This window comes from Cherax quadricarinatus, unplaced genomic scaffold, assembly GCF_038502225.1.
Source record: "Cherax quadricarinatus isolate ZL_2023a unplaced genomic scaffold, ASM3850222v1 Contig1166, whole genome shotgun sequence".
NCBI classification, from domain to species: domain Eukaryota; kingdom Metazoa; phylum Arthropoda; class Malacostraca; order Decapoda; family Parastacidae; genus Cherax; species Cherax quadricarinatus.
In genome coordinates, this window is record NW_027196192.1 from 33,924 (window position 1) to 103,410 (window position 69,487).

The following is a 69,487-nucleotide window of genomic DNA, read 5'->3' on the forward strand; positions in this document are numbered from 1 at the left end:
GATAGAGAAGGTGGGCAGATATGACAAATATATGAGAAAATTTGCCAGTGGGGACTGGAAATACTGACATAAGGCAATGAAGGGCAATTCAGCAGTTCACACAGTACCATACAGCTAATCCATAAAATTTCTCTTCATGGGGAGGGGAAGGGAGGGGGTCTCTTGCTGGAGTGAATGGGCTCTTGCTCTTAGGAACTGAACCATTTCTTCCCTTCTTGGATCGAATCTAGTAGACATATTTTACCTATATGAAATTCAGCTACTAGACAGAAGGAAAAGGAATTGCTTTCTCCCAAACCTTCTCTTGGTAGTGCAGTGCTGAATGGGTCACTCCACCTAAACATCTTTAGGCATGTAAAGTAAAAGGACACAAGTGCAACTAATGTGACATTTTATTGTGGCAACATTTCGCTCTCCAGGAGCTTTATCAAGCCATTACGTAATGGCTTGATAAAGCTCCTGGAGAGCGAAACGTTGCCACAATAAAATGTCACATTAGTTGCACTTGTGTCCTTTTACTTTACATATTGTCGGTAATTCTACCAACTTTATTACAATCTTTAGGCATGTCAGATGACCTTCCAGTGGTACATCAGGAGGCCATCTGGAGGCAGTCTGCAAATCCAGACATTGCAACTGAAAGTGCATGACTCCTGGCATTCTTGCTGCTTTGCCCACAGCCATTAGCTGAAAGACACAATTGTACAATTTGTGCTCTTGTTAGTACAGGCAGTTTTGCTAAGCTTTGCTCAGTCAGTTCTGGAGGTACCATGCTGGTGTACACCAGGTAGGGTAAAAAGTGGTGTCTGGCTCAGTGTGTGTGGTTTCTTTTCATTTATCCTCAGAGCTTCCCTCTAATTTTTACCTCCTGATAAGTGAGATAATGGCTCATTCTATTGGATCCCAAGTGACTCCATCCTTAGCATGGCCATAAACCCTCCTCTAAAATGAGAATATGTTTTGGACATACCCTTGTTGCCTGAACCTGGTGCTGTACCAGACTTTCTTTTCCTACTAGTGCCTCTGATCCTTGCTTTATCTTGACCAAGGATTTAGCTCTTTTGATGCTGTGACAATTCTTGAATCATTAGTACACCAAAGGACAAATTGAGTTAAGGCCATCTTCCAAAAGACCTCACAGATATTGTAACTCACATACAGTACCTTCTTACTCACATTCTAAGAAATACACCAACTAGAAACTTCTGCCCTTTCTGGAAGTGTTAGGAAAAAAGTTTCCATCCAGTCAACAAACAATGAATTATCTTACAAACCATCATATTAGCAAGGCACTCACAACTTCTGTTATGACCCTTGTCGGTTTAGCACTTTCTTTGATTATAATAATAATAACTTCCATTGGCCAAAATGTCTCCTTGTATGTTTTATGGAGTGGGATGTGTATTTCTCCTTAAATAACGCTGACCAGGCCACCAGTCTTTTGCATATCCTCATTATCAGCAATGTGCCAGTCACAATATAGAGACATTCCTTCTTCAGTTTGAGCTGTGGTACTGTTTTCATTCCACATGCTATAATACAAAAAAATTCCACAATGTAGCCTAGACATTCATGAGTGACTTGAGCTACAACATCTTGTCAACAAAAAGTAAAATTTGTCTGTTCAGTTTGCAGACAGACATATCCAAGCAGTGTAACTAAACTAGCCTTCCATTGCCAAGATATACCATTCTCAGCCCACATCATGGGACAGTGCTTTAATTAAGGGATCTCAAGTTGAGAGTTTGGCCACCCAGCAAAATATTACAGATCACAGGTAGAATTATAGAATGGTCACTGATATTAGTAGACATTCTTTATTTGTTCGCCGCCCCTGTTTACTCCGTCCCTTCTCTCTTCGCCTTCATTCGCTCTTTACTTCTCTTCAACTACCACCTTTCTATGTACATGTAGCATCTCACTTTTCCCTACCCCCCTGGGAAGTTCCAGCTGTTCGAGTCTGTTCTTTCTCCCTCCCTTGCTCGAAAGCCCAATTGTCTACGGTCGCTTCCCGCTCTCTTTTTCTTGACCACTTTCACTCTCATTCTCATGCCATTGCTGTGTACACAGATGGCTCTAAGTCTTCTGACGGCGTAGGATTCGCAGCAGTGTTTACGGACAGCGTCGTACAAGGGCATTTACTATCTTCGGCTAGTATTTTTACTGCTGAATTATATGCCATCCTTACAGCACTTATCCGTATTGCATCTATGCCTGTGTCATCATTTGTGGTTGTCTCAGACTCCCTTAGTGCTTTACAGGCTATACAAAAATTTGATACACCTCACCCCTTAGTCCTCCGTATCCAACTTTGGCTATGCCACATCTTTACCAAGCATAAAGATATTGTTTTTTGTTGGGTCCCTGGTCATGTTGACGTACAGGGCAATGAACAGGCAGACACTGCTGCGCGGTCAGCAGTACATGACCTACCAGTTTCTTATAGAGGTATTCCATTTACGGACTATTTTGCTGCAATATCTTCCCACCTTCACACCCGTTGGCAACAACGTTGGTCTACTATGCTTGGCAACAAACTTCAATCTATTAAACCGAGTATAGGTTACGGGCCGTCTTCTTATCACCAGTGTCGAGGTTGGGAGACTACTCTCTCCCGTCTTCGCATTGGCCATACTCGTCTTACTCATGGATATCTCATGGAGAGGCGTCTTGCTCCTCTCTGTGAGAATTGCCAAGCTCCATTATCAGTCAGCCACATTCTGTTGGACTGCCCACTTTATCAACGAGCACGCAGAATTTACCTCTGTCATCGTCTTCGCTCCGCTGCTCTCTCTTTACCTTCCCTTCTCGCTGATGGACCCACCTTTCATCCGGACTCTCTCATTGACTTTTTGACAACAACTGACTTACTTCACAAATTCTGATACCTTCAGCCCTTTCTACTTCAATCTCTTGCTACCCTCTACCCCCGTACTATCCCCTGCCCCGCTGTTTTCTGTAACTTGCTGATCATCCCTCCTCCCTTCTGCCATCCAATACCCTCGCTTCCTTCCCTACCCTGCAGCGCTGTATAGCCCTTGTGGCTTAGCGCTTCTTTTTGATTATAATAATAATAATAATAATAATAATCACAGGTAGAATGTCCACTCTGCCAAGAAGCAGTTTATAATAATCCATCCTGCAGTCAACCTCCTACTGGTCTTAACTGCAACAAAGCATGCCCTGTGCATTTCTGTCATTGCTCTGTTTTCCTTCAAGAGAGCAAGGTACATTGTCTAAAGGAAAAGAGGGGTTGTCATATAATGTGGCACTGATTTAACTTTCCCTTTAATTAAGGGAAAATATCCTAATACAGAGCAGCCCAACACTCAGTGCCCAGTAAAATCTTCTAACACAGTCACCTCCAGTGTTCAACCCTTATGATGTCCTTGCCTCTGATGTTCATAGCTCTTTACCTTCTACCATTTTCCACACCACTCGACTCACATACTGTACTTTTACCTCTTGTATTATCAGATAATTTACTGCACCATACTGTGTGACAATTTTTTCTCACGTGTGGTTGTCATGGTACGTATGCTGCAAGGAGCATGTGTCCATGTCTAGTAGTATCATCAATGCAACAGATTTTTGTTGAAGTGAACATCCCTCTCCTCCTTGTTAGTCTGTTAAACCATTGTTTCACTGTAAGAACATTAATATCTTGATAATAAAACTTTATGGAGGATAGGCTACAATAGCTGTCAGTGATTAAAAATTTGTGCATAAAATTTACATTTGATTGAGTGCACTAGAATTAACTGTCATCGTGAATTTATAATTACAATTATTTTGGCTATAAATATTTAGTTTACTGGTTTAATTACCAGTAAGCTTAAAACTGTTGAATGAAGAAACTTCAAAGACCTTATCTCCTTGCAAGATTGTATTTAAAAAGCTCAAATACCATGTGTAGCATCAGCTAATCTGCTACTTGTGATATTTGATAATCTGGCGTAATTCATAACTAAACCATAATTTGTAGCAGAAACCTAAAACATTTCAGTTTGTCCATCATTATTATCTAGTTTTGACTTGATGAGGGTCCAGGAACAACCAAAAGCTCTGAAGTGTTGCATCCAAATTATCAATTAGATGTGAATGGTTCCAGCTATGGTATTAGTGATCCAGCCATGGTGGCAGGAAGGAGGGGGCTAATACTTTTTATTTTTCAATTACTACTGGCTAATTTTCACTTTTATATTGACCAGTGATTTTTTCAGCATCTTATGATTTTTAAGCCCCTCTTCTCCAGATTGAAATTCTAGCTACTCCAATGCACGGTATTGTGACTTACATACTTCTTGTATAATTATTAATATTTGTGGGACTTCAACCTCTTCAAGGGGGGCTCCTTGGCGTGGTGAAGAGGCTCTTGGTCTGAGGAATTAGCCCTGTCGGTCTTCTTCCTCAGACCGAACCTAATTACCCCCCATTCTCCCCTCCCCTATCCCATCCTCCCCATCCTCCCCTTTTTCCATTCCTCCTCCTCCTCCTCACCCCTCCCTTTTGCCCTTCCTCTTTTTAGCCTTCGTGATTTCTCCCACAGGCGCGCTAGTTCCTAGGTAGGGGAAAGGACACCGGGGTCCATCCCATTCCGTTGAGGTTTCTTGGCGGTGGCGTAGTTTGCCGTGGAATCTGGATTGCCTAGGGATGTCCCGATCCCTCTCCGGTATCCCGGAGTAGCTTTGGGTGTCTTTTGGGCGACGGGTGTATCTCTGGAAGCCACCTTTCGGATTCCGGGGGTGGTGGCTGAAGGAGGTATGCTTTGTGGCGGATATCCGGCCGCCCTCTCTTTTGTCCACCGAGGTAGCTCGGCAGATGTGAGGTTGCTATCCCAGATTGCTGGTTTACTGGCATGAAGGGTAGGGTATGGCACGGGTTCCATGCTGCATCTGCGCTACTAGCGGTGTCGAGTCCTCTTGGGCGCGGAGGGAGATTTCTGGCCCTTTCATTCCTCCTAGGAACTATCCCTCCCCGGTCCCCCCTTTTTTTTTCTTTTTTTTATTTTTATTTTCTTTTCTTCTTTCTTTTTTTTCTTAAAAACAAAAAGAAAGAAGTAACCTAACCATGGCAGCCCTAGTCCATGAACCTAGTACCCCCGGGCCCCTTCTTGATACCGCACCCCGTTCTGACCCCGCCTCGTCTTTGGACCACTCTTCAGACATTCCTCATGCCTCTGTACCTATTGCCGGTGCTGTTTCCTCACCCGCTTCAGGTACTGAGGCCTCGACTGACTCCTTCGATTTATCAGACCTTCGCTCTCCTCTGACTATGCTTCCGGCCTCTCCCTCTACGGTGCGGCAATTTTCAAATCGCCGACCCGTTCCACGTCGGACCAACTCTGGTCCCACGCCTAAACGTCAACGACAATTACCTGCTGATGATACTTCTCCACCTTCTCGTTCTTCTCAGAAACGATCGACACGTCCTTCACTACCTTTCCACGCTCAGTTTCAGACTGAACAGTGGACTAAATTCTTCACTTTACGACCAACTTCCTCTACTGCCTATCTTTCTGACCATAGTATTGGCAAGGCACTCCTACGCCATGTTGGTAAAGATATTTCTTTTCATGCTCTTAAGAGCGGTACGCGCATCATTACCGTACAGAATGCTACCCAGGCTCGTGAGCTCTCTCGTCTTTCCCATATAGATACTGTTCCTGTCACCCTTGAAAAACATCATTCCCTCAATTCTTGTAGTGGTACCGTTATTCTGCCCCATACCATAGTTCAACAAAATTTCCAGACATGTGGCACCGACATTCTAGAACAGCTGGAACTCCAAGATCTCCCAATCCTCAAGGTAGACACTTACGTTCTTCCTGCCCGTGGGCGGAGACGATACCCTAGCAATGTGGCTCGTTTAACTTTTGACAGCCGAGAACTCCCATCCTCCGTTTATATAGCAGGACATCGGTTACAAGTTCGAAAGGTGATCCCTACACCACAACAGTGTAGAAATTGCTGGCGATTTGGCCATCCAGCGAAATATTGCAGATCTATCGCCGAATGCCCAGTCTGTGGTGCCGATGACCATTCTAATACGTCTTGCAATCGATCTCCCTCTTGCCTTAACTGTCATGAGGCTCACCCTTCGTACTCTCGCCGTTGTCAGGTCTATTTAAACGAGCGGGAAATCCGTTACCTCAAAGAGACAGAAGGTCTCCCTTATGCCATGGCAGTTTCTCATCTCCGCCTCCAAGGGAGACTCCCACGTGTTTCTTATTCCCGTGTTTCAAAACGTCCCCCCACTTCTGGTATCCCATCTTCTACACCCACCTCTGTGGTTACCTCTCCCATACTCACTCCTGTATCTAATCCTTTTGCTGTCCTCGGCTCAGACGTCCCTACTTCAACGCCTCAGTCTAATCTCGCTTCTTCGAGTTCTCTCTTACAAGCCTCAGTATCGACGAGACCTCGTACGACACCTCTTCCCAATCGTCCCTCTACTTCTCAAAAGTCAAAAAAAGGTCCGGTAACACCTCCTACCCATCTTCCACCTCCTCATTTTACCCTCCCTGTCTCTGTCCCTAGTTCTTCCCCTCTCACTGGCTCAGTTACAAGTGCAGAGGTTCACCCTCCTCCTCGTAATGTACCTTCCTCCCCTGTTCCCTCCCAAGTTTCTTCCTCTTCTGCCACCTCCCAGGTTCCTGTCTCTTCTGTCCCCTGCCACGCTTCTCCAGTTCCCTCCACCCTTTCGCCCCCCCCTACCTTGGTACAGTCCAATACAGTTCCAATCTTTACTCATCCTCCCCCTACCATTCCCAATATTGTCTCCCATACGACATCTCTGAATTCCGAAACACTTGAAGCAATCTCTGAATATATTGCAGAGACCAAACCATCAATGGACACTGATCCACCTTCCGCTCTTTCTCTCTCCTCTGCTCCATCTGCGCAACTCCTTTCTTCACAGCGCACCGTTCCTTCGCTGCTTGAACATTTTCCACTGCCTCCGCATGTGGACTTTTCTAACCCTTCTAGTCCGTAGGAACCCTTACCTGCGGATTTCAAGTATCTTTATCATTACCAATCATGGCCTTTTTACAGTGGAATATACGCGGCCTCAGGGGTAATCGGGGTGAGCTTCAGATGTTACTCTCCCAGTTTGCCCCTGTTGGTGTTTGCTTACAGGAACCAAAATTACACTCTGCTGTTATTTCTCACATCTCAGGCTATAATTTATTGTATTCTTCAGATCCTTTTCCTGATGGGACTTTTAATGAAAGTGCCCTTCTTCTCCGCACTGATATTCCGTACCATCAGCTATTTATTCATACTTCGCTGCATTACACAGCAGCCCGTATCCACTTACATAGGTGGTATACGCTCTGTTCTTTATATCTCTCTCCTTCTCGGGCATTATCTATTCCGGATTTTGCCTTCCTTGTTTCGTCATTACCGCCACCGATTCTGTTACTTGGTGATTTTAATGCCCACCATTTCCTCTGGGGAGGGTCTCACTGTGATTCCCGTGGAATTCAGTTAGAGGCTTTTCTTGCCACCCACCCCCTCCATGTTTTAAATACAGGTACTCACACCCATTTTGATCCTCGGACTCATACTCTCTCTTGCATCGATCTCTCAGTTTGCTCTTCCTCCGCCGCATTAGACTTTACTTGGTCTGTTCTCCCGGACTTACATGACAGTGATCATTTCCCAATCATTCTTACTTCCCCTTCATATTCGCCACCTCTTCGCACCCCACGCTGGCAATTTAATCGGGCAAATTGGAACCTTTACTCACACCTGACTGTTTTTAAAGAGGTTCCTTCTTCGTCCTCCATCGATGAGCTTTTACACCTCTTCTCGTCCTCCGTTTTCACCGCAGCTTCTCATTCTATACCCCAAACTTCGGGCAGGCATTCTCAGAAATGCGTGCCTTGGTGGTCTCCTGCTTGTGCTCGTGCAGTACGTTTGAAACGCGCTGCATGGGGCAGGTACCGGTACAATAGAACCACAGAGCGACTCCTTGATTTTAAACAGAAGCGTGCGATCGCTCGCCGTGTCATCCGTGACGCTAAACGCACTTGCTGGCGAGATTATGTCTCCACCATCACCTCTGCTTCCTCTATGAGTGCAGTCTGGAAAAAAGTACGAAAACTGAGTGGTAAATATTCTCCTGACCCGGCTCCTGTTCTGCGGGTTGCCGGTGTTGATATAGCAAACCCACTAGATGTTGCCAATGAAATTGGCAATCATCTGGTCCGTATTTCTCAGGGACTCCATCTATGCCCCTCATTTCTTTCCTCAAAGTCTGCCAGAGAGTTAGCACCCTTGGACTTTTCTTCTCTCAGAGAAGAACAGTATAATGTGCCTTTTACACTTCAAGAACTGGAGGCAACACTCTCAGCTTGTCGATCATCGGCAGCTGGGCCCGACGACATTCATATTCGTATGCTACAACATTTACATCAGTCAGCCCTTGCAGTCCTATTACGCCTTTACAATCTTATTTGGTCACAAGGAGTTCTTCCACAGCTGTGGAAATCCGCCATTGTTCTCCCTTTCCGCAAACCAGGCACTACGGGACATGAAACCTCCCACTATCGTCCCATTGCTCTTACCAGTGCAGTTTGCAAAGTAATGGAACGTCTAGTAAATAGACGTTTAGTGTGGTATTTAGAGACACACAACAGTCTCTCCACTCGTCAATATGGCTTTCGTAAGGGACGTTCTACCATAGACCCCTTACTGCGCTTGGATACGTATGTTCGTAATGCCTTTGCGAATAACCACTCAGTTATTGCCATATTTTTTGACCTTGAGAAGGCATATGACACAACTTGGAGGTATAATATTTTAGCCCAAGCCCACTCCTTAGGCCTTCGAGGCAATCTACCATCCTTCCTTAAGAACTTTTTAACTGACAGGCATTTCCGTGTTCGGGTTAATAATGTGCTCTCCCCGGACTTTGTCCAAGCTGAAGGTGTCCCCCAGGGATGTGTTCTGAGCACAACACTTTTTCTCCTTGCTATTAATGATTTGGCCTCTAGTCTTCCATCAAATATTTGGTCATCACTCTATGTTGATGACTTCGCTATTGCCTGTGCAGGCGCTGACTGTCACCTCCTTACAGTTTCTCTCCAGCATGCAGTCGACCGTGTTTCCAATTGGGCCACCACACATGGGTTTAAATTTTCCAGCACTAAAACCCACCAAATCACTTTCACTAGACGCTCTGTCATCTCTGATCATCCTTTGTACCTCTATGGCTCACGTATCCCTGAACGTGATACAGTCAAGTTTCTGGGCCTCCTCTTTGATCGTAGGTTATCCTGGAAACCTCACATTACCTCTCTGAAGGCAACTTGTCACAGCCGGCTGAACCTTCTTAAAACCCTTGCTCATCTTTCGTGGGGAGCTGATCGTCGAACCCTCCTTCACCTACATTCCACCCTTATTTTATCGAAACTTGATTATGGTGACCAGATCTATTCAGCGGCATCTCCTGCTACTCTCTCTAGCCTTAACCCCATTCATCACCAAGGATTACGTTTATTCCTTGGTGCTTTTCGCTCTTCCCCTGTCGAAAGCCTCTATGCAGAAGCAAACGTTCCATCCTTATCCGATCGCCGTGATGCCCATTGCCTGCGATACTATGTACGCTCTCATGATCTCCGCAATCCTTCCATTTATAGAATGGTCACTGATATTAGTAGACATTCTTTATTTGTTCGCCGCCCCTGCTTACTCCGTCCCTTCTCTCTTCGCCTTCATTCGCTCTTGTCTTCTCTTCAACTACCACCTTTCTATGTACATGTAGCATCTCACTTTTCCCTACCCCCCTGGGAAGTTCCAGCTGTTCGAGTCTGTTCTTTCTCCCTCCCTTGCTCGAAAGCCCAACTGTCTACGGTTGCTTCCCGCTCTCTTTTTCTTGACCACTTTCACTCTCATTCTCATGCCATTGCTGTGTACACAGATGGCTCTAAGTCTTCTGACGGCGTAGGATTCGCAGCAGTGTTTCCGGACAGCGTCGTACAAGGGCATTTACTATCTTCAGCTAGTATTTTTACTGCTGAATTATATGCCATCCTTACAGCACTTATCCGTATTGCATCTATGCCTGTGTCATCATTTGTGGTTGTCTCAGACTCCCTTAGTGCTTTACAGGCTATACAAAAATTTGATACACCTCACCCCTTAGTCCTCCGTATCCAACTTTGGCTACGCCGCATCTTTACTAAGCATAAAGATATTGTTTTTTGTTGGGTCCCTGGTCATGTTGACGTACAGGGCAATGAACAGGCAGACACTGCTGCGCGGTCAGCAGTACATGACCTACCAGTTTCTTATAGAGGTATTCCATGTACGGACTATTTTGCTGTAATATCTTCCCACCTTCACACCCGTTGGCAACAACGTTGGTCTACTATGCTCGGCAACAAACTTCAGTCTATTAAACCGAGTATAGGTTACTGGCCGTCTTCTTATCACCAGTGTCGAGGTTGGGAGACTACTCTCTCCCGTCTTCGCATTGGCCATACTCGTCTTACTCATGGATATCTCATGGAGAGGCGTCTTGCTCCTCTCTGTGAGAATTGCCAAGCTCCATTATCAGTCAGCCACATTCTGTTGGACTGCCCACTTTATCAACGAGCACGCAGAATTTACCTCTGTCGTCGTCTTCGCCCCGCTGCTCTCTCTTTACCTTCCCTTCTCGCTGATGGACCCACCTTTCATCCGGACTCTCTCATTGACTTTTTGACAACGACTGACTTACTTCACAAATTCTGATACTTTCAGCCCTTTCTACTTGTATCTCTTGCTACCCTCTACCCCCGTACTATCCCCTGCCCCGCTGTTTTCTGTAACCTGCTGATCATCCCCCCTCCCTTCTGCCATCCAATTCCCTTGCTTCCTTCCCTACCCTGCAGCGCTGTATAGCCCTTGTGGCTTAGTGCTTCTTTTTGATTATAATAATAATAATGTGGGACTTCAAAATCAGCATGAACTTGTGAGTAGATATACCACACTCATTTTTGTCTCCAAAATTTACAAACAAATCCATTACACTCTTCTTGGCCCTCTTCTCTTTCTCCTATACATAAATGACCTACCAAATGCTTCGCAATTACTCAAACCCACACTATTTGCAGATGACACTACATACGTCTTCTCCCACCCGAGCCCAGTCACGCTAGCCAATACTGTAAATACCGAATTACAGAAAATATCTACCTGGATGAGGACTAACAAACTTACACTAAACATTGACAAAACCTACTTCATTCAGTTTGGTAACAGAGCTACAGATGTCCCTCTTAACATAATGATAAACGGATCACCTATCACAAAGCTAACAGAGGGAAAATTCCTAGGAATCCACCTTGATAATAGACTCAAATTTCATACACATATACAACAAATTTCTAAGAAAATTTCCAAGACTGTAGGCATACTATCGAAGATACGGTACTATGTTCCACAGTCAGCCCTCCTGGCCCTATATCACTCTCTTATTTACCCCTATCTCACCTATGGAATTTGTGCATGGGGCTCAACAACAAGTAACCATCTCAGACCACTAATTACCCAACAAAAGGCTGCAGTTAGAATGATAACAAATTCTCACTATAGGCAGCACACTCCACCAATATTCAATACACTAAACCTACTCACCATACAAAACATCCATACTTATTACTGCACCTATTACATACATAGAACACTTAACTCTGATATTAACCCTCCCCTCAAACATCTCCTTGCCAACCTCAACAGAACACATGACCATAACACAAGGCACAGATCACTCTTTGATGTACCTCGTGTCCATCTCACACTATGCAAAAACTCAATGCACATAAAAGGCCCTAAAATCTGGAATTCATTACCTGTAAATATAAAAGAAACACTACCTGTTTATAAATTCAAGTCTCTTCTCAAAGATCACTTACTCACCCAAAACCAAATAAATACTGAATAACTGAACCTTATAAATTGTATATCTTAAATGTTTCTCACAATTATATCACATAAATGTTAAACCTAAAACCCAATCTAACTTTATTATTTTTTAAATACACTACCTAACAGAATACTCCATTCTACTGAATGTACAACAATGCATACAACCATATGACCTGTCTTTGTAATACTCACTTGTGCTTTATAGTAATCTGTTTACATTAAAGTTTTATCACTGATATCATCATTGCTTAGTTAATCTTAAGTTAATTTTAAGCCAGCCCGTAATGCTATGCATAGTATAAGTGGCTTTGGCATGCTGCTCTTATCTGTATTTTTTGTACCTCTGTATGTGTGCTCAAATTTCTAAATAAAAAAAAAAAAATATCTACTGTGGACAGTTGAGAGGAATTTTATTGAAGATATAGAAAATACTGTACTTGCATAAAGAAACTGCAAAAATTATTTTGACAGTTCTAATTAATGCCGAAAATCTGCCTGTGAGTTGCAAGTCAATGTGTTTTGCATATGTTTTATCCTTGTGAGAATATCTGGTGGTTACTTTATTAAAAGTGATCCAAGGAATTAAGCTAATCTTCCTTATGGATCAAATATGACCCCTATGGGTTTAATTCCTCATGAATACAATACTAATCTATTAGAATGTCTTGACTTATTGAAGGATGACATGGTACATTTATTTTGTACATTAAAACTCTGCCTCTATTCAGCAGTTGTGATCTAAATCTAGTTTTGTATATACACTATTTTTTAACCCTTTGACTGTCGCGGCCGTATATATGCGTCTTACGAGGTACCGTGTTTGACGTATATATACTCATAAATTCTAGCGGCTTCAAATCAAGCAGGAGAAAGCTGGTAGGCCTACATGTGAGAGAATGGGTCTGTGTGGTCAGTGTGCACCATGTAAAAAAAATCCTGGAGCACGCAGTGCATAATGAGAAAAAAAAAACTCCGACCGTTTTTTTTAATTAAAATGCCGACTTTGTGGTCTATGTTCGTATAGTATTTATGGTTGTATTCTCGTTTTCTTGGTCTCGTTTGATAGAATGGAGACACTACTGTGCGGTCAGCAGCACATGACCTACCAACTTCCTATCGAGGTGTTCCATTTCTGGACTATTTTGCTGCAATAGCTACCCACCTTCGCACCCGTTGGCAACAACGTTGGTCAACTCTGCTCGGTAACAAACTTCATTCTATTAAACCGAGCATAGGTTACTGGCCGTCTTCTTGTCATCAGTGCTGAGGTTGGGAGACCACTCTCTCCCGCCTTCGCATTGGCCACACTCATCTTACTCATGGGTATCTCATGGAGAGGTACCCTGTTCCTCTCTGTGAGCAGTGTCAAGTTCCAGTATCGATTAGCCACATTTTGTTAGACTGCCCTCTCTATCAACGAGCACGCAGAATTTACCTCCAACGTCGTCTTTGTTCTACTACTCTCTCTTTACCTTCCCTTCTTGCTGATGGACCCTCCTTTAATCCTGGCTCTCTCATTGATTTCTTGACAACGACCGATTTACTCCACAAACTCTGATGATACTTTTCGCACTCCCCTCAGCCCTTTCTAGTTCAGTCTCTTGCTGCCCTTTACCCTTTCACCATCCACTACCCCGCTGTTATCCGTAACCTATTACTCATCCATCTCCCTTTTGCCACCTGATGCCCTCGCTTCCTTCCTGCCCTGCAGCGCTGTATAGTCCTTGTGGCTTAGTGCTTCTTTTTGATTATAATAATAATTGATAGAATGGAAAACATATTATAGAAATAGAGGTGATTTTGATTGATTTTACTATAAAAAGAACCTAGAAATGGAGCTCAAAGTAGGGGAAATGTTTGATTTTTGCCAATGTTCAAAAGTAAACAAATGATGCCAATGTCCAACTAGCCATTCTAATATGCAGACATGAATGGGTTGATGTTATTTATACAATTATCACAGTATTGCAGTAGTCTGCATAATAGTAAGTCTTCTATTTTTTGTTTGAATAAAAATTCAAAATAGAAAGCAAGAGTAATATCAGAGGGGCCTGGAGACATGACTGATGAGCAAAGAAAATGTTATTTTAGAGCCAGGAATGTCTACATTGTTCATTCTGGACCTTATTTTGAAATTGTCATATTTTTTAGTTTTCGTGAAATTGTCCAAATTGCAAATTTCTGACCACATTATTAGGTAGTTGAAATCGGTAAATGGGCAGTTTCTTGTACTCAATCGATAGAAAAAATGGAGTTCTAAAGAAATAGCTATGAGTTTGGGCGACTGGAACAATGGAATTAGCTGAAAATAGGGCTCAAAGTGGGCGAAATCGCCGATTTGTAAACAGCGCCGAGGTTGCTAACTTCACGAGAGCATAATTCCGTCAGTTTTCCATCAAATTTCGTTTTTTTTGGTGTCATTACAATCGGGAAAAGATTCTCTATCATTTCATAAGAAATTTTTTTTTTTTTTTTTAAATTTTGCGACACCAGGAGACACCTCAGGATTGGGGGTTGCGACAGTCAAAGGGTTAAGCTTTGAAACTCTGCATTATAATGGAGGCTATAAAGTAGTTAGCTTTGTTTTGTGCCCTAGACTTCAGTACTACACTACCAGATAATTCATTATTATTGTCTCCTGTTAGTTTTAAAACAGTCTTGCTGTCAGTTCAAGCCATACCCATTCCCTGAGTTGCTTACAATCATGAATTGTGGCATAATATTGGGATTTAGGTCTGTTGTTTTATATATTAAATTTTTGGTGGAATATTCATTACCAACTTGAGCTTTTCAAACAGTTTTTTAGGTGTTTGTAACCTGTCTTAATATTGATTTTTCTCTACACATCATTAATAATAATGTGCGAGTCTTTTTTGGGGAAAATGGAATGAAATATTTGACAATACCCTCCAGTCATGGTCCTAGAAATTATAACGAATATATCTGAACAAATAAATGGAATTCAAGCTAGGATCGCTTGGATAAAATATGGTAAAGTGAAATAAGAAAAAAATCTTGGTTAGAAAACAAGAAGTGCAGTGTAAACATTTGTTATGTACTACTGCATTCCTTGATAAACTCTGCCAACATTTTTGGTGACCTGAGAAATGTTCTGCATAAATGTTTAAACTTTTGTTACATGTGGTGTACCAGGTTAAATGTTATCCTTGAATATACAGCATTACTGTATCATAATTTTCATGGAATAAAGCAGGCACATAATATTACAAATGTCTAACATTGCACTCTGTGTAGGAGTGTATATTCATACAACATATCACTTCATCATTAAAATTTAGTTTTGTGATATTCTGTAAGCATCATGTGGTATCACAGTTTTCACAAATACAAATTGACAGCATCTGAATAAAGTGTCCTTGAATAAATGCTTTTCCTTTACCAATTTGGCCAAGTAAAATTGTTAGTACAGTAGTTATAAGAAGACAATTTTTTTTATGTATTATTGGTTGTACTTACAGGGGTGTATATAAAAATTAATATTTAGGCTAGTGCTGTATGACCCTTTTGAGTTTAGTTCTTTTCATAGAAAATAATTATTTACCTTAATCAACATGCATTATATCAGCTATCAAAACTTTGGGGCCCAGTCCCTGGACCCATTATGTACCTCTGTAATCTTTTTGACTACTGCCCACAGGATAGGTATGGGGTGCATAATAAAGATATTAAATTAACATAAAGGGATTTGTATGAATTAAGCTAACTCATTTCAACTCACAGAAGGGATGGAGTTTGAAGCCATGGCAAGCCAGTCCTACTGTAAAACTATCAGGCCAGTGGGTTGTCCATTGTATGATGCTGATGCAGTGAACAGTGCACTGGCTTGCCTGGGTGTAAACACTATCTGGAGTCTTTTACAACTATTATTACAATTTCACACATTACTCATTTCAGCTGATTCACAAATTTATTTTCTCTTTTAGGGAGGTGCCCGATAGTTTAAAAAAAAAAAAAGCATACAGAAAAAAAAAAATCTGTTATTAGCGTATTTCACCTATATGGAGGCTATCAAGTAAAAAAGAGTACTGAAACTAGCTAAAGATAGGCCCCATTTATACAGCAGATTAGGTTCTGGGCTACTGCTGTAAAGCAAAAATCACTGTAAAGTGAATCATAGCTTTTTCTTCACTTTCAAATGAATATAAAAGCCTGATAATATGTTTACACTATCATATGTTAAGTGAGCAATAGAGCTAGGCATAAAAAATGCATAAACAGTACACACATTACTTACCTTAAAATAATTTTATCCTTAGCTTATAATGAATGGTGAATTTATTTATTATAGGAAGTCTGAATAAATGAAGAAAGGGTAAACGAAAAACTGATGTATAGCAAAACACTGTAAAGCGGGTCCTCCCTGTATATACTATATCTCTGGGCAACCTTGTTTACAAGCCATGTTCCTTCCCCAGCCCAGGTACACAAGTGGACCTCAAGCATGGTTTCAAGCTATTTCGGTCTGTTCTACCAGACTTGCATGACAGCGATCATTTTCCAATCATTCTTACTTCTCCTTCATATTCACCACCTTTCCGTAGCCCTCGCTGGCAATTTGATCGGGCAAATTGGGACCTTTACTCGCAGCTCACTGCTTTTAGTGAGGTTCCTTCTTCATCCTCCATTGATGAGCTCCTACACCTCTTCTCGACGTCAGTTTATACCGCAGCTTCTCATTCTATACCCCAAACCTCAGGCAAGCATTCTCAGAAGTGCGTGCCTTGGTGGTCTCCTGCTTGTGCTCGTGCAGTACGTTTGAAACGTGCTGCATGGGGCAGGTACCGATACAATAGAACCAATGAGAGACTTATTGATTTTAAGCAGAAGCGTGCGATCGCTCACCGTGTCATCCGTGATACTAAACGCACTTGCTGGCGAGACTATGTTTCCACCATCACCTCTGCTTCCTCTATGAGTGCAGTCTGGAAAAAAGTGAGTTAATTGAGTGGTAAATACTCTCCTGACCCAGCTCCTGTTCTACGGGTCGCCGGTATTGATGTAGCAAACCCTCTTGACGTTGCCATTGAAATTGGCACTCATCTGGTTTGTATTTCCCGGGGGCTCCATCTATGCCCCTTGTTTCTTTCCTCAAAGTCTGCCAGAGAGTTAGTACCCTTGGACTTTTCTTCTCTCAGAGAAGAACAGTATAATGTGCCTTTTACACTTCAGGAACTGGAGGCAACACTCTCAGCTTGCCGATCATTGGCAGCTGGACCTGACAACATTCATATTCGTATGTTACAACATTTACATCAGTCAGCCCTTGTAGTCCTCTTACACCTCTTCAATCTTATTTGGGCACAAGGCGTTCTTCCCCAGCTGTGGAAATCTGCCATTGTTCTCCCTTTCCGCAAGCCAGGTACTACAGGACATGATGCCTCCCACTATCGTCCCATCGCTCTTACTAGTGCAGTTTGCAAAGTGATGGAACGTCTGGTAAATCGCCGTTTAATGTGGTATTTAGAGACACACAACAGTCTCTCCGCTAGTCAATATGACTTTTGTAAGGGCCGTTTTACCATAGACCCCTTACTACGCTTGGATACGTATGTTCGTAATGCCTTTGCAAATAATCACTCAGTTATTGCCATATTTTTTTACCTTGAGAAGGCATATGACACAACTTGGAGGTATAATATCTTGGCCCAAGCGCACTCCTTAGGCCTCCGAGGCAATCTACCATCCTTCCTTAAGAACTTTTTAACTGACAGACACTTCCGTGTTCGAGTCAATAATGTGCTTTCCCCGGACTTTGTCCAAGCTGAAGGTGTCCCTCAGGGATGTGTTCTGAGCACAACACTTTTTCTCCTTGCTATAAATGATTTGGCCTCTGTTCTTCCACCCAATATTTGGTCATCACTCTATGTTGATGACTTCGCTATTGCTTGTGCAGGCGCTGACTGTCATCTCATTGCAGTTTCTCTCCAGCATGCGGTCAACCGTGTTTCCACTTGGGCCACCACGCATGGGTTTAAATTTTCCAGTACCAAAACTCACCAAATTACTTTCACTAGACGCTCTGTCATCTCCGATCATCCTTTGTATCTCTATGGCTCTCGTATCCCCGAACGTGATACAGTCAGGTTTCTAGGCCTTCTCTTTGACCGTAGGTTATCCTGGAAACCTCACATTACCTCTCTGAAAGCAACTTGTCACAGCCGGCTAAACCTTCTTAAAACCCTTGCTCATCGTTCCTGGGGTGCTGATCGTCGAACTCTGCTTCGCCTACATTCAACCCTCGTTTTATCGAAACTCGATTATGGTGACCAGCTTTATTCAGCAGCCTCTCCTGCTACTCTCTCTAGCCTTAACCCCATCCATCACCAAGGATTACGTTTATGCCTTGGTGCTTTTCGCTCTCCCCCTGTTGAGAGCCTCTATGCAGAAGCGAATGTTCCATCCTTGTCTGATCGCCGTGATGCCCATTGCCTTCGCTACTATGTACGCTCTCACGATCTCCACAATCCTTCCATTTATAGAATGGTCACCGATATTAGTAGACATTCTTTATTTGTTCGCCACCCCTGTTTGCTCCATCCCTTTTCTCTTCGCCTACATTCGCTCTTGTCTTCCCTTCAGTTACCACCTTTATATGTTCATGTAGCATCTCACTTTTCTCTACCTCCCTGGGAAGTTCCAGCTGTTCGGGTCTGTTCTTTCTCACTCCCTTGCTCGAAAGCCCAACTGCCTATGGTGGCTTCCCGCTCTCTTTTTCTTGATCACTTCCACTCTCATTCTCATGCTATCGCTGTGTGCACAGATGGTTCTAAGTCTTCAGACGGTGTCGGATTCGCAGCAGTGTTTCCGGACAGCGTCGTGCGAGGGCATTTACTATCTTCGGCTTACATTTTTACTGCTGAATTGTATGCCATTCTTGCAGCACTTATTCGTATCGCATCTATGCCTGTGTCATCATTTGTGGTAGTCTCTGATTCCCTACCTCTTCAAGGGGGGCTCCTTGGCGTGGTGAAGAGGCTCTTGGTCTGAGGAATTAGACCTATCGGTCTTCTTCCTCAGACCGAACCTAATTACCCCCCAATCTCCCCTCCCCTATCCCATCCTCCCCATCCTCCCCTTTTTCCTTTCCTCCTCCTCCTCCCCACTCCTCCCTTTTGCCCTTCCTCTTTTTGTCCTTTGGGATTTCTCCCACAGGCGCGCTAGTTCCTAGGTAGGAGAAAGGATACCGGGGTCCATCCCATTCCGTTGAGGTTCTTAGCGGTGGCGTAGTTTGCCGTGGAATCTGGATCGCCTGGGGATGTCCCGATCCCTCTCCGGTATCCCGGAGTAGCTTTGGGTGTCTTTCGGGCGATGAGTGTATCTCTGGAAGCCACCTTTCGGATTCCGGGGGTGGTGGCCGAAGGAGGTATGCTTTGTGGCGGATATCCGGCCGCCCTCTCTTTTGTCCACCGAGGTAGCTCGGCAGATGTGAGGTTGCTATCCCGGATTGTTAGCTTACTAGCATGATGGGTAGGGTATGGCACGGGTTCCATGCTGCATCTGCGCTACTTGCGGTGCTGAGTTCCTCTTGGGCGAGGAGGGAGATTTCTGGCCCTTTCATTCCTCCTAGGACCTATCCCTCCCCGGTCCCCCCTTTTTTTTTCTTTTTTTTCTTTTTATTTTCTTTTCTTCTTTCTTTTTTTTTTCTTAAAAACAAAAAGAAAGAAGTAACCTAACCATGGCAGCCCTAGTCCATGAACCTGGTACCCCCGGGCCCCTTCTTGATACCGCACCCCGTTCTGACCCCGCCTCGTCTTTGGACCACTCTTCAGACATTCCTCATGCCTCTGTACCTATTGCCGGTGCTGTTTCCTCACCCGCTTCAGGTACTGAGGCCTCGACTGACTCCTTCGATTTATCGGACCTTCGCTCTCCTCTGACTATGCTTCCGGCCTCTCCCTCTACGGTGCGGCAATTTTCAAATCGCCGACCTGTTCCACGTCGGACCAACTCTGGTCCCACGCCTAAACATCAACGACAATTACCTGCTGATGATACTTCTCCACCTTCTCGTTCTTCTCAGAAACGATCAACACGTCCTTCACTACCTTTCCACGCTCAGTTTCAGACTGAACAGTGGACTAAATTCTTCACTTTACGACCAACTTCCTCTACTGCCTATCTTTCTGACCATAGTATTGGCAAGGCACTCCTACGCCATGTTGGTAAAGATATTTCTTTTCATGCTCTTAAGAGCGGTACGCGCATCATTACCGTACAGAATGCTACCCAGGCTCATGAGCTATCTCGTCTTTCCCATATCGATACTGTTCCTGTCACTCTTGAAAAACATCATTCCCTCAATTCTTGTAGTGGTACCGTCATTCTGCCCCATACCATAGTTCAACAAAATTTCCAGACATGTGGCACCGACATTCTAGAACAGCTGGAACTCCAAGATCTCCCAATCCTCAAGGTAGACACTTACGTTCTTCCTGCCCGTGGGCGGAGACGATACCCTAGCAATGTGGCTCATTTAACTTTTGACAGCCGAGAACTCCCATCCTCAGTTTATATAGCAGGACATCGGTTACAAGTTCGAAAGGTGATCCCTACACCACAACAGTGTAGAAATTGCTGGCGATTTGGCCATCCAGCGAAATATTGCAGATCTATCGCCGAATGCCCAGTCTGTGGTGCCGATGACCATTCTAATACGTCTTGCAATCGATCTCCCTCTTGCCTTAACTGTCATGAGGCTCACCCTTCGTACTCTCGCCATTGTCAGGTCTATTTAAACGAGCGGGAAATCCGTTACCTCAAAGAGACAGAAGGTCTCCCTTATGCCATGGCAGTTTCTCATCTCCGCCTCCAAGGGAGACTCCCACGTGTTTCTTATTCCCGTGTTTCAAAACGTCCCCCCACTTCTAGTATCCCATCTTCTACACCCACCTCTGTGGTTACCTCTCCCATAATCACTCCTGTATCTAATCCTTTTGCTGTCCTCGGCTCAGACGTCCCTACTTCAACGCCTCAGTCTAATCTCGCTTCTTCGAGTTCTCTCTCACAAGCCTCAGTATCGATGAGACCTCGTACGACACCTCCTCCCAATCATCCCTCTACTTCTCAAAAGTCAAAAAGAGGTCCGGTAACACCTCCTACCCATCTTCCACCTCCTCATTTTACCCTCCCTGTCTCTGTCCCTAGTTCTTCCCCTCTCACTGGCTCAGTTACAAGTGCAGAGGTTCACCCTCCTCCTCGTAATGTACCTTCCTCCCCTGTTCCCTCCCAAGTTTCTTCCTCTTCTGCCACCTCCCAGGTTCCTGCCTCTTCTGTCCTCTGCCACGCTTCTCCAGTTCCCTCCACCCTTTCGCCCCCCCCTACCTTGGTACAGTCCAATACAGTTCCAATCTTTACTCATCCTCCCCCTACCATTCCCAATATTGTCTCCCATACGACATCTCTGAATTCCGAAACACTTGAAGCAATCTCTGAATATATTGCAGAGACCAAACCATCAATGGACACTGATCCACCTTCCGCTCTTTCTCTCTCCTCTGCTCCATCTGCGCAACTCCTTTCTTCACAGCGCACCGTTCCTTCGCTGCTTGAACATTTTCCACTGCCTCCGCATGTGGACTTTTCTAACCCTTCTAGTCCGTAGGAACCCTTACCTGCGGATTTCAAGTATCTTTATCATTGCTAATCATGGCCTATTTACAGTGGAATATACGCGGCCTCAGGGGTAATCGGGGTGAGCTTCAGATGTTACTCTCCCAGTTTGCCCCTGTTGGTGTTTGCTTACAGGAACCAAAATTACACTCTGCTGTTATTTCTCACATCTCAGGCTATAATTTATTGTATTCTTCAGATCCTTTTCCTGATGGGACCTTTAATGAAAGTGCCCTTCTTCTCCGCACTGATATTCCGTACCATCAGCTATTTGTTCATACTTTGCTGCATTACACAGCAGCCCGTATCCACTTACATAGGTGGTATACGCTCTGTTCTTTATATCTCTCTCCTTCTCGGGCATTATCTATTCCGGATTTTGCCTTCCTTGTTTCGTCATTACCGCCACCGATTCTGTTACTTGGTGATTTTAATGCCCACCATTTCCTCTGGGGGGGGTCTCACTGTGATTCCCATGGAATTCAGTTAGAGGCTTTTCTTGTCACCCACCCCCTCCATGTTTTAAATACAGGTACTCACACCCATTTTGATCCTCGGACTCATACTCTCTCTTGCATCGATCTCTCAGTTTGCTCTTCCTCCGCCGCATTAGACTTCACTTGGTCTGTTCTCCCGGACTTACATGACAGTGATCATTTCCCAATCATTCTTACTTCCCCTTCATATTCGCCACCTCTTCGCACCCCACGCTGGCAATTTAATCGGGCAAATTGGAACCTTTACTCACACCTAACTGTTTTTAAAGAGGTTCCTTCTTCGTCCTCCATCGATGAGCTTTTACACCTCTTCTCGTCCTCCGTTTTCACCGCAGCTTCTCATTCTATACCCCAAACTTCGGGCAGGCATTCTCAGAAATGCGTGCCTTGGTGGTCTCCTGCTTGTGCTCGTGCAGTACGTTTGAAACGCGCTGCATGGGGCAGGTACCGGTACAATAAAACCACAGAGCGACTCCTTGATTTTAAACAGAAGCGTGCGATCGCTCGCCGTGTCATCCATGACGCTAAACGCACTTGCTGGCGAGATTATGTCTCCACCATCACCTCTGCTTCTTCTATGAGTGCAGTCTGGAAAAAAGTACGAAAACTGAGTGGTAAATATTCTCCTGACCCGGCTCCTGTTCTGCGGGTTGCCGGTGTTGATATAGCAAACCCACTAGATGTTGCCAATGAAATTGGCAATCATCTGGTCCGTATTTCTCAGGGACTCCATCTATGCCCCTCATTTCTTTCCTCAAAGTCTGCCAGAGAGTTAGCACCCTTGGACTTTTCTTCTCTCAGAGAAGAACAGTATAATGTGCCTTTTACACTTCAAGAACTGGAGGCAACACTCTCAGCTTGTCGATCATCGGCAGCTGGGCCCGACGACATTCATATTCGTATGCTACAACATTTACATCAGTCAGCCCTTGCAGTCCTATTACACCTTTACAATCTTATTTGGTCACAAGGAGTTCTTCCACAGCTGTGGAAATCCGCCATTGTTCTCCCTTTCCGCAAACCAGGCACTACGGGACATGAAACCTCCCACTATCGTCCCATTGCTCTTACCAGTGCAGTTTGCAAAGTAATGGAACACCTAGTAAATAGACGTTTAGTGTGGTATTTAGAGACACACAACAGTCTCTCCACTCGTCAATATGGCTTTCGTAAGGGACGTTCTACCATAGACCCCTTACTACGCTTGGATACGTATGTTCGTAATGCCTTTGCGAATAACCACTCAGTTATTGCCATATTTTTTGACCTTGAGAAGGCATATGACACAACTTGGAGGTATAATATTTTAGCCCAAGCCCACTCCTTAGGCCTTCGAGGCAATCTACCATCCTTCCTTAAGAACTTTTTAACTGACAGGCATTTCCGTGTTCGGGTTAATAATGTGCTCTCCCCGGACTTTATCCAAGCTGAAGGTGTCCCCCAGGGATGTGTTCTGAGCACAACACTTTTTCTCCTTGCTATTAATGATTTGGCCTCTAGTCTTCCATCAAATATTTGGTCATCACTCTATGTTGATGACTTTGCTATTGCCTGTGCAGGCGCTGACTGTCACCTCCTTACAGTTTCTCTCCAACATGCAGTCGACCATGTTTCCAATTGGGCCACCACACGTGGGTTTAAATTTTCCAGCACTAAAACCCACCAAATCACTTTCACTAGACGCTCTGTCATCTCCGATCATCCTTTGTACCTCTATGGCTCCCGTATCCCTGAACGTGATACAGTCAAGTTTCTGGGCCTCCTCTTTGATCGTAGGTTATCCTGGAAACCTCACATTACCTCTCCGAAGGCAACTTGTCACAGCCGGCTGAACCTTCTTAAAACCCTTGCTCATCTTTCGTGGGGAGCTGATCGTCGAACCCTCCTTCGCCTACATTCCACCCTTATTTTATCGAAACTTGATTATGGTGACCAGATCTATTCAGCGGCATCTCCTGCTACTCTCTCTAGCCTTAACCCCATTCATCACCAAAGATTACGTTTATGCCTTGGTGCTTTCCGCTCTTCCCCTGTCGAGAGCCTCTATGCAGAAGCGAACGTTCCATCCTTATCCGATCGCCGTGATGCCCATTGCCTGCGCTACTATGTACGCTCTCATGATCTCCGCAATCCTTCCATTTATAGAATGGTCACTGATATTAGTAGACATTCTTTATTTGTTCGCCGCCCCTGTTTACTCCGTCCCTTCTCTCTTCGCCTTCATTCGCTCTTGTCTTCTCTTCAACTACCACCTTTCTATGTACATGTAGCATCTCACTTTTCCCTACCCCCCTGGGAAGTTCCAGCTGTTCGAGTCTGTTCTTTCTCCCTCCCTTGCTCGAAAGCCCAACTGTCTACGGTCGCTTCCCGCTCTCTTTTTCTTGACCACTTTCACTCTCATTCTCATGCCATTGCTGTGTACACAGATGGCTCTAAGTCTTCTGACGGCGTAGGATTCGCAGCAGTGTTTCCGGACAGCGTCGTACAAGGGCATTTACTATCTTCGGCTAGTATTTTTACTGCTGAATTATATGCCATCCTTACAGCACTTATCCGTATTACATCTATGCCTGTGTCATCATTTGTGGTTGTCTCAGACACCCTTAGTGCTTTACAGGCTATACAAAAATTTGATACACCTCACCCCTTAGTCCTCCGTATCCAACTTTGGCTACGCCGCATCTTTACCAAGCATGAAGATATTGTTTTTTGTTGGGTCCCTGGTCATGTTGACGTACAGGGCAATGAACAGGCAGACACTGCTGCGCGGTCAGCAGTACATGACCTACCAGTTTCTTATAGAGGTATTCCATTTACGGACTATTTTGCTGCAATATCTTCCCACCTTCACACCCGTTGGCAACAACGTTGGTCTACTATGCTCGGCAACAAACTTCAGTCTATTAAACCGAGTATAGGTTACTGGCCGTCTTCTTATCACCAGTGTCGAGGTTGGGAGACTACTCTCTCCCGTCTTCGCATTGGCCATACTCGTCTTACTCATGGATATCTCATGGAGAGGCGTCTTGCTCCTCTCTGTGAGAATTGCCAAGCTCCATTATCAGTCAGCCACATTCTGTTGGACTGCCCACTTTATCAACGAGCACGCAGAATTTACCTCTGTCGTCGTCTTCGCTCCGCTGCTCTCTCTTTACCTTCCCTTCTCGCTGATGGACCCACCTTTCATCCGGACTCTCTCATTGACTTTTTGACAACGACTGACTTACTTCACAAATTCTGATACCTTCAGCCCTTTCTACTTCAATCTCTTGCTACCTTCTACCCCCGTACTATCCCCTGTCCTGCTGTTTTCTGTAACCTGCTGATCATCCCCCCTCCCTTCTGCCATCCAATTCCCTGGCTTCCTTCCCTACCCTGCAGCGCTGTATAGCCCTTGTGGCTTAGCGCTTCTTTTTGATTATAATAATAATAATCTGATTCCCTTAGTGCTCTCTAGGCTGTACGAAAATTTGATACATCTCACCCCCTAGTTCTCCGTATCCAACTTTGCTAAGCCGTATCTCTACCAAGCATAAAGATATTGTTTTTTGTTGGGTCCCTGGTCATGTCGACGTACAGGGCAATGAACAGGCAGACACTGCTGCACGTTCAGCAGTACATGACCTACCAATTTCCTATAGAGGTGTTCCATTTCTGGACTATTTTGCTGCAATAGCTACCCACCTTCACACCCGTTGGCAACAACGTTGGTCAACTCTGCTCGGTAATAAACTTCATTCTATTAAACCGAGCATAAGTTTCTGACCGTCTTCTTGTCATCAGTGCCGAGGTTGGGGGACCACTCTCTCCCGCCTTCGCATTGGCCACTCGTCTTACTCATGGGTATCTCATGGAGAGGCACCCTGTTCCTCTCTGTGAGCAGTGTCAAGTTCCAGTATCGATTAGCCACATTGTTAGACTGCCCTCTCTATCAACGAGCATGCAGAATTTACCTCCAACGTCGTCTTCGTTCTACTACTCTCTCTTTACCTTCCCTTCTTGCTGATGGACCCTCCTTTAAACCTGACTCTCTCATTGACTTCTTGACAACGACTGATTTACTCCACATACTCTGATGATGATACCTTTCCCGCTCCCCTCAGCCCTTTCTAGTTCAGTCTCTTGCTGCCCTTTACCCTTTCACCATCCACTGCCCCGCTGTTATCTGTAACCTATTACTCATCCATCTCCCTTTTGCCACCTGATGCCCTCACTTCCTTCCTGCCCTGCAGCGCTGTATAGCCCTTGTGGCTTAGCGCTTCTTTTTGATTATAATAATAATTCAAGCTATTTCACTCTCCTGTATGTTCTAACTTCATAAGTGATTTTTATATCAATGCACCACACACAAACAGGCAGGTGTATACAGCCTCTCCTCACTTAACAATGGAGTTCCATTCCTAAGACCATGTTGGTAAGCAAATTTGTCGCTAAGTGAGGAGCATACTATAATGGTAGTGGGTTTGTGTCAACCAGAATAGAGGAAATCAGCACTAATATACATTTTTTAGGTATGCATATTGGTCAGAAAGCCCATCGTAAGTCCAAGTCGTCGGTTATCAAGTACGTCACTGAGTGAGTAGAGGCTGTACAGAGAAAGATTCCAGTCATCAGGATTTGAAACCACATCAGGGAGACTGGCAAGGTTCCCCAAGTGGCACACTATTTTTTTTTTTTTTTTTTTTGCTCTTTTAACATGTTGGCTGTCTCCCACTGAGGCAGGATAACCCAAAAAAAGAAACATTTTCACCATTATTCACACACATTGTTTTTTCAGAAGTGCTCAGATACGACAGTTTAGATGTCACTCCAAACAGCCAATATCCCAAACTACTCCTTTAAAATGTAGGCATTGTATTTCCCACTTCTAGGACTCGAGTCCGGCTAACCGGTTTCCCTGAATCCCTTCACAAAATATTACCTTTCTCACACTCTAATTGCTTGTCAAGGCCCAAAAACCATTTGTTTCCATTCACTCCTAACCTGCTCACACAAGCCTGCTGTATGTCCAAGCCCCTTGCACATGAAACCTCTTTTTCCCCCTCTCTCTTCATCCTTTCCTAGGATAATCCCTATCCTTTTTCCCCTCCACTGCAGATTTATACACCCTCCAAGTCATCCTATTTTGCTCCACTCTCTCTAAATGACCAGACCATCTTAACAGACCCTCCTCAGCCCTCTGAATATAGGTCATCCATCACTAATTCGGCATAATTGGGACCTGCAGTGTGCCGGATTAGTGAGTTTGCCAGATTACAGAGTGGTTAAATTAGAATACACTTAATTAACCTATCCATAGAGACTTTCTGCCACATTTTCATCACTGCTTCCTCCTCCACTGGCTTGCTGATGTGGATTTACAACCATCTACAAAATTTCTGAGTCAGTATAATGAGATGAGTCAATATAATGATGAAATTTGAAATTATGCTAGCTGAAATTAGTGCTGGATTACTGATGGAACCGGATAATTGATTGCCAGATTAGTGATGGCAGACCTGTAATACTTTTAGTAACTCTCACCTAATTGCACAATTCCTCAATGTGTAAAGTAAAAGGACACAAGTGCAACTAATGTGCCATTTTATTGTGGCAATGTATCGCTCTCCAGGAGCTTTATCAAGCCATTGCCACAATAAAATGTCACATTAGTTGCACTTCCTAGGCCTATACCTTGACAACAACCTGAATTTCAGCACCCATATCCAACACATAACCAAAAAAGTATCCAAAACAGTTGGGATCCTCTCCAAGATACGATACTACATGCCGCAAAATGCCCTTCTCACACTATACCACTCATTTATCCATACCTCACCTATGCTATTTGTGCTTGGGGATCAACTGCAGCAACACACCTAAAGCCAATAATAACCCAACAAAAAGCTGCAGTAAGAATAATCACTAAATCCCATCCCTGGCAACACCCCCCCCCCACTCTTCATACCTGGAGTTTACCTGGAGAGAGTTCCGGGGGTCAACGCCCCCGCGGCCCGGTCTGAGACCAGGCCTCCTGGTGGATCAGAGCCTGATCAACCAGGCTGTTGCTGCTGGCTGCACGCAAACCAACATACGAGCCACAGCCCGGCTGATCCGGAACTGACTTTAGGTGCTTGTCCAGTGCCAGCTTGAAGACTGCCAGGGGTCTGTTGGTAATCCCCCTTATGTGTGCTGGGAGGCAGTTGAACAGTCTCGGGCCCCTGACACTTATTGTATGGTCTCTTAACGTGCTAGTGACACCCCTGCTTTTCATTGGGGGGATGGTGCATCGTCTGCCAAGTCTTTTGCTTTCGTAGTGGGTGATTTTCGTGTGCAAGTTCGGTACTAGTCCCTCTAGGATTTTCCAGGTGTATATAATCATGTATCTCTCCCTCCTGCGTTCCAGGGAATACAGGTTTAGGAACCTCAAGCGCTCCCAATAATTGAGGTGTTTTATCTCCGTTATGCGCGCCGTGAAAGTTCTCTGTACATTTTCTAGGTCGGCAATTTCACCTGCCTTGAAAGGTGCTGTTAGTGTGCAGCAATATTCCAGCCTAGATAGAACAAGTGACCTGAAGAGTGTCATCATGGGCTTGGCCTCCCTAGTTTTGAAGGTTCTCATTATCCATCCTGTCATTTTTCTAGCAGATGCGATTGATACAATGTTATGGTCCTTGAAGGTGAGATCCTCCGACATGATCACTCCCAGGTCTTTGACGTTGGTGTTTCGCTCTATTTTGTGGCCAGAATTTGTTTTGTACTCTGATGAAGATTTAATTTCCTCATGTTTACCATATCTGAGTAATTGAAATTTCTCATCGTTGAACTTCATATTGTTTTCTGCAGCCCACTGAAAGATTTGGTTGATGTCTGCCTGGAGCTTTGCAGTGTCTGCAATGGAAGACACTGTCATGCAGATTCGGGTGTCATCTGCAAAGGAAGACACGGTGCTGTGGCTGACATCCTTGTCTATGTCGGATATAAGGATGAGGAACAAGATGGGAGCGAGTACTGTGCCTTGTGGAACAGAGCTTTTCACCGTAGCTGCCTCGGACTTTACTCTGTTGACGACTACTCTCTGTGTTCTGTTAGTGAGGAAATTATAGATCCATCGACCGACTTTTCCTGTTATTCCTTTAGCACGCATTTTGTGCGCTATTACGCCATGGTCACACTTGTCGAAGGCTTTTGCAAAGTCTGTATATATTACATCTGCATTCTTTTTGTCTTCTAGTGCATTTAGGACCTTGTCGTAGTGGTCCAATAGTTGAGACAGACAGGAGCGACCTGTTCTAAACCCATGTTGCCCTGGGTTGTGTAACTGATGGGTTTCTAGATGCGTGGTGATCTTGCTTCTTAGGACCCTTTCAAAGATTTTTATGATATGGGATGTTAGTGCTATTGGTCTGTAGTTCTTTGCTGTTGCTTTACTGCCCCCTTTGTGGAGTGGGGCTATGTCTGTTGTTTTTAGTAACTGTGGGACGACCCCCGTGTCCATGCTCCCTCTCCATAGGATGGAAAAGGCTCGTGATAGGGGCTTCTTGCAGTTCTTGATGAACACAGAGTTCCATGAGTCTGGCCCTGGGGCAGAGTGCATGGGCATGTCATTTATCGCCTGTTCGAAGTCATTTGGCGTCAGGATAACATCGGATAGGCTTGTGTTAATCAAATTTTGTGGCTCTCTCATAAAAAATTAATTTTGATCTTCGACTCTCAGTCTGGTTAGCGGCTTGCTAAAAACTGAGTCATATTGGGACTTGAGTAGCTCACTCATTTCCTTGTTGTCATCTGTGTAGGACCCATCTTGTTTAAGTAGGGGCCCAATACTGGACGTTGTTCTCGATTTTGATTTGGCATAGGAGAAGAAATACTTTGGGTTTCTTTCGATTTCATTTATGGCTTTTAGTTCTTCCCGCGATTCCTGACTCCTAAAGGATTCTTTTAGCTTAAGTTCGATGCTTGCTATTTCTCTGACCAGTGTCTCCCTACGCATTTCAGATATATTGACCTCTTTTAGCCGCTCTGTTATTCTTTTCCGTCGCCTGTAAAGGGAGCGCCTGTCTCTTTCTGTTTTACATCTACTCCTCCTTTTTCTTAGAGGAATAAGCCTTGTGCATACATCGAGTGCTACCGAGTTAATCTGTTCTAGGCATAAGTTGGGGTCTGTGTTGCTTAGTATATCTACTGTGCAATCTACATCTACAGGACCTTAAACTCCAATATCAACCCTGACCTAAAACGCTTTCTTGATAGTTGTGACAGAACCCACAGGCATAACACCAGACACAAACATCTCTACGACATTCCCCATGTCCGACTAAACCTTTACAAAAATTCAATGTATGTCAAAGGCCCTAAAATCTGGAACACCCTACCTGAGAACTCTAGAACTGCAGACACATTCATCACCTTCAAAACTACCATTAGAAAACATCTTATCTCCCTGATAAACCCCATCAACTAACTACACGAATACCACCTGGTGGTTCACACTTACACTCACTCACCCATTTGACCATAAACAGGGTTTAGCGCTTCCCCCTTGATTATAATAATAATAATTGACCATAAACAGAAATATTAATCTCAATCTTAAAATAATGAATCCTATGATACTCCAATACTGAAACTATATACTGTGCCAAAACAAAAGCATTCACATTGCTAAACTCACAAACTAGTATTTAGTCACTTAGCCATAATACCAACTTACTTCATAATTTGTAATATTTTAAAATAAAGAATTAAACTAAGTCTGCCTGAAATGCCGAGCCATGCTAGGCGTTCTAGTGGTACACTCTGTAATCATTATTTAACTACATGTAAACCACACAACAACCAAATTCTGTAAATTCAACATTGTAATCTTTATAGAGAATAAACTTTGAATTTGAATTTTACTTTACACATATTGTCGGTAATTCTACCAACATTAATTCATACCTCAGTGTGTTGAGGAAGATGTGGAAGAAAAAAGCAAGACAACACATCACACTGATAAGGTTATCATAAGAAATAGTGCAATGGATTCCAAGAAAACCAGCAAAGATCTACAGAGAGATTTGGCTTCAGCTGGAGTAAATGGTTCCTTGAAGTTGGCAGAGCTGCCAGAAAGCCAGTAAAAAATACAATTATTGACTGCTGCTATGAAGAAAAAATGGCTATGGTGAGCACTCAGTAACAAGGGATTATCGACTGATGAATGGAGAAAAGTTATATTTTCAGAGGTGGCGCATTTTGTAGTACATGGGTACAGATCAGTGCTAGTGAGACAGTGCAAAGGTGAACCTCTTTGGAATGGACACATTCAACAAGTATCAAAACACCCTTTAGCAGTAGTTTTACTGCTAAAGGTCCTGGACAGCTTGTTATTGTTGAGTGAATGATGAACAGTGACTAATACAAAGCAATCCTAGCAACTTATTTGCTTCCCATTGTGGATAGAGACTTTCCTGATGGAGGAGTTATTTTCCAGCAGGATCTTGCTCCATGACTCACTTCCAGAAGAATGCTGACACTCTTCAAAGAGAGTGAGCTAAGCATTCAAAACTAGCCTGGAAACTCTCCTGACCTCAACCTAATTGAGAATAACCAAATGCAGGATTGTTCAACTGTGAAGTTAATTGCTGCTGTTATTAGGACCTGGTACTACAACCAAGATTATTATTATAATCAAGGGGGAAGCGCTAAACCTGTAGGATTATACAGCGCCTGGGGGGGATGTGGAAGGCATTCAGGCTTAATTCGGGGAACTGGAGCACAGATCCAATTCCCTAAATCAAGAGCCCCTCACCAACATCAAGGAACCTTCCTTGAGGGGACTACAACCAAGAACTTGGCAAAATGTGTTCAGCATTGGTTGATTCTATGCCCAAGTGTGTAGCAATGCTTATAATAATATCTTTATTTCTACATGTACAAAGTATACAGACCTAGCTAATACCAATGACATACTACAATATAGAAAGCCCCTGGTTATGTAGAACATTTCTTTCAAATTGGGTCAATTTTGTCCCAGGATGCGACTCACACCTGTTGACTAATACACGGGTACCCATTTTACTGATGGGTGAACAGGGACGGCAGGTGTAAGGAGACACTCCCAGTGTTTCTACCTTAACCAGGAATCGAACCAAGGACTCTCAGCGTGTGAAGCGTAAGCTTTGCCTACCAGGCCATGAGCCACCGTCATGGCAACTCATTTGCTTCCCATTGTGCACAGGATAGTCACATCTCTTATTAAATTGATTATCTGTCATATAATCGCCATGTATTTTTCAAATAAACATCAATTTTCCAAAACAAATGTCTTATTTCATCACTGTCCCAATTAATATGCACACTACCGTAGGTAGGTACCTGGTGCGGTACCTACCTGGTGTGGGTCGCATCCTGGGACAAAATTGACCCAATTTGTCCCACATAACCAGGGGCTTTTCCCCTCAAGGAAGGTTCCTTGATGCTGGTGAGGGGCTCTTGATCTAGGGAACTGGATCTGTGCTTATGTATGGCCCTTGTGGTTTAGCGCTTCTTTTTGATGATAATAATAATGGCTCTGCTCCAGTTCCCTGAATTAACCCTGAATACCTTCCACATCCCCCACAGGCGCTGTATAATCCTACGGGTTTAGCGCTTCCCCTTTATTATAATAAGTGAGGGGCTCTTGATCTAGGTAATTAGATCTGAGCTCCAGTTCCCTGAATTAAGCCTGAATACCTTCCATTCCTCCCCTACAGGCGCTGTAAAACCCCTACGGGTTTAGCGCTACAAATGATTACAATACAAGCGGCTTTTCATATAGTATAGCATGCATGTCAGCTAGGTCTGTATAAGTTATACCCCTCAAGTAAGGTTCCTTGATGTTGGTGAGGGGCTCTTGATTTAGGGAATTGGATCTGTGCTCCAATTCCCCGAATTAAGCCTGAATGCCTTCCACATCCCCCCCCCCAGGCGCTGTATAATCCTCCGGGTTTAGCGCTTCCCCTTTGATTATAATAATAATAATGTATAAGTTATATCGTGTACTTGTAGAAATAAAGATTATTATTATTATTAATTATTACGTATTATTATTAATTATTATTACATATTATTATTAATAATAATAGTGATAGGCTCTGAACCCTCACCATCACTCCAACAACAACAACAACAACAACAACAATATGGCGACTAAGAAAGTGGTGAGAGACGGGGATAATTATCTTATATCTTGATGCTGTGCATCTCTCAGACTCGCTAGAATGAATATTTAATAGCGGAGTGATGAGCACCACTGTTATGGCTGAAGTAATTAAGTGCTAGGTATTAAGGGATGGTGTAATTAAGCCTCGCCGGTGAGTGCTCAACTATCTTGATCTTATATTTACCTTCCTCCCGGGGGGGGAGGAGGTTTACTCTGCCGGCGAAGGGGGGCTCTTGATCCAGGGAACTGGAGCTGTTTATACCCTTGAATTTGAGCCTGAAAGCCTTACATTAACCCAGGCGCTGCGCGACCCTTTCGGGTTTGACGCTTTCACGTGATGATAAATTCAGTGTTTGTGTTATTTTATACTTTCTGAAATGAAAATGCAAACAAAATTTTGACTTATTGTTTGGATTAACCCTTAATGAGGGGGGGGGGTGTGGATCTCGGTAAATAATATAAAAAAAGTGCTAAACCTACAAGGGTTATATAGTGCACCTCAGTAAATAATAATAATAATTATTTCTACAAGTACATGATACAACTTATACAGACCATAGCTGACATCAGTGACATACTGTATAGAAAGCCCAGGTAAACTCCAGGTTATGTAGAGCAATAATCCTACAGGTTTAGTGCTCCCCATGATTATAATAATAAAATATGCAGAGCATTTCGGGCAAATTGGATTAATCTTGTCCCCCAGGATGCGACCCACACTAGTCACCTAACACCCATGTGAACGATAATTCGAGCAAATTCTAGACAACCCGTGCCCCCCACTTGACGTGGAGAATATTGATTTATTCTAATATACACATTGTTTATACATGACAATCATCACAAATATAAACCCAACTCTGACCTTCCCTGGAAAGCTACAGTAGAGCTCATAGGTATAATTCAAGATAAAAGTAGCTACCTTGTTGATAACCCCCATGTATGACACAATTTGGGTAATAATAACTATAATTCATGCTAAGCGGTAAACCCATGTGGGTCATTCAGAGCAAGACATGGTGGAGGCTTGATCCTCTGTGTACTTACCTGAGTAAAAATTCGGTGCTAATAAGGTTCCAAAATTGGAAATTTTGTACCTGAAAATTCCAAAGATTCCCTGTCTGCCAGCTGCTTCAGAGCTACTGTTAAAAAGCACCACCTTACCTTGATGTAATTCATGACAGCAGTATCCTAGGGTCAGATATCCTGAAATCTGCTTGAGTTTTCATTCATTATTCATCCTTGTGTTCTACTACTTGTTTCTGCTTCCATATGTTTCAGACCCCTTCATTCAGACATAGCTGTTGTACTGAAAATTTTACATAGACTATTCATTGTACTTAACTTATAACCATGCCTTCAGATATTGTAAGTTTATAAATTAGTTCCACTCACCCATTTAAAACTAAACAGTTACATTTTTTTAATTTTTATTAATTATGTTCTAACCTATACAATGGTCCCTTGAGTTACAATGGGCAGGAGTTATGATAATTTTGAGTTATGATTTGCCCGTGTAAAGAATTTTAGTTTTGAGGGTCCAAAGCTGTTATTGTGTTGTATGCAACACAATAACCACACAAATATTATTATATTGTTTACAAAACTTGTTTACAAGAACCCACACTGCCTTCCCCACCACCCACCGCTAGAATTTTGGCATAATATTACAGCACCAACACTGGCTTGCAAACCGTAGTATTACGGCACTGACAGTGAAAGGGTTAATCATGTGAGCTGGCCTCTCATATAACACTAGCCATCCATTTTGAATTCATCATCACACAAATATCAAAGTTGTACCCTGTTTCTCGGATAATAATTTTTTTTTAACACTTTGACCGTTTCCCACCGAGGCAAGGTGACCTGAAGAAAAAGAAACACTTTCATTATTATTCACTTCATCACTGTCTTGCCAGAGGCATGCTGATACTACAGTTCAAAAATAAAATATGACCAAGAATGGTGGTCATGGTTTAGGCCATCCCAATAATTGAAGCAGATCTAGTAAAAACCCCTAAAACAGATTAGAGGTAAGGGGAGCCCTACCCATTCTCAAGAAAATTGCCAGAAATGTTCTGAAGAAAATTGCCAAAAATCAAATATTTGTGCTAATTTGAGCCTTATTTCAATCTTATTGAAACTGACCAAAATCATATCTTCCATTCTATCAAGTGATGCCAAGAAACAGTCAATCAAACCATAAAACCCACCTCACAGTTGCAATTTTAAACCAGACACAAGGTCAGAGGCTTGCTTTTCCCATCATACACTGTGTGGGAGTATACCTGGTATACCTGGGGGGCATTCCGAGAGTCAACACCCCCACAGTCTGGTCCATGACTAGGCCTCGTGGTGGCTCAGGGCCTGATCAACTAGGTTATTGCTGCTGGCCGCATGCAAACTGACATAAGAACCACAGCCTGGCTGGTCAGGCATTGACTTAGGTGTCTGTCCAGTTCCCTCTTGAAAACACCTAGGGTTCTATTGATAATTCCCCTTATGTATCCTGAGAGGCAGTTGAACAGTCTTGGTCTGCAGATACTTATTGTGATGTCTCTTAGCAGACTCATGGCACCCCTGCTTCTCATTGGTGGGATGTTGCACTGCCTGCCGTGTCTTTTGTTTTCGTGGGGAGTGATTTCAGTGTATAGATTTGGGACTAGTACCTTTAGGAGTTTCCAAGTGTATACATATTAACATATATCTTTGTCGCCTGCATTCCAAGGAGTACAGGTTGAGGGCCTTCAATCATTCCCAGTAATTTAGGTGCTTTTTGGTACTTATACCTGCAGTACAAGTTCTCTGTATATTCTCCAGGTCTGCAGTTTTGCTTGCCTGGAATGGGGCTGTTAGTGTACAGCAATATCCCAGCCTAGAGAGAGAACAAGTGATTTGAAGAGAATCATCAGTGGTTTGGCATCCCTAGCTTTGAATGTTCTCATTATCCATCCTATCATTTTCCTAGCAAATGTGATAGATACATTGTTATGATCTTTGATAGTGAGATTCTCTTGACATTACCACTCCCAGGTCCTTCACATTAGTTGTTTGCTCTATTATGTATGTAATTTAAATTTGTTTTATACTCTGATACAGCTTTTATTTCTTCAAGTTTTCTATAGTGGAGTAATTGAAATTTGTCTTCATTGAACTTCATATTGTTTTCTGATGCCCACTTAAAGACTTGGTTAATGTCCACTTGGTGATTTGCAGTGTACCTGATGGATGGCTTTGTCATGCAAATTCTGGCATCATCAACAAAGGAGGACACAGTGCTGTGGCTTACATCTCTGTCAGTGTCTCAGAGTCTTGGAGGGGAGGCTCATTAGGTTTTTATCAGGACTGCAGGTTTTTTTTTTTTATATATCTGATTTGAGTGAATCTGTTGGCATATTATAGCTACTTAGATTTCTTTATGAGGTTTGTGAGTATGATAGTGTAATTCTTTGCCAGTCTTTTAGTTATTAATCCTAGATGAATATTGGACAAATACACAAATACCTGATAGGCAGGCTTCTATAGATGTTTTGGACATAAATGTCATCTTTAGAGTTTGATTCATAATTTGTAATAAAGTATTATGGAGTGGCTTATGTACAGCGATGAGCTTTTTGGTGAATCCATGAAATCTGTCTCTCAGAATTTTTAAGTAGATTTAGCTTAAGATAACCAACAAAAGTCATTTCCTATGACTATTTCAGTTTGAGGCTCCTTTATAGCTTTACATTGCTGTAATGTTCATTATTAAACTTAAAAATTACTTATACTCATTGTTAAACTTGTAGAAATTTATAGAAAAATTGGCGGGAAGATTATACTCTAATAGAGCTAAATTATTACATGAATGCATTTACTGTATGTATATGCACAATGAAATGTAGCATTAATTTCATGTTGCTTTCAGACTACTGCACTAGCTGGGTTGGCTGTGGCACGCAATCCACATCATTCACTTGGCGTATTGTATGGCAAAATTATGCGGTGTCTACAGAAAATGCCTCCTGATGCTGCCTATCGTAAATATACAGAACAAATAATCAGTGAACGAAGTGCTCTCGTAAAAACGGTACAAACATATTTTGTTTTGTGTGATTGCAGCACCCTTCAAATCTCTAAACCTACTAAATATACATAGTATGAACACATTCTATTGTATTCTTTGGATGTTCAGGACAACTGCAGTGCAGACCCAAACCAAAGACATAAATAGTCTTCTGATATTCTTCATTTCAGTCACTACACATGTATGAATGAGTGTAACCATGGAAACAAGTAGATATGTGCAGAAAAATACTAAGTAAGAATGAGTGAGGGGAAAGTTAATGAATTAAAGGAGAAGACTGGTAAGATATAGACAACTATTGGAAGAAAGATGGGCTACAGAGAGAACAGATAATGATGAGGTTGAGGAGGTATGGGGTTGATTTAAGAATTCAGTGTTAGTGTGTGTAGAAGTTTCTGGGAAGAAAGGAGCAATTGGTGGCATGCTGAGATACAGAGGATGTTAAGGGAGAAAAAGTAAAAAATATGAGAGGCTTTCCCAGTGGTGTGAACTTTGGTAATTGTTGCTGACAAATTTCCTTAAAAAGACACGTTTTCTAATAAGCATGTCCTAGTTTGCTCACTTTGTTTTTTAAACGAGGCTTTTACAGTGTAGTAGTGATATATGGAGGGTGGAGTATATGGAGAGTAAAAGAGAGGTTAAAAGAGTAATGAAGGAGTACTAGGGAAGAGCCAGTGAGAGAATGGGTAAATCTTTATCTGCAAAGTTTGCTGAAAATAAGAAAAAGTTCTAGGGTGAAAGTCATAGGTTGAGAAAGCCAGTGAAACAAATGAACTTGGTAGTTAAAAATTAAAGAGGGGAGGTGGAGGTAATATTTCTAGGAGTTATTAAATGTTTAAGAAGAAAGGAGGGCAGAACTAAGGACAGTTGACTGGCATACAGAATTTTCCAATGCTGATAGTATTGATAAATGGGTCGACATATTTCTAAACAAAATGCATATACTATATAACAAACATTGTCCCATAAAAACTAAACAGATCACTAATAAAATACAAAGTTGCCCATGGCTTACTAAAAGCATTCTAAGATCTATCGATATGAAACATCAATATGAAAAACACTATAGAAGAGAATAGCCAATTGTAAGCATGGGGAAAGTATGCATGTGAGGCAGTGGGTAGAATGAAAAGGGGTAAAAACAGATGGAATTAAAATAAATGTTTAAAGCAGGTGGGTATATAGTTTTAGAGTGGTTTGGTATATTTGTTCAGTATATGCTTAAAAGAATAGGGAGGTACCTGATGATTGGCATAGAGCATGCATAGTTCTTTTGTGTAAGGGGAAAGAAGAAGGATAAAAGAGGGTGTAAGAATTATAGGGAAAGAAGCCTGATGAGTATACCACATAAAGTCTATGGTAGAATTATTATTGAAAGAGTTAAAGGTGAAAGGGAAAGTAGGATAACAAAGAACAAGGATGATTTAGGAAGGAAAGGAGGTATGTAGACCAAGTATTTAATGTGATGTATAACTAATGAAAAATACTTTGATAAGAGCAAGGAATTTTTTGTTGTACTGTACATATTTATGGATTCAGAAAAGGCATATGTTGCAAATACACAGAATAGGTCATATATTACTAAAAGCATTAGGGTTTTTATGTGTATAATGAAGCTCCGGTTAGGGTATTCAAGAGAGAGAGAGGATAATTTTCTGGTAAAAGTAGGCCCCTTAAAACGGGGATAATCACAGACAACACTACTGACCACTAACCAGCTTTCCTCCTAACAAACATTTGTAGACAACCAATGGAATACAATAAGTTCTCTTTTTGACTCCATGATGAGGCATCAATAAGTAACTTCACTGCAGAACTAAGGACAGTTCACTGGCATACAGAATTTTTCAATGCTGATAGTATTGAAAAATGGGTAGACATATTTCTAAACAAAATGCATGTACGTACTATATAACAAACATTGTCCCATAAAAACTAAACAGATCACTAATACAATACAAAGTTGCCCATGGCTTACTAAAAGCATTCTAAGATCTATTGATATGAAACATCAATATGAAAAACACTATAGAAGGGGCTTAATAACTAATAAATTTATCAAACACTACTTGTCAGTCCTCACCAAACTAATCAGAAAGTCCAAGCAACTATACCATTCTAATAAGCTCACTGAAACGAGAGGAGATATAAAAAAAACATAGAAGTCTCTCTTTCAGATCCTGGGCACCCATAAACTAAACCAAATGAACTGCAACTCCAGCCTGTTGATACAGCTGACAAGATAAATGACTTCTCCTCAGCCATAGGATCATGTCTCACCAGTAAAATTTCAAGTACCAATGTCTGAGCTAATGATTATCTGGATGGAAACTTCCCAACATCCCTCTATCTTGCACCAACAAAGCCCAATGAAGTTGCCATGATTATTAACTCACTATAAAACAAATCAGGAAATATAGCTCAAGTTCTGCCAATACTGTACAAACGAGTAGCTGAAGTCCTTTCACTTGCTATTGCATTGCTCTGTAACAAATCATTAGAAACCAACACTTTCCTGGCATCACTCAAAATAGCAAGGGTTACACCAGTACACAAAGGTGGTGACCCAACAGATGTAAACAACTATAGGCCAATATCAAACTTGCTTTTACTTTCCAAAATCTTCAAGAAGCTCATACACAAGAGGTTATACTCCTTCATTACATCACAAAGCATCCTCAACCCCTGCAAGTTTTACTTCAGGAGAAGCAAAAGTACAAATGATGCAATAATAAAATTAGACCTGCTTTACACAGCACTTGAAGAAGCAGATACCCACTTGGACTTTATCGACCTTAAAAAAGCTTTTGATTCAGTAGACCACAGCATCCTTCTCCTCAAGCTTGATCATTATGGTATAAGAGGCCATGCACTAGCATATATCAAGCCTTACCTTACTAATAGATAGCAATACGTCTCTATTAAGGATACAGCCTTGTCCACAAGGCCCCTGGACACTGGGGTACCACAGGGAAGCATACTTGGCCCCCTCCTTTTCCTTTTATACATCAACGATCTTCCAAGTGTATCACAACAACTTAGACCTATTCTCTTTGCTGACAACACGACTTTTGTCATCTCCCACCTTAATCTTGCCTCGCTCAGCGCTGGTTAATGAAGAGCTCATAAAAATATCAACCTGGATGACTGTCAATAGACTTAAACTTAATATAGGCAAAACCTTCTACATTATGTTTGGGAGTAGAGCAGGAGAGGTCCAACTGAACATTATGCTTAACAACACCCCTATTGCTAAATAAAATGAGGGAAAATTTCTGGGTCTGCACCTAGACAGCAACTTGAAATTCAACACCCATATCCAACACAGATAACAAAAAAGTATCTAGAACAGTTGGCATCCTCTCAAAGATACATTATGATGTACCATAAATAGCACTACTTTCACTGTACTATTCACTGATCTACCCCTACCGTATATACGGTAGTGAAAAGGCCAAAATCCAATTCACAAACAATGCTGGGTTTCGTACTGGACGCGTATGTATGGAGCACTAGGCAACTAGGCGGCCTTCCCTGCAAAGACAATGGCTGGACCCACAGGCAGACTGCCTCGTGCTCACTACACAAAGGGGGACAATCCCCACCGTTCAGCTTATGGGGCTGAAATTTTTTGCTACTCTCAAGTGGAACCGTGTAAAATGAATTTTACAAAGCATTAGATAAAAATACGCCGCAGTTTGGCAATAGTGTAATGGAGAGAACGTGCAAAAAGAACTCGTGTTAATTGACAAGTCTACTGTACATCAAAGGGCCCAAAATATAGAAAACTCTGCCAAAAACCTCCAGAACCACTGACTTAGCTAGCATTTTCAAAACTACCATTAAAAAAACATGTTATCTCCTTAACCTATCCCAGCCCATCATAAATATAGTATATGTTAAAACTATACATGCATTTGCTCAATATCATGAACATGGGTAAAACATTATAATCAATACAGTGGTACCCCGAGTTTCGGCCATAATTTATTCCAGAAGACTGTTTGAGTGCTGTTACTGAACGAATTTGTTCCCATAAGGAATAATGTAAATTAGATTAGTCCGTTTCAGACCCCCAAAAATACACTTACGAGAGCACTTATAATAATACACTTACATAATTGTTCAAGTTGGGAGCTGTATGAAACTTGGGGTACCACTGTACATACGTACTTACTCTTAGTATCTGTAATCCTCTCAAATGTTAATCAATCCATTGTGTTCAAAACTGTAATTTCTCTATATCTAACTTATTAAAGCCCTTTAGCATGAACTAATAGAATATTCAGTTCCCTTGTATTCATTGTATTCTCCTAAATTTAAAATTACACTCACCTAAGTGACAATATGTACAAAATTACTCATACTGTTATTGCCTTATTAATCTTAAGTTAGTCCTAAGTTTGCCCATAAATGCTCTGCATATCAAGGGGCTTTCAGCATGGATACCCAATTGTCATATTCCTTTGTTGAAACATGTATCATGCTGAAATAAACTTCTTATTCTTATTCTTAGGTAGGGATATGTGACATTGCCATGGTTATTTGACATATTTATAGATGGGGTTGTAAAAGAAGTCAGTACTGAGGTGTGGGATTAAAGAATTATGAATTCGATACAGTTACTCTTTGCTGATGGCAGGGTTCTTTTGGGAGATTCTAAACAGAAGTTATGAAAGTTAGTGGGGGAATTTGGGAGGGTATGTCAAAGAAGGAAACTAATAATGGACATAGGAAAGACTAAGGTGATGAGGGTAAAAAAGTATCTAGGCACTGAAAGATTGTATATCAGATTAGAGGGAGTATGGGGGAAGTAAATGTATAAAGATATTTGGGAGTGGACTTGTCAGCAAATAGGTCAGTAAAAGGTGAGGTGATCTATAGAATAGACAGGAAGGTAAAAGGGAGGTGGTGCTTTGAGGCATCTGTGAGACAGCAAGTATCATCCATGGAAGCAACAAAAGTGAAATGTACCCGAGTATAGCGATACCTGCACTGTTACTTGGGTGTGAAGCACGTGTTTTGAACTTTGCTTGGAGTTGAATATGGTAGAGATGTCATGTTTAAGGGTGATGTGTGGTGTGAATATTATGCAGAGAATTCAGACCTTGAAAATTAGAAGACTGGGGTTATCAAAAGAATAATTCAAAGAATTGAGGATAGAGCAGAGTAAAATGACTAAGAGGGTACATATGTGAGGTAGAAGGACGGCAGAGAATGGGGGCTTCCCAGGAAGGATTGGAGGGACAGGATAAAGGAGGTTTTGAGCGAACATCAGATAGGCTCGTGCAAGCATGTTAGATTGGAGTGAGCGGAGACGAATGGTTTTTATGATGTGCTACATGAGTATGCACAAGGTAACACTTACAAAGGGATTCAAGAAACCAGTTAGCTGAACTTGAGTCCTGCAGGTAAGAAATACAGTGCCTGCACTTTGAAAGAGTGAAGAGCTGTTGTTCAGAGGGTCACCTGAATTGTGAGGTCTGATACTACAGCGATTGAGTGAATGGCAATGATTATAAAAATTTTTTTAGTCACCCTATTTTACTGGGAGATGGCGGGTGTGTTGAAAAAATAATACAGCCTCACCTCGCCTCAGACTTATGACGGGCTTTCTGATCAGAATTCATACCTAAATAATGTATATTGGAGCTGATTTCCTCTATTCTGTTTATTTCAGTATACAGTACACTACTGTATCATCATTTAAAAATATTGCAGAAATGTTATAAATGGTGCAAAGGTGATATTAAAACAATATCAAAGATGGTTGACACAAACTCACTACCATTATAGTATGCTCCTCACTTAGCAATGAATTCATTTAACGACGTGGTCTCAGGGAAAGAATTCCGTCGCTAAGTGAGGAGAGGCTGTAATAATGATAATGAGAATAATTATAATTAAAAATTAGTGCAATTTATTTTTTCATATATTTACAGGAACCAGATGTGTTTAAATTAGAGAAGGCCATCAACTGTGGTCAAATTGAGGAAGTGATTCAGCAGGCTGAAAATGAATTGTCTTTGGCACGCAAAATGTTGGAGTGGAAGCCTTGGGAGCCTCTTATTCAGGAACCAGTTCCAAATCAGTGGAAATGGCCAATTTAAACATCAAGCAACCCAAAAGATTTAAATAAAAACATTAATTTTATGCAGGATTATTCATGTTTGGGTCTAAAATAATAAGTAATAATAATAATAATGATGATAATTTATGAAAATTATATATTTGCAAGTTTTCCAATGTGAATTAAGATTTTCCAAATTGCAATCTCATGTATAAATAAATAATAATTTGATTTTGCATTAAATAGCTTTACCATGTACTGTATTTGCAACTTTAAAAATTTAAAAAAAATTAATTTGCCTGTGAAGATAAATATTTTAGGATATAGACCATCATAAGTAGAAGTGCAATTTATTTTGCAAGGTGCATAATGACCCCCTGAAATGTTTTACTTTTGTGTACATGTGTAAATAATTTATCAATGTCAAACTAATATATTTGAAAGGTTTATTGTCATGGGTAAACTTATCTCTTGTTTATATGGTACAGGTATATAACAGTTACTGATTTATCTCATTTCTGGCATTTAGGTCTAGTTTGTGTATAAAATGTTTTGTATATAGTACCACAAATGAATGAATGATGTATTTTCATGCAGATTTTTTAACCTTTGACTATTTCTCATTTCAGTTTTTGTTTTTCTTATTTACTTTTTAACCCTTTCAGGGTCGAGAGGCCCTCTCCTAAAGTTTTTCTCAGGGTCAAAAATTTTTTAGAGAAAAAAAAATTCATTTTTCTTATGGAATGATAGAGAATCTTTTCCTGATCATAATGACACCAAAAGTATGAAATTTGATGGAAAACTTATGAATTATGCTCTCGCAAAGTTAGCGGTCTCGACGATGTTTACACATCAGCGATTTTGCCCACTTTGAGCCCTATTTTTGGCCAATTCCAATGTACTAGTCGACAAAAATCAACTATTTCGTTAGAACTCCATTTTTTCTATTGAATGAGTACAAGAAATCACCCATTTACCGATTTCAACTATCCAATGGTCAGAAATTGGCAATTTTGTCAATTTTACACAAATTTCAAAAGATGCCAATTTCCAAATAGGGTCCAGAATAAACAAGACAGACATTCCTGGCACTAAAATAACATTTCCTCTGTTCATTAGTCATGTCCCCAGGCCCCACTTACATTTCTTTTGCTTTCCACTATGAATTTTTATTCTCAAAAAATAGAAGATTTACTGTTATGCAGACTACTGCATTAGTGTAGAAATGGTATAAATAATATCAGCACACTTGTGAAAGAATATTAGACTCACCAGTTGACATGTATCGGATGTGTGGCATGATTTGTTTACTTTTGAACTTCGTCAAAAATCGAACAAAATCTGCTACTTTGAGCTCAGTTTCAAGGTACTTTTCATTGTGAAACCAATCAAAATCATCTCCATTTCTGTAATATGTCTTCCATTCTATAAAATGAGATCAGGAAAACTAGAATACAACCATAAATACCATACGAAAATACAGTGCAAAGTCACTGTTTTAAACCAAAAACATGGTTAAAGTTTTTTTCTCATTACACACTGTGTGCTGCAGGACTTTTTTTATACTGTGCACCCTGACCACACAGACCCATTCTTTCCTATGTAGGCCTACCAGCTTTCTCTCGCTAGATTTGAAGACGCTAGAATTTACGCGTACCAGTATGTCAATAACCCTGGTGCGTAAAACATACTAGTACATTGGAAACCCTGAAAGGGTTAATGGTGTGGTGATCCCTTGCTTAACAGAGGTTCACACAGCATAATTTCAAATTACAATTATAATTAAGTTTCAAACCATGTCCAACGTACTAGTTCGCAACTGACAACTATTTGCCCATTGTGCTAATATGCACAATTTTTCATACCTTCAAATCTTCCTCCTGCCAATATTTTTTTTACCTCATCTCAATTCTGGGTCTTCTACAAGCTAGTCATCTAATGGACAGAAGGGTGATGCCTATGTGTCTGACATACTAGTACACCTAACTAGCATAAGTAAACAATGAAATCAGGAGCTGTTGTTCCAACAAACAGGATGCGAAAGTGGCATGATGATGTCTTAGTCGTTCTAAATTTATTTTAATATCGTGATCACTAATGGTGGATTTAGTCACAAAGCACACTTAAGTTTATTTAACCCAGGATAACCAAGTAAGGTCAATCAAAGTGACTTATTTCCATGCTCTGAAGAGTATTACATTCTGAAATAATATCATAAGTATTCCTTGTGCATAGCGTTAGAAAACTAAAATAGTAAAAAAAAAAAAAATTTTTTTTTGTTTTTTTCAACAAGTCGGCTGTCTCCCACCGAGGTAGGGTGACCCAAAAAGAAAGAAAATCCCCAAAAAGAAAATACTTTCATCATCATTCAACACTCACCTCACTCATACATAATCACTGTTTTTGCAGAGGCGCTCAGGTACGACAGTTTAGAAGTCCTTTCAAACTGTCAGTATCCCAGACCCCTTCTTTAAAGTAGCAAAGAATCAACTCTTCCAAAAGGTGGCAATGTCCTGGGAATTTCAAGCTGAAACCACTCCTAGTGTATAACTTTGATAACCTGTGAGCTTTGAAAAAATATTGAAGAAGATATTTGGTAAGCCACCAAAAAAAAAAATGGATAACAGAAGCAGTGTTTATTGAGTGGTTTATGTCATATCTCTTTGCCCTATTGTTGGAAAATTATATGGTGAGAAGAACCTTTCTCACAGAGGATTGCTGCTCTTCAATGCATCTACAGTGCATCTAGTGACAAGTATATGCATCCAAACATGTCAGGCTTCAGTTTCTTCCCATTGAATCAGTGTTGCTAGCAAATTTTTCAAATTAACGTGGAGAAACCTTTTGGAAAACTTGTTCTTCACAACGATGGCAAGAATAAGCCAACAACCAAGGAATTTAATATCCTGAATGCCATCAGTATCATTACTGATGCCTGGAAAGCAGTGACAGTTGCTACAATGAACAATGCAAGGAAGAAATTATGGCTTGAATATGTTAATGATTTTCATGAATTCAAATTGAATTGTTTGCAGATATACTCACTGGGAGATAGGCACACAGGAATTAATAATGTTCTTGTGAATGGCTTCTTGTAGTTGTTGAACTCATGATGAGCCCCTCGGCATTGAGGAGTTGCTATTGATGAAACTCCTCTCAAGGAAGGTTCCTTGATGTTGGTGAGGGGCTCTTGATTTAGGGAATTGGATCTGTGCTCCAGTTTCCCGAATTAAGCCTGAATGCCTTCCACATCCCCCCCCCCCCCCAGGCGCTGTATAATCCTCCAGGTTTAGCGCTTCCCCCTTGATTATAATAATAATAATATTGATGAAACTGCAAGCTTAGAGCAACAGCAAATAATTAGAGCACTAAACTGTCAGCCCAAACACTGATCTCACAGTGGCATTTGATACTGCAGTAAGTGATACAGTAGTTGTAGTATTATAATCCAAAAGAAGTGCTAAACCTACAAAGGTCATACAGAGCAGAAGTGATACAGTAATTTGTTTATAGAGAAACAACATCGAGCCAGGCAGTTATCAATCAAAAATTTCTTCAGGAGTGGTCCTCTGCTTCCAGTACACAGTCATCTACATAAGTCTTACCTAAATCCCTTTCTTCCATCCTCTTATTTAGCTCCTTCCCTGTTCTGATGTGCAGTGAACTGCATTATGCCTCTACAATACTCATCAATGGTGCTAAACCTTGGTGGGTTTAGCACTTAGTTTTGATTATAATAATAGTACATAATATGGGGAGCACGGTACATATTTCTTAAAATTCCATATTTCAGTTTCAGATGCTCATTTTTTGTGTTATGGACTCATAAATAAGAGGTACACTACAGCTATGGCACTAGTAAGCAACAGATCCTTCTTTGGAGAGTACCTTTTTTTTTAAATACAGCATTGAAAAAACAACAGGAATTTGATGTGGAAAATTATTGTCCCGGCTAGGCTGTGGAAGTAGGAAAACTCTTGAAACTGTCAAAAGCATATCAATCCATAACTTAAGTTATAGCTCAGTGCTGTATGACCCTTGTGGGTTTAGCACTTAGTTTTTATTATAATAATAAAGTTATAACTTAGGCTCTTTTGGTAAAATTAGATTCACTTAACATAATTTTTATGTAACAAATCATTCTTATGGCCCTTACCCATCAGAGATATATCAGTCAGTATGTTGAGTTGTAAAGTAAAAGGACACAAGTGCAACTAATGTGACATTTATTGTGGCAATGTTTCGCTCTCCAGGAGCTTTATCAAGCCATTACAAACAATACATGGACACAGAGGGTATATAAAGGCTCAGAGTGAGGTGAATACTAGTGAGGTACCATTTCGATGTTCACTAGTGGTAGTAGTAGTAGTGGTAGTGACAAAAGCAATTAATTCGTACATGAGTAAAAGGATATAAAAGCTATTACTTGGGTAACATAAAAATAGGTTGGACAAATATAAACTGGAATGAGGCAGGTTGTTTCAGTGTTCACTCTCTGTGCTTTGTGTAGTATAACAGGAGAGACTATGTGATGGCAGGGTTTACTGTTTTCAGGAGGATTTTTGCTAAGACTTCGGAGATGGTGAAGCTGCCGTTGTTTTGTTTAATTGTATTCGAAACAGCGATCAGTGCTGATTCAAGGCACTTGCGTGTGCGGAAATTAGTTTCTTTTATCACTAATTTCATAAGATGATTGGTGGAATTTCGGTGTTGTACACAGGCGTTGTTTAAGTTGTCGTTCCTACATGCGTATATGTGTTCATTGAGGCGGGTGTCGAGGTTTCTTGCTGTTTCACCTACGTAGATCTTGTCACAGCCTCCACAGGGTATAGTGTAAACTCCTGCATTGACTGGTTCGTGGTGCTTGGGTTTTGTCCTGGTTAGATCCTTTATTGAAGTATTCACCTCACTCTGAGCCTTTATATACCCTCTGTGTCCATGTATTGTTTGTAATGGCTTGATAAAGCTCCTGGAGAGCGAAACGTTGCCACAATAAATGTCACATTAGTTGCACTTGTGTCCTTTTACTTTACATATTGTCGGTAATTCTACCAACTTTATTACAGTATGTTGAGTTATAACGTGACACCTCTTATGGGAAAATTAAATTCCCTTGGTAAGAAATTTTATTCAAGTGCAGGTACACATAATTTTTTTTTTTTAACATGTCGGCCATGTCCCACCGAGGCAGAGTGACCCAAAAAGAAAGGAAAAACCTAAAAAGAAAGAAAGAAAAAACTTTCATCATCATTCAACACTTTCACCATCACTCACATAATCACTGTCTTTGCAGAGGTGCTCAGATACAACAGTTTAGATGTCTCTCCAAACTGCCAATATCCCAAATCCCTCCTTTAAAGTCCAGGACTCAAGTCTGGCTAACTGGTTTCTCTGAATCCTTTCACAAAATGTTATCCTGCTCATACTCCAACAGTTTATCAGGTCCCAAAAACCATTTGTCTCCATTCACTATCTAACATGCTCATGCATGCTTGCTGGAAGTCCAAACCCCTCACCCACAAAACTACCTTTACCCCTTCCCTCCCTCCTTTTTGAGGACGACCCCTACCTCGCCTTCCTTCCCCTACAGATTTATAAGCTCTCCAAGCCATTTTACTTTGTTCTATTGTCTCTAAATGACCAAACCACCTCAACAACCCCTCTTCAGCCCTCTGACTAATACTTTTAGTAGCTCCACACCTAATTTCCACACTATGAATTCTCTGCATAATATTTACACCACACATTGCCCATAGACACAATATCTCCATTGCCTCCAGCCTCCTCCTTGCTGCAACATTTAAAACCCATGCTTTGCACCCATATACAGTGGACCCCCGCATAGCGAACTTAATCCGTGCAAGAGGGCTGGTCGTTATGCGAAATGTTCGCTATGCGAATTAATTTTCCCCATAAGAAATAATGGAAATAAAATTAATCCGTGCAAGACACCCAAAAGTATGAAAAAAAATTTTTTTTACCACAAAAAAATGTTAATTTTAGTACACACAAACTGAAAAATGCATGCACAATTACATGACACTTACTTTTATTGAAGATCTGGTGATGATTGATGGGATGGGAGGAGGGGAGAGAGAGTGTTAGTGTTTAGAAGGGGAATCCCCTTCCATTAGGACTTGAGGTAGCAAGTCCTTTTCTGGGGTTACTTCCACACCAATAAGAGTCTCTCAACATCTTCCATCACTTGCGATCTTTGTTTCGAAAACACAGTTAAACCTTTGGCAACAACAGCTTCCTTGATTGCCGTTTTCTTGCCCACAATAGAAGCGATGGTTGATTTTGGTTTCTTGTACAACCTGACCAGGTCGGTGATACGTACTCCACTTTCATACTTATCAATGATCTCTTTCTTCATTTCAATGGGTATTCTTACCCTTTGAGGTGTAGGGTTGGCACTAGAAGCTTTCTTGGGGCCCATGGTCACTTATTTTCCACAAACAGCACCGAAAACACTGTAATAATACGAAATATTCCGAGTGTATGCTTGAATGTTACCGCGGAGGCTGGCTGGTAAACATTGGACGCGTCTCGGACGAAGGTCGCTGAGCGGGTTTTTGTCCACTATGCGGGGCAAAATTTTAGTGAACAAAGCGTTCGCTATGCGGATTGTTCGCTATGCAAGGCGTTCGCTATGCGGGGGTCCACTGTACTCATAAATTATCATACATAGCAGCATATGTGTAGATTACCTAGGGTAATCCAAAAAAAAGTTAGTGATTTATTTCCATTGGGGTCCTTGTAATATCTTACTATTTAAACCTTAAAAGTTAAAACAGCTAAGTAACTCAACTGTGTGAAAAGCAGTTACAATCTAGATTATTAACCCTTTCAGGGTCCAGACCCAAAATCTGAGATGTGTACACAGGGTCCAAGAATTAAAAAAAAAAAAAAATTGTTATTTTTTCTTATGAAATGGTAGAGAATCTTTTTCTGAAGGTAGTAAAACAAAAAGTACGAAATTTGATGGAAAATTTATGAAATTATGCTCTCGCAAATTTTGATACATCAGTGATATTTATGCATCAGTGATTTTGCCGAATTTGACTCCCATTTTAGGCCAATTACATTATACCAGTTGACCAAATTCTTAGCCATTTCCCTAGTGTTACTTCTATTTTATTGATTGAGCACAAGAAATCACCAAGTTGACTGTTTCAACTACCCAATAAAGTGATCGGAAATTGGTAATTTTGCCAATTTATAACAAAGTTCAAAATATTCCTATTTCAAAATATGGTCCAGAATAAACAATGCAGGCATTCCTGGCACTAAACTAACATTTCCTCTGTTCATTAGTTACATTTTCAGGCTTTACAAATAAATTCCATTTTGATTTTTTAGTAACAGTGAATTTTTATTCAAATAAAAAAATGGAAGATTTACTGTTATGCAATATTGTAATAATTGTATAAATATCAGCGCATTTGTGAATGCACGTAAGACCCATCAGCTGATGTGTATTGGATGAGCGATGTGATTTGTTTACTCTTGAACGTCGGCAAAAATTTAACATTTCTGCTACTTTGAGCTCAGTTTCAAGCCATTTTCAGTAGTAAAACCAATCAAAATCATCTCTATTTCTGTAATATATCTTCCATTCTATCAAATGAGACCAAGAAATTGCAAATACAACTATAAAACACACAAAAAACACCAGTTTTTTCTCTCATTATGCACTGTTTGCTGCATAGATGTGTTCTCTCATATCTAGGCCCAAATTTACAGCTCACAGCTTATCTGAGTAAGGTGAGATGGTGTAGAACTACGGTTTGGACCCAGAACTCAAAGCCGTAAACTACGGTTTGGACCCAGAACTCAAAGCCGTAGAACTACGGCACGGACCCTGAAAGGGTTAATCCTTTCCTTGTCAGGATCCCCAAAATTAAAAGTGCTGACAGTGTTGGCACTTAAGAAAAACAAAAATCTTAAACGGAAAAGATTTTTTCTGAAAGTATGTAATGATACCAAAAATATAAAATTTAATGGAAAACTTACAGAATTATGAAGGCACAAAGTTGGTGGACTGGGTGCAATTTATGCACTGGTGATTTCACCCATCGAGTCCTATTTTAAGCCAATTACATTGCTCATTTCTACCAAATTCTTAGTTATTTCTGTTCTCTCGACTGGGCACAAAAAAATACCCATTCAATCATCGGAACTAAAATATAAAGTGCACAGAAGCCAGTAATTTGGCTAATTTTACACAATTCAACAAATAAAAAAAATCCAAAATAAACATAATGCATTCCAGGTACTAAGGTAACCTATCCTCTGTTCATTAATCATCTCCTCAGGCCTCTCCTATAATACACTTGCACTCCATTTTGAATCCATCATCACAAAGAAGAATTGAAGCAGATCTAGTAAAACCCATGAAACAGACTGGGGAAGGGGGGGGGGAGGTTAAAGGGCCTTACCCTTCCTCAGGAAAATCATAAAAAATCAAATATTTCTGCTACTTTAAGCCCTATTTCAAGCTTCTTCCAACCAAAATCATCTTTATTTCGGTATTATGTCTTCCATTTTACCAATTGATACAAAGAAACAGCATAAAAGCACAAAAAACAAAGCCAGAAAGCACTTCATATTCTTTTATGTAAACCATATGCACCGTGTGGGGCAGGATTTTTTTTTTTTACACTGCACACTCACTGCACAGAGCCATTCTTTCATGTTTCAACCAAAATTTACTGTTAACAACTTATTTGAGAGCGCTGTGCTTAAAACATAAATCTACGTGAGCGACACTTGGGGTCAATGCCACACAGAAAATGAAAGGGTATGTCAGTATTGTACGTACTTTATTTACAACAAAGATTTAATACTGTCTTTAAGAGTAAAATATTGATACATGCTGTAGTATAGTTGTCAAGCCACATTTAGACAACATTTTTATGCATCTTATGCCAACACACATAACTGGGAATATTAATTATAGTCACCATTCATTGATATTATTATAAAAATACTATGGTAACTTCACTCAATAATCAGATACAGAGGAAGTGCAATCAGTGCTATGTCAAGCTCACTGCTTAAAAAAAAAAAGCTCTTATGTGGGATACTTTGATGCTGAAGGGCTTTTGATCCAAGAAATTGAAGCTACACTACTATATAGCCCATAAGAGTTTTGCTTTTGTTTTTGTAATGTAAATTGAGGTATCTTCTCCATGGATCAAACGCAGTTTGATCCATGGAAAAGACCAAATGCAAACCAAATGCAGTTTGATCCATGCTGTATGAGCCTTTTACTGTTTTAGCACTTTACCATGAATATAATGCAAGAGTACAGCCTCTCCTCACTTAACGACAGAGTTCCATTCCTAATACCATTTTGGTAAAAGAATTCGTTGCTAAAAGAGGAGCATACTATAATGGTAGTGGGTTTATATCAACCATCTTTGATATTGCTTTAATGTCACCCTTGCACCATTTATAACATTTTTAGTATACATATTTTGAAATGTTTATACAGCAATGTATTGTACATATATTGTAATAAACAGAATAGAGGAAACCAGTTCTGACACAGGTATGAATACTGGTCAGAGAGCCCGTCGTAAGTCCAAGTTGTCAGTAAACAAGTACATCGCTAAGTGAGGAGAGGTTGTATTTACACTGCTGGTAATGAAGTTTCACACTTTCAGTACAGTTATTGATACAAAAATATAAATTCTATTTGAAATGCAAATGTTTATTATTTACAGACATATATGGTTATAACAATGACCATAATTTTTAAAGGGGTAGACCGGTAAGCCAGCAGAAGACCTCAGTTAGATGACCAAAGTTCCAACAATGGGTCATCATGTGACTAAGACCTGCATCAGGAAAATTTGTCCTGTTACCTGATGAATGTTGCCTAACCTAACCTTTATTACTGAAAGCTGTATGCTTATACTGTTCCTGCAGATAGAATGGATCATGTTAAAAATTTGTTGGCAAGCCCATAGTACAGTGGACCCCCGGTTAACGATATTTTTTCACTCCAGAAGTATGTTCAGGTGCCAGTACTGACCGAATTTGTTCCCATAAGGAATATTGTGAAGTAGATTAGTCCATTTCAGACCCCCAAACATACACGTACAAACGCACTTACATAAATACACTTACATAATTGGTCGCATTCGGAGGTGATCGTTATGCGGGGGTCCACTGTATATTGTATGTTATACAGTGGACCCCCGGTTAACGATTTTAATCCGTGCAAGAGGGGTAATTGTTATGCGAAATAATCGTTATGTGAATGAATTTTCCCCATAAGAAATAATGGAAATAAAATTAATCCGTGCAAGACACCCAAAAGTATGAAAAAAAAATTTTTTTACCACATGAAATGTTAATTTTAATACAAACTGAAAAAGGCATGCACACTTACATGACACTTACTTTTATTGAAGATCTGGTGATGATTGATGGGATGGGAGGAGGGGAGAGCATTATCTTCTTACTGTTTAGAAGGGGAATCCCCTTCCATTAGGACTTGAGGTAGCAAGTCCTTTTCCGGGGTTACTTCCCTTCTTCTTTTAATGCCACTAGGACCAGCTTGAGAGTCACTGGACCTCTGTCGCACAACAAATCTGTCCATAGAGCTCTGTACCTCCCGTTCCTTTACGATTTGTCTAAAATGGGCCACAACATTGTCATTGAAATAGTCACCAGCACGGCTTGCAACAGCTGTGTCAGGGTGATTTTCATCCATAAAGGTTTGCAGTTCAACCCACTGTGCACACATTTCCTTAATCTTTGAAGTAGGCACAATGGATTCCACAACTGGCATAGGCTTCTCAGGGTTAGCCCCAAACCCTTCAAAATCTTTCTTAATTTCCATACTAATTCTCACCCTTTTTACCACAGGGTTGGCACTAGAAGCTTTCTTGGGGCCCATGGTCACTTATTTTCCAGAAACACCACCGAAAACACTGTAATAATACGAAATATTCCGAGTGTATGCTTGGATGTTAGCGCGGAGGCTGCCTGGTAAACAATGGCATGGGCGGCACATGTGAGGCTGGGTGAGGGCGCACATTGGACGCGTCTCGGACGAAAATCGGTGAGCGGGTTTTTAATCGGTATGCGCGGCAAAAATTTTGCGATTAAAGTAAGCGGTATGCGAAATAATCGCTATGTGATGCCATCGTTATGCGGGGGTCCACTGTATATGATTAGTATACTGTGCAATGTATATTTTTGTGTTGGGTATGCATTGTGGTTCATTGTCTGTAGTTGATCACCAAACAGGCCCAGTATGTTTAATAGTGTGTCAAATTCCATAACAGGAATTCCTGTTATGGAGTTATATACATGAATATGGATCTTCAGAATTATATTTTCAACTCCTGTGACCTGCTTTGTGCTAAATATGAGTAATGAATTTCAGTTTATCATCTAGGTGTAGCTCTGAAAATGAACCTTATGTAGGTGGCAGCTTTGTTTACAAAATGTAGTAGGCCTTCTCTATACGACATAAGAGTTTGGTGCCTGTCATAGAAGTCTAGATTTTTATGTTTGTTTACTATATTGTTAAAGGAAGAGTGGTTTGCATTGAAATACATATACAAGTGTCATCAGTAAAAAGTACTGATTTGATAAGTTGGGTTGGTCACTGATGTAGAGGAGGAATAGTAGGTGGCTTGGAATGTTGCCTTTAGAGACACCAAAATTTATTTGAGTTAATGATCATATGCTATTTATGTTTCCTGTGTGTGTTGATGCCAGTCACCAGTAACTCAATGCGTGGGTTTTAACAATGAACTTCATCTTGCATGATACCCTGCCATGAATTTTCATAGCATTTCTCATGACTTAAGAAGATCCCCAGCAGAAGCCAGGTGGAGGTGAGAGGAACTGAAGGTAGTGTGAGGAGAAAAGCCAGCAAATTGGGCTAATGGTATTTCATATTCCAAGAGATTGTTACAGTGAGTTGCTGCCCACATTGCCATCTAGCAGGCCGCTGCAAAAATGCCAGATTTCTCCGGGTCTGAGGTCTTAATTTTTAATCCTGGTAGTATTAACCTTACCTGGTTTGTTAGGTAAGACACATATGCAACAGTTAGGTATCTTTATTTTGAAACGTTTCGCCTACACAGTAGGCTTCTTCAGTCGAGTACAGAAAAGTTGATAGAAGCAGAAGATACTTGAAGACGATGTAATCAGTCCATCACAGTCCATCAGTCCATCTCACTACAGGCAGCACACTCCACCAATATTCAATACACTAAACCTACTCACCATACAAAACATCCATACTTATTACTGCACCTATTACATACATAGAACACTTAACTCTGATATTAACCCTCCCCTCAAACATCTCCTTGCCAACCTCAACAGAACACATGACCATAACACAAGGCACAGATCACTCTTTGATGTTCCTCGTGTCCATCTCACACTATGCAAAAACTCAATGCACATAAAAGGCCCTAAAATCTGGAATTCATTACCTGTAAATATAAAAGAAACACAACCTGTTTATAAATTCAAGTCTCTTCTCAAAGATTACTTACTCACCCAAAACCAAATAAATACTGAATAACTGAACATTATAAATTGTATATCTTAAATGTTTCTCACAATTATATCACATAAATGTTAAACCTAAAACCCAATCTAACTTTATTATTTTTTAAATACACTACCTAACAGAATCACTACCTAACTGAATGCAACCATATGACCTGTCTTTGTAATACTCACTTGTGCTTTATAGTTATCTGTTTACATTAATGTTTTATCACTGATTTCATCATTGCTTAGTAGCAGCGCTGTATAGTCCTTGTGGCTTAGCGCTTCTTTTTGATTATAATAATAATAATAATCATTGCTTAGTTAATCTTAAGTTAATTTTAAGCCAGCCCGTAATGCTATGCATAGTATAAGAACATAAGAACATAAGAATGTAGGAACACTGCAGAAGGCCTACTGGCCCATACGAGGCAGGTCCTTATCAAAACGACATCTACCTAAAGCTACTCAAGAAACAACTCCCGCACCCCCCAACACCAATCAAACCCAGCCCCTCCCGCTCATATATTTGTCCAGTCTCTTCTTAAAGCTACCCAAGGTCCTAGCCTCTATCACCCCACTGGGAAGACTGTTCCACGCATCTACAACTCTGTTAGAAAACCAGTACTTACCTATGTCCTTTCTAAATCTAAATTTATCCAACTTAAATCCATTATTCCTGGTTCTTACCTGGTTCGACACCCTCAGTACTTTATTAATGTCTCCCTTGTTTATGCCCGTCATCCACTTATACACTTCAATGATATCTCCCCTCATTCTACGCCTCTCCAGAGAGTGGAGATTTAAGGCTTTAAGTCTATCTTCATACGGGAGGTTCCTTACACAGTAAATCATTTTAGTCATTCTTCTCTGTATGTTCTCTAATGAGTCTATGTCCATCCTGTAGTAAGGGGACCAAAACTGAGCAGCATAATCTAAATGAGGCCTCACTAGTGATGTATAGAGCTGTAAAATAACTTTTGGACTTCTGTTACTTATACTTCTTGAGATAAATCCAAGTAATCTGTTGGCCTTGTTGCGCACACTGAGGCACTGCTGCCTTGGCTTTAGATTTCTGCTTACCATGACTCCCAAGTCTTTTTCACATTCTGTATGACCAAGCTCTACTTCACCTAGATTATAGCTTCGAGGGTTATTTTCATTACCAAGGGCAAGTACCTTACACTTATCCACATTAAACTTCATCTGCCATTTCTCAGACCAAGACATTAGTTTGTTCAAATCGTCCTGGAGTTCATTGATATCCTCCTCAGAGTGAATTATACGCCCTATCTTTGTATCATCAGCAAACTTACTCATGTCACTAGTAATCCCTTCATCAAGGTCATTAATGTAAATTATGAACAAGAGAGGGCCCAAAACTGATCCTTGTGGAACGCCACTAGTGACTAATCCCCATTCAGATTTCACTCCATTAATGGTAACTCTCTGCTTTCTATTGGTAAGCCATGCCTCAATCCATGCTAGAACTTTACCTCCTATACCATGAGCTGCCACTTTTCTCAAGAGTCTCTTGTGAGGTACTCTGTCGAAGGCTTTACTAAAATCCAAATAAACAATATCATATTCCTTATCACTGTCAACTGCCTCAAATGTTCTATTGAAGAACGTCAGTAAGTTTGTCAGGCAGGAACGACCTCTCGTGAATCCATGCTGAGATTCATTTATCAAGTTATGCTCTTCAAGGTGACTTCTGATAATGTCAGCTATAATTGATTCTAATAACTTGCCCACTATAGATGTCAGGCTTATTGGACGGTAATTTGAAGGAGTGGACTTATCCCCTGATTTGAATATAGGAACCACATTAGCCATCTTCCACATATCTGGCACAACACTGGAAAGGATGGACGTATTGAATACACTCGTTAATGGCTGACTAAGCTCCATCTTGCATTCCTTAAGTACCCTTGAAAACAACTCATCGGGTCCCGGGGACTTATTTTGTTTCAGTTTGTCTATCCGCTTAATAACCATGTCCCTCGTGACAGTAATATTAGTTAACTTGAATTCATCAGGAACTAAATAATTGTTTATTACTGGAATCTCATTTACATCTTCCTGTGTAAAAACTGACAAAAAATAGTCATTAAATAAGGAACACATTTCCAGTTCATTATCCGTCAGCTGTCCATTCCCAGATTTCAGAGGTCCTACTTTTTCCTTCACCTTCGTCCTATACACTTGAAAGAACCCCTTTGGATTAGTCTTTGATTCATTAGCGACTCTAATTTCATAGTCACGTTTAGCCTTTCTAATCGCCTTTTTTACTTTTCTTTTAAGCTGAACATATTGGTCAGTAAGGTTAACCTCTCCTCTTCTGATGCGCCTATAAATTCCCCTTTTCTCCCCTAATAGATGCTTTAACCTCCTGTTAACCCATTTGGGATCGTTATTATTAGACCTAATTTCTCTCTGTGGAATGTATATACTCTGGGCACTGTGTACATTATTAAGAAAACAATCATAAAAGCAGATCCCTTCATATTCATAAGTATGATTATCGTCAATAAAATCATTAGCTAGATAACCCCAATCAAGATTAGACAGATGTTCCCTAAGTCCATTATAATCGGCAGAACGAAAATCGGGGATTTTTACTGTATTATCATTATTCTTGCATTCCCAATTAATGCTAAAGGTGATGGATTTGTGATCACTTGCGCCAAGCTCTTCAGTGATCTCCAGATTATTCACTAGTGTTTCCTTATTTGACAAGACTAGGTCTAGCAAATTATTACCCCTGGTAGGTTCAGTTACACTCTGTTTCAGAAAACAGTCCTGAACTGTTTCCATGAAGTCACTGGACTCTAGATTACCTGTCAAAGAATTCCAGTCAATTTGGCTAAAGTTAAAATCCCCTACTATGACTACGTTACTGTGGCCAGAAGCCCTAACAATTTCGTCCCAAAGAAGTCTCCCTCTATCGTGATCCAAGCCTGGAGGTCGGTATATTACACCTAGAATTAGTTTTTCTTGACCCTCCACGAACTCTACCCAAACAGACTCTGTTACTGCTCCATCTATTTTTATACCTGTTTTTATGCAACAATTAATATTTTCTCGAACATACAATGCAACTCCTCCCCCCTTCCCATTACATCTATCCACATTGAACAACTTAAATCCCTGAATATTACACTCAGCAGTCATATCCCGACTCTTTAAATCAAACCACGTTTCAGTTAATGCAATGATATCAAAGTTCCCAGCACATGCTACCAAACGTAGTTCATTAATTTTATTTCTTGCACTTCGACTGTTAGCATAAAATACCATCATATGTTTTTTCTTCTGCACATTTTTGCTATTCATCTTTGTTTTTACACAATTTCTGAAATTATCATTACCCAGAGTTACTCCATGACAGTTACTATTAAGATTCTTAATATCAGAGCATAAGTCAATATATCCATACTCATTATTAATCATTTCTAAACCCATACCTCTAACTAATCCTAGTTTAAAGTCCTAACAACCCCCTCAACTGAGTTAGCAAGAAAACCCACACCTGCCCTGGATAAGTGAACCCCATCCCTGGCATACATGTCATTTCGGCCATAGAAGTTGTCCCAGTTGTCAATGAATGGTACTGCATTATCCTTACAGTGTTTATCCAGCCAACAATTAATACCAATTGCTCTGGACAACCATTCATTACCAACACCTCTTCTTGGCAAAATGCCACATATAACAGGGCGCCCCCCCTTCTTCCTAATCATGTCTATAGCTGTCCTGAACTTTCTAACTAAATCCTCACTTCTACGCTTGCCTACATCATTGCCTCCAGCACTGAGGCAAATAATAGGATTGATCCCATTACCGTTCATGATGTTGTCAAGCCGGCTAACAATGTCCTCCATCCCAGCCCCAGGAAAGCATACCCTTTGTCTCCTACTCCTGTCCTTCAAGCAGAATGCCCTATCCATGTATCTAACCTGGCTATCCCCAACAACAACAATATTCTTACCTTCCTTGTTGTCGTTCGTCGTGACGATCCCAGTAGTAGACTCACATTCGTCGGGTAGCACCGAAAATGCGTTGGAGGTTTCCACGGGAGTTTCCACAGCAGTCTCTTTCTTCTTCATCGTTTCTGGCTTTCCATTCGTCTTCTTGATCGTCAACTTCGTCGTCCCCTGCTGTCCAGCCACTGACCACGATCCCTTCTTGACCTGAGGACTCGAAACAGGAGGACTACTACGAATCCTCTTGTTTTCCTCGGTCAATCTCCGTATCTCCATCTTCGCTGCCCTCAATTCTTCCTTAAGTTGCTGGTAAAGTTGCTCGATGGAGGGCATCTTGGTTCAGTCCACGGGAGCAAACAAGACACTTCTTCACAGAGTTAAGTACAGGTCAGCACTCAAAGTACAGGTCACCACTCAAGAGCACACAAACAGGTCTTCACAGAGCTAAGTACACGTCACCACTGAGCTAAGCATACACGTCACACAAATTGGAAATAAATAAATAAATAAATAAATAAATAAAGTTTTGAGGTGGTCGTGGAGAGAGTTTCGGGGGTCAACGCCCCCGCGGCCCGGTCTGTGACCAGGCCTCCTGGTGGATCAGCGCCTGATCAACCAGGCTGTTGCTGCTGGCTGCACGCAAACCAACGTACGAGCCACAGCCCGGCTGATCAGGAACTGCCTTTAGGTGCTTGTCCAGTGCCAGCTTGAAGACTGCCAGGGGTCTGTTGGTAATCCCCCTTATGTGTGCTGGGAGGCAGTTGAACAGTCTCGGTCCCCTGACACTTATTGTATGGTCTCTTAACGTGCTAGTGACACCCCTGCTTTTCATTGGGGGGATGGTGCATCGTCTGCCAAGTCTTTTGCTTTCGTAGTGAGTGATTTTCGTGTGCAAGTTCGGTACTAGTCCCTCTAGGATTTTCCAGGTGTATATAATCATGTATCTCTCCCTCCTGCGTTCCAGGGAATACAGGTTTAGAAACCTCAAGCGCTCCCAGTAATTGAGGTGTTTTATCTCCGTTATGCGCGCCGTGAAAGTTCTCTGTACATTTTCTAGGTCGGCAATTTCACCTGCCTTGAAAGGTGCTGTTAGAGTGCAGCAATATTCCAGCCTAGATAGAACAAGTGACCTGAAGAGTGTCATCATGGGCTTGGCCTCCCTAGTTTTGAAGGTTCTCATTATCCATCCTGTCATTTTTCTAGCAGATGCGATTGATACAATGTTATGGTCCTTGAAGGTGAGATCCTCCGACATAATCACTCCCAGGTCTTTGACGTTGGTGTTTCGCTCTATTTTGTGGCCAGAATTTGTTTTGTACTCTGATGAAGATTTAATTTCCTCATGTTTACCATATCTGAGTAATTGAAATTTCTCATCGTTGAACTTCATATTGTTTTCTGCAGCCCACTGAAAGATTTGGTTGATGTCCGCCTGGAGCCTTGCAGTGTCTGCAATGGAAGACACTGTCATGCAGATTCGGGTGTCATCTGCAAAGGAAGACACGGTGCTGTGGCTGACATCCTTGTCTATGTCGGATATGAGGATGAGGAACAAGATGGGAGCTAGTACTGTGCCTTGTGGAACAGAGCTTTTCACCGTAGCTGCCTCGGACTTTACTCTGTTGACGACTACTCTCTGTGTTCTGTTAGTGAGGAAATTATAGATCCATCGACCAACTTTTCCTGTTATTCCTTTAGCGCGCATTTTGTGCGCTATTACGCCATGGTCACACTTGTCGAAGGCTTTTGCAAAGTCTGTATATATTACATCTGCATTCTTTTTGTCTTCTAGTGCATTTAGGACCTTGTCGTAGTGATCCAGTAGTTGAGACAGACAGGAGCGACCTGTTCTAAACCCATGTTGCCCTGGGTTGTGTAACTGATGGGTTTCTAGATGGGTGGTGATCTTGCTTCTTAGGACCCTTTCAAAGATTTTTATGATATGGGATGTTAGTGCTATTGGTCTGTAGTTCTTTGCTGTTGCTTTACTGCCCCCTTTGTGGAGTGGGGCTATGTCTGTTGTTTTTAGTAACTGAGGGACGACCCCCGTGTCCATGCTCCCTCTCCATAGGATGGAAAAGGCTCGTGATAGGGGCTTCTTGCAGTGATTGAATGATTTACAGTAAATTTGTCATTGTAAAGTAAAAGGACACAAGTGCAACTAATGTAACATTTATTGTGGCAACGTTTCGCTCTCCAGGAGCTTTATCAGGCCATTACAAACAGTACACGGACACAGAGGGTATATAAAGGCTCAGAGTGAGGTGCAATACTAGTGAGGCACCATTTCGATGTTCACTAGTGGTAGTGGTAGTAATAGTAGTAGTGGTAGTGACAAAAGTAATACAATATGGTAGAGCAATTCGTACATGAGTAAAAGGATATAAAAGCTATTACTTGGGTAACATAAAAATAGGTTGGACAAATATAGACTGGAAAGAGGCAGCTTGTTTCAGTGTTCACTCTCTGTAATGTGCTTTGTGTAGTATAACAGGAGAGACTATGTGATGGCAGGGTTTACTGTTTTCAGGAGGATTCATGCTAAGACTTCAGAGATGGTGAAGCTGCCGTTGTTTTGTTTAATTGTTTTTGAAACAGCGATCAGTGCTGATTCGAGGCACTTGCGTCTGCGGAAATTAGTTTCTTTGATCACTAATTGGGCGTCTCTGAATTTCATGAGATGATTGGTGGAATTTCGGTGTTGTACACAGGCGTTGTTCAAGTTATCGTTCCTACATGCGTAAATGTGTTCATTGAGGCGGGTGTCGAGGTTTCTTGCTGTTTCACCTACGTAAATCTTGTCACAGCCTCCACAGGGTATAGTGTAAACTCCTGCATTGACTGGTTCATGGTGCTTGGATTTTGTCCTGGTTAGATCCTTTATTGAAGTGCTAGAAGCGATGGCGACTCTGGTGTTAGCTTGTGAAAGTACTTTTGAGACGTTCAGTGCAACCTGGCTGTTGGGAAGAATTATAACTTTGTTAGGAGTGGTGTTGATGTGTGGAGAATTAATGATCTGAAGAGCTCTTTTCTTGCAGTCTTTGATGAAAAAAGAAGGAAAATGTAACTCAGTGAATGTTTGGTGAATGTATGTACATTCCTCGTCAAGAAACTCAGGACTACAAATTCGGTATGCTCTTAGGAAAAACCCGACGATGATGCCTCTTTTGGTCTTGGTATCTTGACTGGAATAGAAGTGTGTGAGATAATTTTTATTGGTGGGTTTCTGATAAACTTGAAATCTTAGGTTGTTGTTTACTTTGTGAATGAGGACGTCGAGGAAAGGTAGCTTGTCATTGGACTCTTCTTCTAGTGTAAACTGGATCGCCAGTTCAACTGCGTTGAGCCTTGCCTGAAGATCCCGTACATCAAAACGTTTTGGAGTTATTACGAGGACATCGTCCACGTAACGTAACCAAGTGACGCTTGAAGGGATGATGTTGGCGAAGTGTTCGGACTCTAGGTGTTCCATGTATAAGTTGGCTAGGACGACACTTATGGGGGACCCCATTCCCATGCCGTAGGTTTGTTTGTAGAGCTTGTTATTGAAAGAAAAACAGTTGAAATTAACACAGAGTTCAATCAAGTCAACAAAATCTCCAGGAGGTAGAGGAAGATTAAGGTCCTGATTGACTTTACGTCGTAGAACCTTGATGGCTTTTGTGGTAGGTACTTTTGTGAAGAGGGAAGTCACATCCAAACTGCTTAGTTTCTTGTTACGAATGGAGAGGTTACGGATGCGGTAGAGAAGGTCGCCTGAGTGTTTAAGATGAGCGGGGCTGATGGTCCCCAGAAGGCAGGAAAGAGGTTTGGCAAGAACTCCGGCTAGTTTGTGTGGAGCACTGCCTATTCCTGACGTGATAGGTCTGAGAGGAATATTGTGCTTATGGGTCTTGGGTAAACCATACATGTGTGCTGGTTTAGGGTTGCTTGGTAACAAGTACAGAAGTTTCTTCCCTTCTCTAGTGCGTTTGAGTATTTGTCTGGTTTTGTATAGAAAATCTTTGGTGAGCGTCTCCCACTGTTGAGTGCTGATGGGTTCGTATGTAGATTGATCATTCAAAAGGTCCATCATTTTAGTGTTGTAGTCACTGGTGTTGAGTATGAGCCTTCTCACTGCAGCTTTATGTGAACCTTCTTCTTCTAATCTTCCTAGACGATACATCACTGCCCTTAAGAACCTCGCCAACGACCCCAACATTATCGTCACCACCGCTGACAAAGGAGGTGGAGTCGTCATACTCAACACCAGTGACTACAACACTAAAATGATGGACCTTTTGAACGATCAATCTACATACGAACCCATCAGCACTCAACAGTGGGAGACGCTCACCAAAGATTTTCTATACAAAACTAGACAAATACTCAAATGCACTAGAGAAGGGAAGAAACTGATGTACTTGTTACCAAGCAACCCTAAACCAGCACACATGTATGGTTTACCCAAGACCCATAAACACAATATTCCTCTCAGACCTATCACGTCAGGAATAGGTAGTCCCCCACACAAACTAGCCGGAGTTCTTGCCAAACATCTTTCCTGCCTTCTGGGGACCATCAGCCCCGCTCATCTTAAACACTCAGGCGACCTTCTCAACCGCATCCGTAACCTCTCCATTCGCAACAAGAAACTAAGCAGTTTGGATGTGACTTCCCTCTTCACAAAAGTACCTATCACAAAAGCCATCAAGGTTCTACAACGTAAAGTCAATCAGGACCTAAATCTTCCTCTACCTCCCGGAGATTTTGTTGACTTGATTGAACTCTGTGTTAATTTCAACTGTTTTTCTTTCAATAACAAGCTCTACAAACAAACCTACGGCATGGGAATGGGGTCCCCCATAAGTGCCGTCCTAGCCAACTTATACATGGAACACCTAGAGTCCGAACACTTCGCCAACATCATCCCTTCAAGCGTCACTTGGTTACGTTACGTGGACGATATCCTGGTAATAACTCCAAAACGTTTTGACGTACGGGATCTTCAGGCAAGGCTCAACGCAGTTGAACCGGCGATCCAGTTTACACTAGAAGAAGAGTCCAATGACAAGCTACCTTTCCTCGACGTTCTCATTCACAAAGTAGACAACAACCTAAGATTTCAAGTTTATCGGAAACCCACCAATCAAGATACCAAGACCAAAAGAGGCATCATCATCGGGTTTTTCCTAAGAGCATACCGAATTTGTAGTCCTGAGTTTCTTGACGAGGAATGTACATACATTCACCAAACATTCACCGAGTTACATTTTCCTTCTTTTTTCATCAAAGACTGCAAGAAAAGAGCTCTTCAGATCATTAATTCTCCACGCATCAACACCACTCCCAACAAAGTTATAATTCTTCCCAACAGCCAGGTTGCACTGAACGTCTCAAAAGTACTTTCACAAGCTAACACCAGAGTCGCCATCGCTTCTAGCACTTCAATAAAGGATCTAACCAGGACAAAATCCAAGCACCACGAACCAGTCAATGCAGGAGTTTACACTATACCCTGTGGAGGCTGTGACAAGATTTACGTAGGTGAAACAGCAAGAAACCTCGACACCCGCCTCAATGAACACATTTACGCATGTAGGAACGATAACTTGAACAACGCTTGTGTACAACACCGAAATTCCACCAATCATCTCATGAAATTCAGAGACGCACAATTAGTGATCAAAGAAACTAATTTCTGCAGACGCAAGTGCCTCGAATCAGCACTGATCGCTGTTTCGAATACAATTAAACAAAACAACGGCAGCTTCACCATCTCCGAAGTCTTAGCAAGAATCCTCCTGAAAACAGTAAACCCTGCCATCACATAGTCTCTCCTGTTATGCTACACAAAGCACATTACAGAGAGTGAACACTGAAACAAGCTGCCTCTTTCCAGTCTATATTTGTCCAACCTATTTTTATGTTACCCAAGTAATAGCTTTTATATCCTTTTACTCATGTACGAATTAATTGCTCTACCATATTGTATTACTTTTGTCACTACCACTACTACTATTACTACCACTACCACTAGTGAACATCGAAATGGTGCCTCACTAGTATTGCACCTCACTCTGAGCCTTTATATACCCTCTGTGTCCGTGTATTGTTTGTAATGGCCTGATAAAGCTCCTGGAGAGCGAAACGTTGCCACAATAAATGTCACATTAGTTGCACTTGTGTCCTTTTACTTTACCTATTGTCGGTAATTCTACCAACTTTATTACAAATTTGTCATTATAAAAGTGATTACAAATCACATATCAATAACTGTAAAGGGCCCTTGCTTTTATCCCATGTGCATTTGAAGTTTTCATGATATTCAGTAGGATTGCAGAAATTGATAGTAATGTTGATGTGATAGCAGAACAGTCAGTGTCCAGTGAAGTCTATGTACAATATTCTCTTCTACACAGATATCCTAGGGAAGTTCTCATTACTGCATGACAGGGTTCATTCATGTCCAGCTGCATGGCAGGGTTCATTCATGTCCAGCTGCATGACAGGGTTCATTCATGTCCAACTGCATGACAGGGTTCATTCATGTCCAGCTGCATGACAGGGTTCATGTCCAACTGCATGACAGGGTTCATTCATGTCCAGCTGCATGACAGGGTTCATTCATGTCCAACTGCATGACAGGGTTCATTCATGTCCAGCTGCATGGCAGGGTTCATTCACGTCCAGCTGCATGGCAGGGTTCATTCATGTCCAACTGCATAACAGGGTTCATTCATGTCCAGCTGCATGGCAGGGTTCATTCATGTCCAGCTACATGACAGGGTTCATTAATGTCCAATTGCATGACAGGGTTCATTCATGTCCAGCTGCTTGGCAGGGTTCAGTCATGTCCAGTTGCATGGCAGGGTTTATTCATGTCCAGCTGCATGGCAGGGTTCATTCATGTCCAGCTGCTGGGCAGGGTTCATTCATGTCCAGCTGCATGGCAGAGTTCATTCATCTTCTGCCGCTAGGGGGTTAAAATCACACTAAGAGTCCTTGATGTCACACTGAGTTAACCAGCTGCAATCAAAAACTTTCTGCATTGATGTTAAATACTTTCTGTCGTAGAATAAATTTTTATTTAGGCCAAATAAGCTCAAATCCATGCCATGTGGTTTAGTGTATTATATTTAGGGGGAATTGCTAAACCCATAGGTGTCACAGAGAGCCAGGGGATATAAGAGAATCAGAAAGCATTTCAAATTCTTTGCATGAGTCCCCCGCTACTATCAAAGAAGTTCTCCTTAAGGAGACATGGTTTACCTAATTATTATTTAGCTAGATGAGCAATAAAAATTTGTATAAATGCCACAGGCAGAAAGAGGAGGCATTTAGGTCCAGGGAAAATATGCACACATGGGTTGCCCAGAAGGCAAGTGGCAGAATGTGGATGACATATCTTTTTTATTTTTTTAACACATCGGCCGTTTCCCACCAAGGCAGAGTGACTCAAAAAGAAAAAACCTAAACAAAAAAAAACTTTCATCATTCAACACTTTCACCATCAATCATTGATAATCACTGTCTTTGTAGAAGCATTCAGATATGTCAGCTTAGATGTCCCTCCAAACTGCCAAATATCCCAACCCCTCCTTTAAAGTGCAGGCATTGTACTTCCCATTTTCAGGATTCAAGTCTGGCTAATTGGTTTCCCTGAATCCCTTTACAAAATATTACCCAGCTCACACTCCAACAGCTCGTCAGGTCCCAAAAACCATACGTCTCCATTCACTCCTATCTAACACGCTCACACATGCTTGCTGGAAGTCCAAGCTCCTCGCCCACAAAATCTCCTTTATCCCCTCCCTCCAACCTTTTTGAGGTTGACCCCTACTTGCCTTCCTTTCCCTACAGATTTATACATTCTCCAAGTCATGACATATCTGTCCTCATTAAATACCATACATACTGTGGAAATTTTTTTGATTTTCCGAAGCTATAGCGCCTAATAGGTGTTTAATGCGTCGATATGAGTCAAAAATGTATTTGACAATAGGACAGAACCAAGAGTTCCCTTTGCGCATGCGCGGATGTGCGGGGGTAGAGGTCGACTCGGGGCATGGGTGAGGCAGGAGTGTTTTGAATGTAGTGAGTTTACCTGGAGTTACCTGGAGAGAGTTCCGGGGGTCAACGCCCCGGCGGCCCGGTCTGTGACCAGGCCTTCTGGTGGATCAGAGCCTGATCAACCAGGCTGTTGCTGCTGGCTGCACGCAAACCAACGTACGAGCCACAGCCCGGCTGATCAAGAACTGACTTTAGGTGCTTGTCCAGTGCCAGCTTGAAGACTGCCAGGGGTCTGTTGGTAATCCCCCTTATGTGTGCTGGGAGGCAGTTGAACAGTCTCGGGCCCCTGACACTTATTGTATGGTCTCTTAACGTGCTAGTGACACCCCTGCTTTTCATTGGGGGGATGTTGCATCGTCTGCCAAGTCTTTTGCTTTCGTAGTGAGTGATTTTCGTGTGCAAGTTCGGTACTAGTCCCTCTAGGATTTTCCAGGTATATATAATCATGTATCTCTCCCTCCTGCGTTCCAGGGAATACAGGTTTAGGAACCTCAAGCGCTCCCAGTAATTGAGGTGTTTTATCTCCGTTATGCGCACCGTGAAAGTTCTCTGTACATTTTCTAGGTCGGCAATTTCACCTGCCTTGAAAGGTGCTGTTAGTGTGCAGCAATATTCCAGCCTAGATAGAACAAGTGACCTGAAGAGTGTCATCATGGGCTTGGCCTCCCTAGTTTTGAAGGTTCTCATTATCCATCCTGTCATTTTTCTAGCAGATGCGATTGATACAATGTTATGGTCCTTGAAGGTGAGATTCTCCGACATGATCACTCCCAGGTCTTTGACGTTGGTGTTTCTCTCTATTTTGTGGCCAGAATTTGTTTTGTACTCTGATGAAGATTTAATTTCCTCATGTTTACCATATCTGAGTAATTGAAATTTCTCATCGTTGAACTTCATACTGTTTTCTGCAGCCCACTGAAAGATTTGGTTGATGTCCGCCTGGAGCCTTGCAGTGTCTGCAATGGAAGACACTGTCATGCAGATTCGGGTGTCATCTGCAAAGGAAGACACGGTGCAGTGGCTGACATCCTTATCTATGTCGGATATGAGGATGAGGAACAAGATGGGAGCGAGTACTGTGCCTTGTGGAACAGAGCTTTTCACCGTAGCTGCCTCGGACTTTACTCTGTTGACGACTACTCTCTGTGTTCTGTTAGTGAGGAAATTATAGATCCATCGACCGACTTTTCCTGTTATTCCTTTAGCACGCATTTTGTCACTTGTCGAAGGCTTTTGCAAAGTCTGTATATATTACATCTGCATTCTTTTTGTCTTCTAGTGCATTTAGGACCTTGTCGTAGTGATCCAATAGTTGAGACAGACATGAGCGACCTGTTCTAAACCCATGTTGCCCTGGGTTGTGTAACTGATGGGTTTCTAGATGGGTGGTGATCTTGCTTCTTAGGACCCTTTCAAAGATTTTTATGATGTGGGATGTTAGTGCTATTGGTCTGTAGTTCTTTGCTGTTGCTTTACTGCCCCCTTTGTGGAGTGGGGCTATGTCTGTTGTTTTTAGTAACTGTGGGACGACCCCCGTGTCCATGCTCCCTCTCCATAGGATGGAAAAGGCTCG

The 69,487-nt window shown here is 41.5% G+C and overlaps 1 protein-coding gene across 1 annotated transcript; it reads left to right on the top strand.

Annotated features, from left to right (window-relative positions):
- The first annotated feature begins 33,145 nt into the window (after positions 1-33,145).
- On the top strand, positions 33,146-43,932 carry ND-13B (NADH dehydrogenase (ubiquinone) subunit ND-13B). Its single transcript, XM_053777306.1, has 3 exons — positions 33,146-33,207; positions 37,117-37,278; positions 43,218-43,932. The coding sequence occupies exons 1-3, from the start codon at positions 33,190-33,192 to the stop codon at positions 43,383-43,385; spliced, it is 348 nt and encodes a 115-aa protein (XP_053633281.1). The 5' UTR covers positions 33,146-33,189; the 3' UTR covers positions 43,386-43,932.
- Positions 43,933-69,487: the final 25,555 nt, after the last annotated feature.

Bases quoted from the DNA above. Each gene is read 5' to 3' on its own strand.
- ND-13B (XM_053777306.1), top strand. The intron at 37,279-43,217 runs GTACAAACATAT...ATATATTTACAG, and splicing joins GAAGTGCTCTCGTAAAAACG to GAACCAGATGTGTTTAAATT.